This window comes from Oncorhynchus mykiss, chromosome 29 (assembly GCF_057628025.1).
Source record: "Oncorhynchus mykiss isolate SJ-2025 chromosome 29, ASM5762802v1, whole genome shotgun sequence".
Taxonomy (NCBI): domain Eukaryota; kingdom Metazoa; phylum Chordata; class Actinopteri; order Salmoniformes; family Salmonidae; genus Oncorhynchus; species Oncorhynchus mykiss.
The window spans coordinates 15,602,594-15,671,541 of record NC_143050.1 but is presented as its reverse complement, the minus strand read 5'-3'; the positions used below and the strand labels follow the sequence as shown (position 1 = coordinate 15,671,541).

At 42.9% G+C, this 68,948-nt stretch overlaps 1 protein-coding gene and 3 long non-coding RNA genes across 4 annotated transcripts; 3 read left to right on the top strand and 1 right to left on the bottom strand.

The window, feature by feature from the left end:
• Positions 1 to 1,159: 1,159 nt before the first annotated feature.
• Positions 1,160 to 3,209, top strand: LOC110510080 (uncharacterized). The gene is made up of 2 exons (XR_016493146.1): positions 1,160 to 1,579; positions 2,477 to 3,209. It is a non-coding gene; the product is annotated as an uncharacterized LOC110510080 (long non-coding RNA).
• Positions 3,210 to 16,812: 13,603 nt separating this feature from the next.
• LOC149970363 (uncharacterized) lies at positions 16,813 to 18,867 on the top strand. Its single transcript, XR_016493227.1, has 2 exons — positions 16,813 to 17,244; positions 18,136 to 18,867. It is a non-coding gene; the product is annotated as an uncharacterized LOC149970363 (long non-coding RNA).
• Positions 18,868 to 57,025: 38,158 nt separating this feature from the next.
• On the top strand, positions 57,026 to 63,727 carry gtf3aa (general transcription factor IIIAa). The gene is made up of 9 exons (XM_090226591.1): positions 57,026 to 57,434; positions 57,968 to 58,068; positions 58,148 to 58,253; positions 58,377 to 58,468; positions 58,696 to 58,769; positions 58,870 to 58,953; positions 59,081 to 59,310; positions 59,502 to 59,552; positions 59,751 to 63,727. Exons 1-9 carry the CDS (start codon positions 57,318 to 57,320, stop codon positions 59,949 to 59,951), a joined length of 1,056 nt encoding a protein of 351 aa, XP_090082717.1. The 5' UTR covers positions 57,026 to 57,317; the 3' UTR covers positions 59,952 to 63,727.
• On the bottom strand, positions 60,076 to 65,918 carry LOC149970362 (uncharacterized). The gene is made up of 2 exons (XR_016493226.1): positions 65,138 to 65,918; positions 60,076 to 60,378 (listed from the first exon to the last, which is right to left on the bottom strand). It is a non-coding gene; the product is annotated as an uncharacterized LOC149970362 (long non-coding RNA).
• Between the last annotated feature and the right edge of the window lie 3,030 nt (positions 65,919 to 68,948).

Below are 68,948 nucleotides of genomic sequence, written 5' to 3'. Positions count from 1 at the left end.
CAGTCCTAGCAGCACATGGCCCAGCTATACCAGGCTCCAGCCCCCTGCTCAGTCCTAGCAGCACATGGCCCAGCTATACCAGGCTCCAGCCCCCTGCTCAGTCCTAGCAGCACATGGCCCAGCTATACCAGGCTCCAGCCCACGCCCCAGTTCAGCCCCATCAGCCTCTGACCCAGCCAGGCCAGGCCCTAGCCCAGGCCCCAGCTCAGCTACCAGCCCAACCTTACCTGACCCCAGCTCAGCTACCAGCCCAACCTTACCTGACCCCAGCTCAGCTCAGCTCCCAGCCCAACCTTATTTAGCACCAATCCCAGTGGCTCCAGCTTATCAACCAGCTCAGCATTACCAGTCCTAAGTCCAACAACCAGCTCAGCATTACCAGGCTCCCTGAGCAGCCAGCCAGCTACAACCATCCCCAGCCAAGATGGGATGGATACCAGACACCTAGTCATGAACCCAACGTGCCACCCCTCCAGAGTGTTCCCCCTGTACTTCCACTGGTCATTGGACCAAACCCCCAGAGCGTTCCATCTACAATGACCAGCGTGTCATGCCCCCTGAACACTCCCTTGTACAGTGGCCTTCGCCGCCGCCCCCTACAGCTCATACGCCCGGACCCCCAAATCCAGACGGCCATCTTGGCCTCCCAAAGCCCATCGGCCATCCCGGCCCCCAGAAGGCTCACCCGGCCCCCTCGAACCCAGACGGCCAGACATTTCTCATCATTTGAAGCCTACAAAAGACCAACAAAACTGTTTCAATAAAAGGTCAAAAGGGTACACTCCCCTTATGTTCTTGCAGACATTTATTTATTTTTGATTTAACCCTTCTGGTACCAGATAAGTTGACTAAGAATACATTCTCATTTACAACAACGACCTGGGAAAAGGTTACAGGGGAGAGGATTGTACTCAGACTTTAAGCTATTTTTCACACGAGAAACCCTTATTGTGTCAAAGTATGTTTGGTCCCCAGAAGTATAGTTAAACATGTCCACACACACGAGAGAGTCTTGTTCTGCTCTCACACTTTCACTTTCCACTTCTTAGAAATCACTGCTGGATTTGACTGAGTTATTGTAACAGTGAGTTCAAAGTTCAAATTGCCACAGGGGATTGGGGGGGACAGCCCCAATAGAGTCTGTTGCTCCCACACTTTCACTTTCTACTTCTTAAAATAACTGCTGGGTTTTACAGAGTTATTGTAAGAGTCCAAGTTAACATATTTGTCTAAGACGCAGACTACAAGCGTGTTGATAGAATAGGGCTAGAGGATGGAGACATGTTGGTTAGGTGGGTTTGGAGGAGTGGGATGGGATGTTGGGGGCCCACTTCTTTTTTGTTTATTTTTCCCGTTTATACTGTACAAGTAGAGGTATGTTAGCTAAACCGTTTAGTACCCAGCCTATCCATTTCCTGTCCCCTCCTCTGATAAAACCATGAACACTAATTGGTTGGTTCGACTTCATGGGCTAATAATAACAGAGAAGTTTAACTATAAATGTTTGCGCAGCAACAGCAGGACATCACATCCACTTCAATATTCCAATCCTGAGAACAGCTGCAGACTGAGCAGAAAGGTAATTATCAAACGAACCTACTCTGAACAAACTTTTAGTGTCACCACACTTACACTATGTGGAGAAGTATTTGTGAGGTTGGGGTTGTAAAAAAAAGAAAAGGATGACTGTGTACACTGAGTATACAGGAAGGAACACCTTCCTAATATTGAGTTGTATCTAGGGCTGTGGCGGTCATTACATTTTGTCAGACGGTTATTGTCATGCAAAAGGCTGCCGGTCTCACTGTAATTTACCTTTAACGTAAACACATTTAGCATTATTTATTTTAGTCAGGTCTAAATAAACATTATGATGTGAAGAAAATGTATTTTAGAAGAACAGAATGAGTTGGCCTACTGTATGTTATCTTTTATCAATGTTTATTATGAGTATTTCTGTAAATTGATGTGGCTCTCTGCAAAATCACCGGATGTTTTGGAAGCAAAACATTACTGAACGTAAAGCACCAATATAAACTGAGATTTTTGGATGTAAATATGCACTTTATCGTTGAAAAACTACAAACCTTCCTGGTTGGATTTTTTCTCAGGATTTTGCCTGCTATATGAGTTCTGTTATACTCATAGACATCATTCAAACAGTTTTTTAAAAGTCAGAGTGTTTTATATCCAAATTTACTAATTATATGCATATTCTAGCGTTTACGGCTGAGTAGCAGGCAGCTTAATCTGGGCACGTTTTTCATCCAAGCTACCCAATACTGCCCCCTACCCCAACCATGTTGATCTCATAGACTGGCCATTCTTTTATCCATAATGTCATTCTATTACTTTTGTTGCTGTTACATATCTCTCTCTCTCTCTCTCTCTCTCTCAATCTCTCTCTCTCTCTCTCTCTCTCTCTCTCTCTCTCTATCTCTCTCCTGTGCCCACATCTGTCTTGTGTTTTTTCTAGTCATCACTGCCATTGAAGAGATGAAAAGGAGCGAGGAAACAAGTATACCTGTAAAGGCATCCATTGAGACGATGTATGACCACGAGGTAGACAGGGAAGGAGAGTGGCACGGGGAGGCAGGAGTGTATAAGGGTGAATTGGACATCGGTGGCGTGAGGTCGGTGACCAAGTTGGCCAACATGGGTGTTGGTGGTATGGCATCGAAGGAAAAGGGAGTTAGTGGGCACCTTGACTACGAATTGGGAAAGACTCATTTAGACCTCGGTGGCGAGTTGAAGGTGGAGGGCAGGTTGCCCAGCGCCGGTGTTGCTGCTGGGATAACTAATGAAGGAGTTAAAGCCATGGCCACAGCTGAGCTCCTAGGTGCCTCTGTGTCCCACGGGAAGGCGACAGCCACAGTGCGTCTGGCAGCTGATACAGGCTTTGGAGTAGGCAAGGATGGGATCGAGGCACAATTTCTGGGTACAGGATTCTCTATTGGGAAGAAAACATCCATTTCTCTGTTTGGTTCCAAGTTTGAATGGGACTTCAGCAAGTGACACACCCCCACTCAGAGCCCAGAGGTCCACTTCTGTGGAGATGTATTAATTCCACCTGTTTAGTTCTCTTATAGCCTACAGATAAGGCTTCAGGGCCACAGATGTGCTTGGCTTTTTTTAAACTTAATGAAAACATCTTGATGTATTGTTCTTAATCAATGGACTGTATTTACAATATATTCTTATCAACTGTATTGGTGACTGTTATTTTTATGCACACACACGCACACACACGCACAAAGGTATAAGTCACAGAAGCCTTGTCTCCTTCACACCACAATTATCAGCCTCCAGTGGTCAACCTGAGCTACCACATTAGAGGACACTTGGCTTGACTACAGAAACGTGTGTATGAGAGATGAGGGGACAATTAATAAATCACATTAATACAATATAGTAATATGAGATATTTATCTTAATAAATCCACATAAACAGATTCAGTTACTATTAAAATAAATACTTAATACATTCACTTTTAAATGGTTACTGCTTGTATATGACTAAAATAAATACTTGTGTTACATTACCTATATAACTAACCACATAAATCTAGTCTGTATATATGATGAAAAGTATATAGATACAAACTCTGCATGTTTACTCATGATTACAAAGTATATATTAGTGACTCACAAACGTTTTCCCTCATGCCCCCATTTCATCACAAGCACTGTCCATGACAAACTTTTCACACCACTCTTGTTGGCATTTTAAAGCTTATTTCCTGCAATTCTACACATTTTGCCATTTATTATATGTGTTCATGGTTAACTGAGTGACTCAAACATTACAACAAAATCAATGGGCTACAAAAGCTATCTAATTAAATATGGGCTAGTTGATCGGTTATAAATATCTCTCTAAGGTTAACAATGACTAACATGACAAGAGGAAAACTGATTCACTACACAATTTCGAAATTGCACCTTGTGCTACTATTACAATGTTCAAGAGTAAATTGAAAACCTGGCTGCAGGTCAAACTCATAAAAAAACAAACCCTCGTCCACTTACCATTTCCTTATGCCCTTGGGGGAATCCCTAAAACCATCACCAATCCCCATCCTCATCAGCCTAGTTAAATAAAGGTTCAATAAAAATAAACATTTAAAAATGTAAATCTTGGAAGGCGGTCCAAATGATTAGACAAGCAATGGACGTTTGCAACGTAAGCCCCTCAGCCCTTGTTTTTAGTCGAGTTTGCAAGTGTACAATTACGTTCACTCAGGGGCCTGAACCTCCCCATAATTCAATTTGCAATGATTGTACATCCGCTAAGAAAGTCCTCCAAAACCTAAAAACGACATCAAGCAACATCAAACCCTGAAGCAAGCTTCCAGAAAATTGGAACGGAAAAGACGCACCACCAAACTGGAAGTTTTCCAATTGGCTGGGTAAGACAGTACTGCGCAATATCAACTGCTGCACGATCATCCTACTTTTCCAACCTAACTGAGGAGAATAAAAACTATCCAAAATTTATTTTTCATACTGTCGCAAAGCTAACTAAAATGTAGCATTCCCCAAGAGAGGATGGACTTCACTTCAGCAGTGATGAATTCATGAACGTGTTTGATGAAAAGATCACGGTCATTAGAAAGCAAATTACAGACTCCTCTTTGAATCTGTGTATTTCTCCAAAACTCAGTTGTCCTGAGTCTGCACAGAACTGCCAGGACCTAAGATCAATGGAGACACAAGTTTTTATAATCCTGTATCTCTCGATGCATTCACGAAAATAGTCATGACCTCTAAACGTTCCAGCTGCCTACTGGACCCTATTCCAACTAAATTACTGAAAGAGCTACTTCCTGTGCTCTGCACTCCTATGTTGAACATAATAAATGTCTCCTTATCCTCCAGATCTGTGCCAGACTCACTAAAAGTGGCACTGATAAAGCCTCTCCTGAAAAAGTCAAACCTTGACACAGAATTTTCTTTGACTATTTATTAGCCTATATCGAAACTCCCATTCCACTAAAACAAATGTACAAAAAGCTTTTGCTCAGCAACTCACTGCCTTCCTGAAGACAAATAATGTATTTAGAAATGCTCTAGCCTGGTTTTAGACCCTATCATAGTACTGAGACTACACAAAAGAGCAGGTTTTTTTCTCCATCTTTTGCAATCTTACAATTGCAAAAACTTTTTGTCAAAAAATTACGCTTAAAAGCGAATCCATGCTTTTGTCACCTCAAGATTAGACTACTGCAAACTAGACGACATAAACTAGACGACAGGGGCGACAGGTATCCTAGCGGTTAGTAACCGAAAGGTTGCAAGTTCGAATCCCTGAGTCTGCCTGGTGGAATAATTTGCTGTTCAGCTCTTGAGCAAGGGGATTACCCCCACAACAATTTCTCCCCGGGTGCTGATGACATCAATTAAGGTACGCCGCCGCACCTCTCTGATTCAGAGGGGATGGGTTAAATACGGAAGATAAATTTAGGTTGAATGTATCCAGTCGTGAAACTGATTAAATTTTCCCTAAACCCATATATATATATATATATATACACACACACACACACACACACACACACACACACACACACACACACACAGCTGATTTGGGAGGTCAGGGATCAACCTCTGATACGGTCCAGTCCATCATGAGAGAGATCCAGAGCACTGGGCCTCTAACAGAGCATCTAACGCATACGTCACTTTATCCTGGTGCCTGAACGCCGTTTGGGTCTTATAGCACGTGGTCAAAACGCAATCTTTTTAATGCTACGTGTGTAAAGTAAACAGGTGCAGGCGCTAAATCAACGCATGTACGCGTTAAATTAACATCTTCACTCGCTAAATTAATGCCTACACGCGTCAAATAAGTGGGTTCAAATGTGCTTGCAGGCGATCCAACATGTGCTAAAAAAACAGCTGCAAGCGGTCCTGCACACGTCAAATTAACGCCTACCGCTGCTAAATATATAGTATGGGGGAAAAGTATTTGATCACCTGCTGATTTTGTACGTTTGCCCACTGACAAAGAAATGATCAGTCTATAATTTTAATGGTAGATTTATTTGAACAGTGAGAGACAGAATAACAACAAAAAAATCCATAAAAACGCATGTCAAAAATGTTATAAATTGATTTGCATTTTAATGAAGGAAATAAGTATTTGACCCCCTCTCAATCAGAAAGATTTCTGGCTCCCAGGTGTCTTTTATACAGGTAACGAGCTAAGATTAGGAGCCCACTCTTAAAGGGAGTGCTCCTAATCTCAGTTTGTTACCTGTATAAAAGACACCTGTCCACAGAAGCAATCAATCAATCAGATTCCAAACTCTCCACCATGGCCAAAACCAAAGAGCTCTCCAAGGATGTCAGGGACAAGATTGTAGGCTGGAATGGGCTACAAGACCATCGCCAAGCAGCTTGGTGAGAAGGTGACAACAGTTGGTGCGATTATTCGCAAATGGAAGAAACACAAAAGAACTGTCAATCTCCCTCGGCCTGGGGCTCCATGCAAGATCTCACCTCGTGGAGTTGCAATGATCATGAGAACGGTGAGGAATCAGCCCAGAACTACACGGGAGGATCTTGTCAATGATCTCAAGGCAGCTGCGACCATAGTCACCAAGAAAACAATTGGTAACATACTACGCGGTGAAGGACTGAAATCCTGCAGCGCCCGCAAGGTCCCCCTGCTCAAGAAAGCTCAGATACATGCCCATCTGAAGTTTGCCAATGAAAATATGAATGATTCAGAGGACAACTGGGTGAAAGTGTTGTGGTCAGATGAGACCAAATGCAATGCGGTGTCTGTGTGTCTGTATATTGTCTACAAAAGTGGATCCTCGTAATTGTATTTAACTTCCTTTTTAGACCACATAGGCCTAAGAAAATACCTCAAATGGTAGGCTAAGCACATCTCTCTCTGAATCTATCTGTATTTCTGAATCTATCTGTGTCCATTTTGAAATTGCTGAACGAATAGGCCTACCTCATCGCAGCTTGTTTGCTTGCACTTGCTTCTTCTTAGAGCTAAGTGTTAATGATATAAGAACATTGTGAATTTACTGAACAAAAATGTAATGTTTGTGTATAGTTCAAAATTCAAAACTCAAGTTGCCGTTCGTATTTATTGAAGGATATTGAGGTTCTTATCGACTTACACAAATCCACAAGGAATCAGTAGAAACCACATTTGTTTAAACAAGTCAGCCATAACAGCTATGGCTTTAAAAAGTCAGTAAATGAGGCTGAATGAACTGTTCGCTGTCAGATGAGTTACCGCTATTAGCCAGGTGTAACGGTGGTAAGGATTCACTCCATGGTGCTGAAAGGAAAGCTGCGCTGTCAGGACAGCTGTATTTAGTTTGTGAGCAACGGTTGTCACCGTTATAGTGCAATTAATGTATAGTTTAGTGATGTGTTGTGTAGTGGCTTTGCTGGCATGCATCAAACAAAATGTTGCGTTTGTCCCAAGATTTACATCCCAAAATTGCAACTGAGTGATTCATGTGTGCTGCGGTCTATAACAGAATCTTGATTAAAGTTCCTTCTCCCAATGCTGCATTGTAGTGTGCTGAACGTCACACGAGTTCCCAAGCCAAACACGTCAAAGATCTGGCCAACGTTTTAACACAAGACGTGAAAAAGAAGTACTCCATCTTCCTGCTAAAGCATTTCTCATCATTTGAAGCCGACGAAAGACCAACAAGCCTTTTTCAATAAAAGCTCAAAAGCAGTGCTTAATTTGAGCCGGATCCTGCCTCTCAGATTCCACTGTTTTTGTTCTATATCCTGAACCATGATTTATTGATTATTTCACTATTCGCACTGTAACATTCTAATAAAAGCAATCAGCATTAAATCAAGTTGCCTCCTCGTTATTTCTCCCGCCCCCCAGAAAGACCATGTAAAAGCCTTGTGATCCTTCTATGTAATCATCCTATCCTGCTACACTGATTCCAGACCTTCTCTCTTATTTGTACATTGAGGTTATGGGGATGGCCAGTAGGGTAAGTGACTGATCTTGACACAGGTCTTGGTAGTGCTGGTCAGTTAGTGAAGAGGTCCCGACGTAATCACGGCACGTAGTCTAGTCGTCTCCCTACTGATTTTGAATTGTGGTAAAACCAAATAAAAGTTTATAAGAAAAGAGAATCAAGTTTGACATTTTTCAAGTCCAAAAATCCAGAGAAAAATGGTGAATCGAACCCAGAACGAGCCAGAGAACTTTCAGCGTCAGGGGAGAGGAGTGAGAGGCAAACTGTTCCTGAAGGCGATGCTAATCCCACCAGTTCAGCATCAGCACCTCCACTAGCTAGTAGGCCTCCTAGCTAGTCAGACTCAGCGGGTGAGGGAGACTGGAGCTGGGAGGGAGGTAGGCAGTGCGTTCACCGACAAAGTGTTTGGAGCAGGTGCAAGTTGTAGTTCAAGAACAAGCAAACGTATAACCCCTGGCTTGTCATGCAGAATTCAAAGTTGGGCTGTACAACATGCAAAAAGGTTGGGAGCTTTGGTCTAGAGATGACTGGAGGGATTAAACTAGTGATAAAATAATTTATAAGGTTAAAGATAATGATTAAATAGTTCTACCCGGAAACTTAACCATTGGGGAGTATAGGTTGTGTAGCATATATAAGGAATAATACAAATATTAAACATAAGTCCAACTAGGTTGGACTGGGGAAAGAATGTGTGTGCCTAAAGAAAACACGAAGAACAATTAAACTGTGTTAGAACCGACCCGGCTAGAATTTACGATATGATAGGACAGGGAGTACCCCTCCAGGTTTCCTTAATCTAGGGGGAATGGAACTGTTGGCTGGGTAGTGATAAACCGTGGTGAGAATTCTGGAGAAGAAGATAGCTCTCCTAATGTTAGTGTGCATGTGTGTGCGTAAGTAAGAAGCATGGTGTAAAATGAATGTCTTTGTATATCAACTGAGAGCTCTCGTGAATAAACATTGAGTTGACTTTTGTAAGCTGGAAATTCTGTTTCATTTAAACCAGATCTTTACAAACTCTATGTTGCAGATCGATTAGATTCATTGAAATGTATGAACATTGATAACAAAATTCCCTTAACTAGCAAAAGAGTGGGTGGAATGTACAGTGAATTAACATTCTATGCATCAGATGTAAAAGACAAAAACAACAAAGAGCCCTCAGAAAAAAGGTTTTGATCATGCCTGAACCAAGGCGCATTTGGTGGCAGCAAGCCTTGTAGACAAGGCTAAAGAGGACAACCTACAAACAAAAATGTAAATACACACTACAGCCAGTCTTCAGAACAGCCTTAGAAGGAGGCTAAACATCACAGCCACATGCCCGCACATGGCCTTGAGCAAGTTGACTCTTAGGAGGTAAATGGACTTGACATGGGGAGAGTCATTGTGGGAGGTTTTGAAAACTAAGGTAGGACATTTTTCCCCTTTACCTTTCCAGCAAAGAACATGAATATGACATGTGCTTCATATTATCACATAGGCAGGAGGCCTATATATTCTCATATGTGTGTTCTGCTGTAGCCTATAGAGATACAGTGCCTTGCGAAAGTATTCGCCCCCCTTGAACTTTGCGACCTTTTGCCACATTTCAGGCTTCAAACATAAAGATATAAAACTGTATTTTTTTGTGAAGAATCAACAACAAGTGGGACACAATCATGAAGTGGAACGACATTTATTGGATATTTCAAACTTTTTTAACAAATCAAAAACTGAAAAATTGGGCGTGCAAAATTATTCAGCCCCCTTAAGTTAATACTTTGTAGCGCCACCTTTTGCTGCGATTACAGCTGTAAGTCGCTTGGGGTATGTCTCTATCAGTTTTGCACATCGAGAGACTGAAATGTTTTCCCATTCCTCCTTGCAAAACAGCTCGAGATCAGTGAGGTTGGATGGAGAGCATTTGTGAACAGCAGTTTTCAGTTCTTTCCACAGATTCTCGATTGGATTCAGGTCTGGACTTTGACTTGGCCATTCTAACACCTGGATATGTTTATTATTGAACCATTCCATTGTAGATTTTGCTTTATGTTTTGGATCATTGTCTTGTTGGAAGACAAATCTCCATCCCAGTCTCAGGTCTTTTGCAGACTCCATCAGGTTTTCTTCCAGAATGGTCCTGTATTTGGCTCCATCCATCTTCCCATCAATTTTAACCATCTTCCCTGTCCCTGCTGAAGAAAAGCAGGCCCAAACCATGATGCTGCCACCACCATGTTTGACAGTGGGGATGGTGTGAGCTGTGTTGCTTTTACGCCAAACATAACGTTTTGCATTGTTGCCAAAAAGTTCAATTTTGGTTTCATCTGACCAGAGCACCTTCTTCCACATGTTTGGTGTGTCTCCCAGGTGGCTTGTGGCAAACTTTAAACGACACTTTTTTTGGATATCTTTAAGAAATGGCTTTCTTCTTGCCACTCTTCCATAAAGGCCAGATTTGTGCAATATACGACTGATTGTTGTCCTATGGACAGAGTCTCCCACCTCAGCTGTAGATCTCTGCAGTTCATCCAGAGTGATCATGGGCCTCTTGGCTGCATCTCTGATCAGTCTTCTCCTTGTATGAGCTGAAAGTTTAGAGGGACGGCCAGGTCTTGGTAGATTTGCAGTGGTCTGATACTCCTTCCATTTCAATATTATCGCTTGCACAGTGCTCCTTGGGATGTTTAAAGCTTGGGAAATCTTTTTGTATCCAAATCCGGCTTTAAACTTCTTCACAACAGTATCTCGGACCTGCCTGGTGTGTTCCTTGTTCTTCATGATGCTCTCTGCGCTTTTAACGGACCTCTGAGACTATCACAGTGCAGGTGCATTTATACGGAGACTTGATTACACACAGGTGGATTGTATTTATCATCATTAGTCATTTAGGTCAACATTGGATCATTCAGAGATCCTCACTGAACTTCTGGAGAGAGTTTGCTGCACTGAAAGTAAAGGGGCTGAATAATTTTGCACGCCCAATTTTTCAGTTTTTGATTTGTTAAAAAAGTTTGAAATATCCAATAAATGTCGTTCCACTTCATGATTGTGTCCCACTTGTTGTTGATTCTTCACAAAAAAATACAGTTTTATATCTTTATGTTTGAAGCCTGAAATGTGGCAAAAGGTCGCAAAGTTCTAGGGGGCCGAATACTTTCGCAAGGCACTGTATATTTTATTTGAAGTTATATTCTGATATTGTGATACTTGTTCTACTGTTACATTGGTGTCTTGAAAATTATATGAAATGTGGGTCTTGTGAGCCCCACTGCTGAGTATTTGTGCATATGGCGGGTGTTGTTTAAATGTCACTGCACACTGACGCCTAGAAAATTAGGCTATTAGAAAATTGGACTTGTGTAAGGCCTGCAGCTATACTGCAGTGACGTCTAAAATGCTTTGAATTAATAGCACCTTGCAGAGTGCTCTCCGTTTTACCCCCACAGACAGCAGGCTGCCACATTGTTTGACTCTTTTTTTCTCAATCTGTTCCGGTACTTCAGCGCCCCCGGATATATCACATAACCCTCTAGAGACCAGTTTGCACCATGAGTAGGGGTAGATCAAACCAGTCCTACGGATTAGATAGCACAATCCCCCAGTCCCATGGATCCCAGCACAGCGGCCTACAGGCTCCACCATCATCCGCTACCTCGCCACCTTACCACCTGGTCCGACCCAGGGGCTGTAGTAAAGGTCAAAAAGTCAAGCATACATACAGTATACTGGACAGACCCACAACTTCAATGGTATTCTAGAACCCAGTCGGCCCCTGACCTCCGTTGGGCACTACCACCTCAGCCCTACCAGTCTCCAGGTCAGCCCTACCAGTCTCCGGCTCAGGCCTACCCCAGCTCAGCTCTATCAGCTTCCAGCCATACCAGGCTCCAGCCCCCTGCTCAGTCCTAGCAGCACATGGCCCAGCTATACCAGGCTCCAGCCCCCTGCTCAGTCTTAGCAGCACATGGCCCAGCTATACCAGGCTCCAGCCCCCTGCTCAGTCCTAGCAGCACTTGGCCCAGCTATACCAGGCTCCAGCCCACGCCCCAGTTCAGCCCCATCAGCCTCTGACCCAGCCAGGCCAGGCCCTAGCCCAGGCCCCAGCTCAGCTACCAGCCCAACCTTACCTGACCCCAGCTCAGCTCCCAGCCCAACCTTATTTAGCACCAAGCCCAGTGGCTCCAGCTTAGCAACCAACTCAGCATTACAAGTCCTAAGTCCAACAACCAGCTCAGCATTACCAGGCTCCCTATGCCTACCCTGAGCAGCCAGCCAGCTACAACCATCCTCAGTCAAGATGGGATGGATACCAGACACCTAGTCATGAACCCAACGTGCCACCCCTCCAGAGTGTTCCCCCTGTACTTCCACTGGTCATTGGACCAAACCCCCAGAGAGTTCCATCTACAATGACCAGTGTGTTATACCCCCTGAACACTCCCTGTACAGTGGCCTCCGCCGCCGCCCCCTACAGCTCATACGCCCGGACCCCCAAATCCAGACGGCCATCTTGGCCTCCCAAAGCCCACCGGCCATCTCGGCCCCCCAGAAGGCCATCCCGGCCCCCTCGAACCCAGACGGCCAGACATTTCTCATCATTTGAAGCCTACAAAAGACCAACAAAACTGTTTCAATAACAGGTCAAAAGGGTACCCTTTGTCGTGGAGAATCGTCTCAGAAATATAACACTCTTAAAAGAACTTGTGAATTTAATATACACTTTAATACAAATTAGCAAAACTGAGCCTTTCCATGGAAAGACCCCATCACAAACATAACAGGGCCGAGCCCCTCCATGGAAAGAGAACATCCTCTCATATTACAGAGTCCTGCCTTTATAGGATTCTGTCTTTGCACAACATATAGAGTCCCCTCCCTCTATATGAAAATAGCTTCCCTTGACCTTTTATTATTTTTGGTTAGGATATAATGATGTTAGAACTCTTTCCGCTGTCATCCATTGCATGCTTATGTTTCACGTGTTAGTCATCAGTTTTATTCATTGTCCCCAACGCTCCAGGCGACCAGTTTTGATAGCCTTTAGCCGCACCCTCATATCCGCGGGTGATGTGGAGGTAAACCCAGGCCCTGCATGTCCCCAGACACCCTCATTTGTTGACTTCTGTGATTGAAAAAGCCTTGGTTTCATGCATGTCAACATCAGAAGCCTCCTCCCTAAGTTTGTTTTACTCACTGCTTTAGCACACTCTGCTAACCCTGATGTCCTTGCCGTGTCTGAATCCTGGCTCGGGAAGGCCACCAAAAATTCTGAGATTTCCATACCCAACTATAACATTTTCCGTCAAGATAGAACTGTCAAAGGGGGAAGAGTTGCAGTCTACCGCAGAGAGAGCCTGCAAAGTAATGTCATACTTTCCAGGTCCATACCCATACAGTTCGAACTACTAATTTTAAAAATTACTCTCTCCAGAAATAAGTCTCTCACTGTTGCCGCCTGCTACCTACCCCCCTCAGCTCCCAGCTGTGCCCTGGACACCATTTGTGAGTTGATCGCACCCCATCTAGCTTCAGAGTTTGTTCTGTTAGGTGACCTAAACTGGGTTATGCTTAACACCCCGGCAGTCCTACAATCTAAGTTAGATGCCCTCAATCTCACACAAATCATCAAGGAACCCACCAGGTACAACCCTAAATCTGTAAACAAGGGCACCCTCATAGACGTCATCCTGACCAACTGGCCCTCCAAATACACCTCCGCTGTCTTCAATCAGGATCTCAGCGATCACTGCCTCATTGCCTGTATCCGCTACGGATCCGCAGTCAAACGACCACCCCTCATCACTGTCAAACGCTCCCTAAAACACTTCTGCGAGCAGGCCTTTCTAATCGACCTGACCTCATCCCGTCAGTTGAGGATGCCTGGTCATTCTTTAAAAGTAACTTCCTCTCCATTTTAGATAAGCATGCTCTGTTCAAAAAATGCAGAACTAAGAATAGATACAGCCCTTGGTTCACTCCAGACCTGACTGCCCTCGACCAGCACAAAAACATCCTGTGGCGGACTGCAATAGCATTGAATAGTCCCCGCGATATGCAACTGTTCAGGGAAGTCAGGAACCAATACACGCAGTCAGTCAGGAAAGCAAAGGCCAGCTTCTTCAGGCAGAAATTTGCATCCTGTAGCTCTAACTCCCAAAAGTTCTGGGACACTTGAAAGTCCATGGAGAACAAGAGAACCTCCTCCCAGCTGCCCACTGCACTGAGGCTAGGTGACACGGTCACCACCGATAAATCCATGATTATCGATAACTTCAACAAGCATTTCTCAACGGCTGGCCATGCCTTCCTCCTGGCTACTCCAACCTCGGCCAACAGCTCTGCGCCCCCCCCGCAGCAACTCGCCCAAGCCTCTGCAGGTTCTCCTTTACCCAAATCCAGATAGCAGATGTTCTGAAAGAGCTGCAAAACCTGGACCCGTACAAATCAGCTGGGCTTGACAATCTGGACCCTCTATTTCTGAAACTATCCGCCGCCATTGTCGCAATCCCAATTACCAGCCTGTTCAACCTCTCTTTCATATCGTCTGAGATCCCCAAGGATTGGAAAGCTGCCGCTGTCATCCCCCTCTTCAAAGGGGGTGATACCCTGGACCCAAACTTCGAAAGCCAAGTCACCAAACAGGTCACTGACCATCTCGAATCCCACCGTACTTTTTCCGCTGTGCAATCTGGTTTCCGAGCCAGTCACGGGTGCACCTCAGCCACGCTCAAGGTACTAAACGACATCATAACCGCCATCGATTAAAGACAGTACTGTGCAGCCGTCTTCATCGACCTGGCCAAGGCTTTCGACTCTGTAAATCACCATATTCTTATCGGCAGTCTCAGTAGCCTCGGTTTTCCTAATGACTGCCTTGCCTGGTTCACAAACTACTTTGCAGACAGAGTTCAGTGTGTCAAATCGGATGGCATGCTGTCCGGTCCTCTGGCAGTCTCTATGGGGGTGCCACAGGGTTCAATTCTCCGGCCGACTCTTTTCTCTGTAAATATCAATGATGTTGCTCTTGCTGCGGGCAATTCACTGATCCACCTCTACGCAGACGACACCATTCTGTATACTTCCGGCCCGTCCTTGGACACTGTGCTATCTAACCTCCAAACGAGCTTCAATGCCATACAACACTCCTTCCGTGGCCTCCAACTGCTCTTAAATACTAGTAAAACCAAATGCATGCTTTTCAACCGTTCGCTGCCTGCACCCGCACGCCCGACTAGCATCACCACCCTGGATGGTTCCGACCTAGAATATGTGGACATCTATAAGTACCTAGGTGTCTGGCTAGACTGTAAACTCTCCTTCCAGACTCATATCAAACATCTCCAATCTAAAATCAAATCTAGAGTCGGCTTTCTATTCCGCAACAAAGCCTCCTTCACTCACGCCGCCAAACTTACGCTAGTAAAACTGACTATAATACCGATCCTCGACTTCGGCGATGTCATCTACAAAATAGCTTCCAATACTCTACTCAGCAAACTGGATGCAGTTTATCACAGTGCCATCCGTTTTGTTACTAAAGCACCTTATACCACCCACCACTGCGACCTGTATGCCCTAGTCGGCTGGCCCTCGCTACATATTCGTCGCCAGACCCACTGGCTCCAGGTCATCTACAAGTCCATGCTAGGTAAAGCTCCGCCTTATCTCAGTTCACTGGTCACGATGGCAACACCCACCCGTAACACGCGCTCCAGCAGGTGTATCCCACTGATCATACCTAAAGCCAACACCTCATTTGGCCGCCTTTCGTTCCAGTTCTCTGCTGCCTGTGACTGGAACAAATTGCAAGAATCGCTGAAGTTGGAGACTTTTATCTCCCTCACCAACTTCAAACATCTGCTATCCGAGCAGCTAACCGATCGCTGCAGCTGTACATAGTCTATCGGTAAATAGCCCACCCAATTTTACCTACCTCATCCCCAAACTGTTTATATTTATTTACTTTTCTGCTCTTTTGCACACCAATATATAACCTGTACATGACCATCTGATCATTTATCACTCCAGTGTTAATCTGCAAAATTGTAATTATTCGCCTACCTCCTCATGCCTTTTGCACACAATGTATATAGACTCTTTAAAAAAAAATTATACTGTGTTATTGACTTGTTCATTGTTTACTCCATGTGTAACTCTGTGTTGTCTGTTCACACTGCTATGCTTTATCTTGGCCAGGTCGCAGTTGCAAATGATAACTTGTTCTCAACTAGCCTACCTGGTTAAATAAAGGTGAAATAAAATAAAATAAAAAAGTTATCTTGCTTCCATCTTTCTTTCTGTATCCTACTGACCATAGTATGTCCAGCTGTCATAAATGTTTGTATGGTCTTGGTTAATGTACTCTTTCAAAAATAGAGTATAGCCTGGGTGTCATGAGGCCTGGGTGTCATCTTCTCTTAATGTGCATGTCCTTGCAACCAGACCAATTTAATGCTCAGCTCTCTCCTTAATGGTTCGCTCCAACACCTCCCCTTATGTTCTTGCAGACATTTATTTATTTTGGATTTAACCCATCTGGTACCAGATAAGTTGACTAAGAATACATTCTCATTTACAACAACGACCTGGGAAAAGGTTACAGGGGAGAGGATTGTACTCAGACTTTAAGCTATTTTTCACACGAGAAACCCTTATTGTGTCAAAGTATGTTTGGTCCCCAGAAGTATAGTTAAACATGTCCACACACACGAGAGAGTCTTGTTCTGCTCTCACACTTTCACTTTCCACTTCTTAGAAATCACTGCTGGATTTGACTGAGTTATTATAACAGTGAGTTCAAAGTTCAAAATGCCACAGGGGATTGGGGGGGACAGCCCCAAGAGAGTCTGTTGCTCCCACACTTTCACTTTCTACTTCTTAAAATAACTGCTGGGTTTTACAGAGTTATTGGAAGAGTTAACATATTTGTCTAAGACGCAGACTACAAGCGTGTTGATAGAATAGGGCTAGAGGATGGAGACATGTTGGTTAGGTGGGTTTGGAGGAGTGGGATGGGATGTTGGGTGCCCACTTCTTTTTTGTTTATTTTTCCCGTTTATACTGTACGTTTATACTGTATGTTAGCTAAACCGTTTAGTACCCAGCCTATCCATTTCCTGTCCCCTCCTCTGATAAAACCATGAACACTAATTGGTTGGTTCGACTTCATGGGCTAATAATAACAGAGAAGTTTAACTATAAATGTTTGCGCAGCAACAGCAGGACATCACATCCACTTCAATATTCCAATCCTGAGAACAGCTGCAGACTGAGCAGAAAGGTAATTATCAAACGAACCTACTCTGAACAAACTTTTAGTGTCACCACACTTACACTATGTGGAGAAGTATTTGTGAGGTTGGGGTTGTAAAAAAAAGAAAAGGATGACTGTGTACACTGAGTATACAGGAAGGAACACCTTCCTAATATTGAGTTGTATCTAGGGCTGTGGCGGTCATTACATTTTGTCAGACGGTTATTGTCATGCAAAAGGCTGCCGGTCTCACTGTAATTTACCTTTAACGTAAACACATTTAGCATTATTTATTTTAGTCAGGTCTAAATAAACATTATGATGTGAAGAAAATGTATTTTAGAAGAACAGAATGAGTTGGCCTACTGTATGTTATCTTTTATCAATGTTTATTATGAGTATTTCTGTAAATTGATGTGGCTCTCTGCAAAATCACCGGATGTTTTGGAAGCAAAACATTACTGAACGTAAAGCACCAATATAAACTGAGATTTTTGGATGTAAATATGCACTTTATCGTTGAAAAACTACAAACCTTCCTGGTTGGATTTTTTCTCAGGATTTTGCCTGCTATATGAGTTCTGTTATACTCATAGACATCATTCAAACAGTTTTTTAAAAGTCAGAGTGTTTTATATCCAAATTTACTAATTATATGCATATTCTAGCGTTTACGGCTGAGTAGCAGGCAGCTTAATCTGGGCACGTTTTTCATCCAAGCTACCCAATACTGCCCCCTACCCCAACCATGTTGATCTCATAGACTGGCCATTCTTTTATCCATAATGTCATTCTATTACTTTTGTTGCTGTTACATATCCATCTCTCTCTCTCTCTCTCTCTCTCAATCTCTCTCTCTCTCTCTCTCTCTCTCTCTATCTCTCTCCTGTGCCCACATCTGTCTTGTGTTTTTTCTAGTCATCACTGCCATTGAAGAGATGAAAAGGAGCGAGGAAACAAGTATACCTGTAAAGGCATCCATTGAGACGATGTATGACCACGAGGTAGACAGGGAAGGAGAGTGGCACGGGGAGGCAGGAGTGTATAAGGGTGAATTGGACATCGGTGGCGTGAGGTCGGTGACCAAGTTGGCCAACATGGGTGTTGGTGGTATGGCATCGAAGGAAAGGGGAGTTAGTGGGCACCTTGACTACGAATTGGGAAAGACTCATTTAGACCTCGGTGGCGAGTTGAAGGTGGAGGGCAGGTTGCCCAGCGCCGGTGTTGCTGCTGGGATAACTAATGAAGGAGTTAAAGCCATGGCCACAGCTGAGCTCCTAGGTGCCTCTGTGTCCCACGGGAAGGCGACAGCCACAGTGCGTCTGGCAGCTGATACAGGCTTTGGAGTAGGCAAGGATGGGATCGAGGCACAATTTCTGGGTACAGGATTCTCTATTGGGAAGAAAACATCCATTTCTCTGTTTGGTTCCAAGTTTGAATGGGACTTCAGCAAGTGACACACCCCCACTCAGAGCCCAGAGGTCCACTTCTGTGGAGATGTATTAATTCCACCTGTTTAGTTCTCTTATAGCCTACAGATAAGGCTTCAGGGCCACAGATGTGCTTGGCTTCTTTTAAACTTAATGAAAACATCTGATGTATTGTTCTTAATCAATGGACTGTATTTACAATATATTCTTATCAACTGTATTGGTGACTGTTATTTTTATGCACACACACGCACACACACGCACAAAGGTATAAGTCACAGAAGCCTTGTCTCCTTCACAGCACAATTATCAGCCTCCAGTGGTCAACCTGAGCTACCACATTAGAGGACACTTGGCTTGCCTACAGAAACGTGTGTATGAGAGATGAGTGGACAATTAATAAATAACATTAATACAATATAGTAATATGAGATATTTATCTTAATAAATCCACATAAACAGATTCAGTTACTATTAAAATAAATACTTAATACATTCACTTTTAAATGGTTACTGCTTGTATATGACTAAAATAAATACTTGTGTTACATTAACTATATAACTAACCACATAAATCTAGTCTGTATATATGATGAAAAGTATATAGATACAAACTCTGCATGTTTACTCATGATTACAAAGTATATATTAGTGATTCAAAAACTTTTTCCCTCATGCCCCCATTTCATCACAAGCACTGTCCATGACACAAACTTTTCACACCACTCTTGTTGACATTTTAAAGCTTATTTCCTGCAATTCTACACATTTTGCCATTTATTATATGTGTTCATGGTTAACTGAGTGACTCAAACATTACAACAAAATCAATGGGCTACAAAAGCTAGCTAATTAAATATGGGCTAGTTGATCGGTTATAAATATCTCACTAAGGTTAACAATGACTAACATGACAAGAGGAAAACAACTGATTCACTACCCAATTTCGAAATTGCACCTTGTGCTACTATTACAATGTTCAAGAGTAAATTGAAAACCTGGCTGCAGGTCAAACTCATAAAAAACACACCCTCGTCCACTTACCCTTTCCTTACTTCACTTACTTCACCTGACTTCACTTCAGCTGTGATGAATTCATGAACGTGTTTGATGAAAAGATCATGGTCATTAGAAAGCAAATTACAGACTCCTCTTTGAATCTGTGTATTTCTCCAAAACTCAGTTGTCCTCAGTCTGCACAGAACTGCCAGGACCTAAGATCAATGGAGACACAAGTTTTTATAATCATTCACGAAAATAGTCATGACCTCTAAACGTTCCAGCTGCCTACTGGACCCTATTCCAACTAAATTACTGAAAAAGCTACTTCCTGTGCTCTGCACTCCTATGTTGAACATAATAAATGTCTCCTTATCCTCCAGATCTGTGCCAGACTCACTAAAAGTGGCAGTGATAAAGCCTGTCCTGAAAAAGTCAAACCTTGACACAGAATTTTCTTTGACTATTTATTATCCTATATCGAAACTCCCATTCCACTAAAACAAATGTACAAAAAGCTTTTGCTCAGCAACTCACTGCCTTCCTGAAGACAAATAATTTATTTAGAAATGCTCCAGCCTGGTTTTAGACCCTATCATAGTACTGAGACTACACAAAAGAGCAGGTTTTTTTCTCCATCTTTTGCAATCTTACAATTGCAAAAACTTTTTCTCCAAAAATTACGCTGAAAAGCGAATCCATGCTTTTGTCACCTCAAGATTAGACTACTGCAATGATCTACTCTCCAGGTACCTGGATAAAGCACTAAATAAACTTTAGTGTTAGTTAGTTAGTGCTAAATACAGCTGCTAGAATATTGACTAGATCCCCAAAATGTGATCATATTACTCTAATGTTAGCCTCTCTACACTGGCTTCCTGTTAAGTCTAAAGCTGATTTCAAGGTTATACCGCTAATCTACAAAGCATTACATGGACTTGCTCCTACCTATCTCTCCGATGTTGTCAGGCCCTGATCTGTTTCACCTGTCCTTGTGCTTGTCTCCACCCCCCTCTAGGTGTCGCCCTCCTTCTCCACTTCTCCCCTATTTATACTTGTGTTTTCTGTCTGTCTGCGCCAGTTCATCTTGTTTGTTCAAGTCAACCAGCGTTTTGTCTCAGCTCCTGCTTTTCCCCAGTCTCTCATTTTCTCGTCATCCTGGTTTTGACCCTAGTAGTGCTCTTCCATGCTGATACTGTCACTAGGAGGGGTGCATCATGTCGTGCCAGGCTATTTTCACTATACTCGACTTGAGTGGGTTGAGTCACTGATGTGATCATCCTGTCTGGTTTTGCGCCCCCTCTGGCTCGTGCTGTGGAGGAGATCTTCGTGGACTTTACTCAGCCTTGTCTCAGGGTAGGAAGTTGGTGATCTGCTGATATCCCTCTAGTGGTGTGGGGGCTGTGCTTTGGGAAAGTGGGTGGGGTTATATCCTGCCTGGTTAGCCCTGCCTGGGGGTATTGTCGGACGGGGCCACAGTGTCCCCTGACCCACCCATGTCTCAGTCTCCAGTATTTATGCTGCAATAGTCTATGTGCCGGGAGACTGGTGTCCTGTGTGAATTTAAGTATGCTCCATCTAGTTCTTTCTCTCTCCCTCCCATCACAGAGGACCTGAGCGCTAGGATCAGGACTACCTGGCCTGATGACTCCTAGCTTTCTCCAGTCCACCTGGTCATGCTGCTGCTCCAGTTTCAACTGTTCTGCCTGTGGCTAGGGAACCCTGATCTGTTCACCGGATGTGCTACCTTATCCTAGACCTGCTGTTTTCGACTCTCAATCATTCTCTTTCTCTCTCTCTCTCTCTACCGCACCTGCTGTCTCGACCTCCAAATGCTCGGCTACTGACCTGTTGCACCCTCTACAACCACTGTGATTATTATTTGACCCTGTTGGTCCTCTATGAACGTTTGAACATCATGAAAAACTATCTGACCTTAAATGGCCATGTACTCTTATGTTCTGGCTGTCCCGGGTGGAGATGATGACTGGCCACCCCTCAGAGCCTCGTTCCTCTCTAGATTTCTTCCTAGGTTCCTGCCTTTTCAGGGAGTTTTTCCTAGCCACCGTGCTTCTACATCTGCATTGCTTGCTGTTTGAGTTTTAGGCTGGGTTTCTGTATAGCACTTTGTAACATCTGCTGATGTCAATTATTTGGGGGCTGGATTCATCCGCACACACACGCACACATGCACTTTATTGCACAGCTATTTCTGAATCAGAGATCCGAGATCAGACTAGCTCCATGTTAATAGCAGCTACATAAACTAGACGACAGGGGCGACAGGTATCCTAGCGGTTAGTAACCGAAAGGTTGCAAGTTCGAATCCCTGAGTCTGCCTGGTGGAATAATTTGCTGTTCAGCTCTTGAGCAAGGGGGTTACCCCCACAACAATTTCTCCCCGGGTGCTGATGACATCAATTAAGGTACGCCGCCGCACCTCTCTGATTCAGAGGGGATGGGTTAAATACGGAAGATGAATTTCGGTTGAATGTATCCAGTTGTGAAACTGATTACATTTTCCCTAAACCCATATGTGTGTGTATATATATATATATATATATACACACACACACACACACACACACACACACACACACACACACACACACACACACACAGCTGATTTGGGAGGTCAGGGATCAACCTCTGATGTGGTCCAGTCCATCATGAGAGAGATCCAGAGCACTGGGTCTCTAACAGAGCATCTAATGCATACGTCACTTTATCCTGGTGCCTGAACGCCGTTTGGGTCTTATAGCACGTGGTCAAAACACAATCTTTTTAATGCTACGTGTGTAAAGTAAACGGGTGCAGGCGCTAAATCAACGCATGTACGCGTTAAATTAACATCTTCACTCGCTAAATTAATGCCTACACGCGTCAAATAAGTGGGTTCAAATGTGCTTGCAGGCGATCCAACATGTGCTAAAAAAACAGCTGCAAGCGGTCCTCCACACGTCAAATTAACGCCTACCGCTGCTAAATATATAGTGTGGGAAAAAGTATTTGATCCCCTCTCAATCAGAAAGATTTCTGGCTCCCAGGTGTCTTTTATACAGGTAACGAGCTGAGATTAGGAGCCCACTCTTAAAGGGAGTGCTCCTAATCTCAGTTTGTTACCTGTATAAATGACACCTATCCACAGAAGCAATCAATCAATCAGATTCCAAACTCTCCACCATGGCCAAAACCAAAGAGCTCTCCAAGGATGTCAGGGACAAGATTGTAGGCTGGAATGGGCTACAAGACCATCGCCAAGCAGCTTGGTGAGAAGGTGACAACAGTTGGTGCGATTATTCGCAAATGGAAGAAACACAAAAGAACTGTCAATCTCCCTCGGCCTGGGGCTCCATGCAAGATCTCACCTCGTGGAATTGCAATGATCATGAGAACGGTGAGGAATCAGCCCAGAACTACACGGGATGATCTTGTCAATGATCTCAAGGCAGCTGCGACCATAGTCACCAAGAAAACAATTGGTAACATACCACGCCGTGAAGGACTGAAATCCTGCAGCGCCCGCAAGGTCCCCCTGCTCAAGAAAGCTCAGATACATGCCCATCTGAAGTTTGCCAACGAAAATCTGAATGATTCAGAGGACAACTATGTGAAAGTGTTGTGGTCAGATGAGACCAAAATGGAGCTCTTTGTCATCAACTCAACTCGCCGTGTTTGGAGGAGGAGGAATGCTGCCTATGACCCCAAGAACCCCATCCCCACCGTCAAACATGGAGGTGGAAACATTATGCTTTGGGGGTGTTTTTCTGCTAAGGGGACAGGACAACTTCACCGCATCAAAGGGACGATGGACGGGGCCATGTATCGTCAAATCTTGGGTGAGAACCTCCTTCCCTCAGCCAGGGCATTGGAAATGGGTCGCGGATGGGTATTCCAGCATGACAATGACCCAAAACACATGGCCAAGGCAACAAATGAGTGGATCAAGAAGAAGCACATTGAGTTCCTGGAGTGGCCTAGTCAGTCTCCAGACCTTAATCCCATATAAAATCTGTGGAGGGAGCTGAAGGTTTGAGTTGTCAAATGTCAGCCGCGAAACCTTAATGACTTGGAGAAGATCTGCAAAGAGGAGTGGGACAAAATCCCTCCTGAGATGTGTGCAAATCTGGTGGCCAACTACAAGAAACGTCTGACCTCTGTGATTGCCAACAAGGGTTTTGCCACCAAGTACTAAGTCATGTTTTGCAGAGGGGTCAAACACTTATTTCCCTCATTAAAATGCAAATCAATTTATAACATTTTTGACATGTGTTTTCATGGATTTATTTTGTTGTTATTCTCTCTCACTGTTCAAATAAACCTATTATTAAAATTATAGACTGATCATTTCTTTGTCAGCAAAATTACAAAATCAGCAGGGGATCAAATACTTTTTTCCCTCACTGTACACCTACACACACTAATTTAACGCGTTCTTTAATATGCTAATTTTACTAGCCAATTTCCATAGCTCCTCCTTTTAGCCAGATTTCACAGTTTGAAGGAACTTCCTTTTCCACTGCATTGTAAGCAGAGTATGAACCTTTACAAGGTAACGGTTTGTCTTTCAAAATTGTTGTTACTGAATCATAAAGTTTATCAGCTAGTTTACAGTGGAAGGATCTGTTTCTCATCACTGGCTATAATATTCAGCTAACATTAATCTAGCACCAGGATCAGTAGTGCTTAGCACAAGCTAAATCAGACGCTTGCTAGCTAATTTAGCTAACGTCGGTAGCCTCAAATCACGGCCATATTATATCATATAGTTTAGCCTCAAACTGCCCGGTCATACTGCTAGCCGCAGTGAACGGCGCCGTCTTGTGTTTTATTAAAAGCCGTGCTGAAAGAACATGTCAACTATAACAGCCGGAAACACATTGAACTATGTTAATACTATCAAGATAAATTACATACTAGCAAGATTGTTGCTTGAATGCAGGGCTAGGCATACATAGATTAGACAACGGAGATGCTCAACATCCTGGTAGTTCTCGAGTTTTGGACTATTGTCTTTATTTCTCTTTATCATTGACTGACGGAAGATAAGCTACCTAAATGTGACTTATCGGCTAGTACAGAGTCTAGATATGTTTTTGAGTTAAGTTTTTAGCCCAAAACCTTGTATTTAAGCAAAACAACAGCTGAAGGTTGGCAACGCCTTCAGCTTGACTGGCTGTCATTTCAATGCTAGCGTTAACCGCGCTAGCTCGTGATTAGCATGAAGACACTGAAAAGCTCACATAAAGCAAATATGGCTAGTGACAACCTTGTAAAACCCTTGCTAACATCTATGTCATCTTTCGAACAGAGTAGACTTTAATGTGCACGTTCACTTCGTTTTTTGAATATATATATATTCCATCGAAGCTTATTAGGGTAAAATAACATCAGGCATATACCCAGTACTATATAGTACTGCTTCAAAGGAATAGGGTTCCCATTCCTTACACTTTATTTTCACACAATTGTGTCTTGCAGAAGGGAACCATGAAGAGGAGCTTGGAGTGGACAAGGGGGAGGCTGATACAACAGCAGAGGAGAATCATTCTGGTGATTCTCACCTGGTTGGCATTCACAACACAAGGTATGCAACATTAAGCCCAATAAAATATCCAATGTTATTAAAACATGTATCCCAATTTACAGTCAAGCAACGTTTGTCAGTTGTGTTAATGTTATGAACTACAAACAATCTATGGTTCTTGGAGTCAATGAACCAATTGAAAGTGACTCCAATTTGAAATTTGAAAACTGTGCCAGTAAAGATGACAAAAAAGTAATCTGCTCTTATGGTTCTGTTCACATTTTTTCAGTCACTGCAATCTGACACTCTTGTTAATGTTTGACGTCAGGCAAAACGTCTTCCGCCACTGTAGGACGGAGAGCCGCTGGTTGTCATATTTGACTGCAGTGTCTGTGTGGGTGTACCAGGAAAGGACGATAGAAGTTAGGTCCCCATGATATCGAAGCTTCTTACCATCTCCACTGCAGCCCAGTCAATATCGATTTTAAAAACTGGAACAATAGATATCGTGTAGCAAACATGTCACTGGAACAACTCGTTTGCCCATTGTCCCAACAAATTGCAATTATACATGTTTACATGCGTCAGAGCGCATTTTCTTTTATATCTCTGCTTTCGACGCCATCCTGACTCACAAACTGGTTAGCAGACTCAGGGCTCTGGGTGTAAATCCTGTAATAACAAATTCGATTTTTTACATTATCACAAGAATGTGTAGCCCCAGAACGGACCCGACACTACCATGGTACACCCGATGACCAGTGATCATGAGTACATGAAGGAGCTGTGGGACCTGACATAATGGTGATAGGACAACAGGCTCAGCGTAAGCAAAACAAAGTACAGTGCCTTGCGAAAGTATTCGGCCCCCTTGAACTTTGCAACCTTTTGCCACATTTCAGGCTTCAAACATAAAGATGTAAAACTGTATTTTTTTGTGACGAATCAACAACAAGTGGTGCACAATCATGAAGTGGAACGACATTTATTGGATATTTCAAACTTTTTTAACAAATCAAAAACTGAAAAATTGGGCGTGCAAAATTATTCCGCCCCTTTACTTTCAGTGCAGCAAACTCTCTCCAGAAGTTCAGTGAGGATCTCTGAATGATCCAATGTTGACCTAAATGACTAATGATGATAAATACAATCCACCTGTGTGTAATCAAGTCTCCGTATAAATGCACCTGCACTGTGATAGTCTCAGAGGTCCGTTAAAAGTGCAGAGAGCATCATGAAGAACAAGGAACACACCAGGCAGGTCCGAGATACTGTTGTGAAGAAGTTTAAAGCCGGATTTGGATACAAAAAGATTTCCCAAGCTTTAAACATCCCAAGGAGCACTGTGCAAGCGATAATATTGAAATGGAAGGAGTATCAGACCACTGCAAATCTACCAAGACCTGGCCGTCCCTCTAAACTTTCAGCTCATACAAGGAGAAGACTGATCAGAGATGCAGCCAAGAGGCCCATGATCACTCTGGATGAACTGCAGAGATCTACAGCTGAGGTGGGAGACTCTGTCCATAGGACAACAATCAGTCGTATATTGCACAAATCTGGCCTTTATGGAAGAGTGGCAAGAAGAAAGCCATTTCTTAAAGATATCCATAAAAAGTGTTGTTTAAAGTTTGCCACAAGCCACCTGGGAGACACACCAAACATGTGGAAGAAGGTGCTCTGGTCAGATGAAACCAAAATTGAACTTTTTGGCAACAATGCAAAACGTTATGTTTGGCGTAAAAGCAACACAGCTGAACACACCATCCCCACTGTCAAACATGGTGGTGGCAGCATCATGGTTTGGGCCTGCTTTTCTTCAGCAGGGACAGGGAAGATGGTTAAAATTGATGGGAAGATGGATGGAGCCAAATACAGGACCATTCTGGAAGAAAACCTGATGGAGTCTGCAAAAGACCTGAGACTGGGACGGAGATTTGTCTTCCAACAAGACAATGATCCAAAACATAAAGCAAAATCTACAATGGAATGGTTAAAAAATAAATATATCTAGGTGTTAGAATGGCCAAGTCAAAGTCCAGACCTGAATCCAATCGAGAATCTGTGGAAAGAACTGAAAACTGCTGTTCACAAATGCTCTCCATCCAACCTCACTGAGCTCGAGCTGTTTTGCAAGGAGGAATGGGAAAAAATGTCAGTCTCTCGATGTGCAAAACTGATAGAGACATACCCCAAGCGACTTACAGCTGTAATCGCAGCAAAAGGTGGCGCTACAAAGTATTAACTTAAGGGGGCTGAATAATTTTGCACGCCCAATTTTTCAGTTTTTGATTTGTTAAAAAAGTTTGAAATATCCAATAAATGTCGTTCCACTTCATGATTGTGTCCCACTTGTTGTTGATTCTTCACAAAAAAATACAGTTTTATATCTTTATGTTTGAAGCCTGAAATGTGGCAAAAGGTCGCAAAGTTCAAGGGGGCCGAATACTTTCACAAGGCACTGTAGATGGTGATAATTGACCATTCCCCATCTACTGTACATTGACATGGAGATGATCAGCAGCTTCAAGTTCCTGGGCACCCTGATATCATTTTCTGCCCTCAGTCACTTCACTCAAAATGTCCCACTCCTGCTTCTCCACTACCCTAAAACTTGCTGCCCCATGACCTATGTACCAACTACAGTGTCTGTTTTTATTTCCATAACACATTTAAAAGAAATGTCCATATTTACTGTAAGATGTATTTAAGGTAACATTGCACATATTGTAACATAGTCCCTTGACATAAAATGACTTAACTACTTTGCATAATGCTCAGTTTACCCACTCTAAGAAATCTTACATTTATTTAAATATTGAAACTGCGTTATGTATTACTGTGTCGAATTGATTCTGGTTGGTTGTAATGTTTTTGAAAACTTTCACTACACAACTTTTTTTTGCTGATGGACAATCCTGTCAGAAACTTTCATAATATTAATTATTTTGGGACACATCAATTAATATTCAAATCAAATCAAAGTTTATTTGTCACGTGCGCCGAAAACAACAGGTGTAGTGAAATGCTTACTTACAGGCTCTAACCAATGGTGCGAAAAAAAAGAAGGTATATGTGTGTGTGTGTGTGTGTAGGTAAGTAAAGAAACAAAACAACAGTAAAAAAAAACATTTGAAAAAAGAGTAGCAAGGCTATATACAGACACCTGTTAGTCAGGCTTATTGAGGTAGTATGTACATGTAGGTATGGTTAAAGTGACTATGCATATATGATGAACAGAGAGTAGCAGAAGCGTAAAAAGAGGGGTTGGCGGGTGGTGGGACACAATGCGGATAGCCCGGTTAGCCAATGTGCGGGAGCACTGGTTGGTCGGCCCAATTTAGGTAGTATGTACATGAATGTATAGTTAAAGTGACTATGCGTATAAGATAAACAGAGAGTAGCAGCAGTGTAAAAGAGGGTTTGGGGGGAGGCACACAATGCAAATAGTCCGGGTAACCATTTTGTTACCTGTTCAGGAGTTTAATGGCTTAGGGGTAAAAACTGTTGAGAAGCATTTTTGTCCCAGACTTGGCACTCCGGTACCGCTTGCCATGCGGTAGTAGAGAGAACCATCTATGACTGGGGTGGCTGGGGTCTTTGACAATTTTTAGGGCTTTCCTCTGACACCGCCTGGTGTAGAGGTCCTGGATGGCAGGCAGCTTTACCCTCTGTAGTGCCTTGCGGTCAGAGTCCGAGCAATTGCCGTACCATGCTCTCAATGTTGCAGCTGTAGAACCTTTTGAGGATCTCAGGACCCATCTCAAATCTTTTTAGTTTCCTGAGGGGGAATAGGCTTTGTCGTGCCCTCTTCCCTACTGTCTTGGTATGTTTGGACCAATCTAGTTTGTTGTTGATCTGGACACCAAGGAATTTGAAGCTCTCAACCTGCTCCACCACAGCCCCGTCGATGAGAATGGGGATGTGCTCGGTGCTCCTTTTCCTGTAGTCCACAAACATCTCCTTAGTCTTGGTTACGTTGAGGACAATGTTGTTATTCTGGCACCACCCGGCCAGGTCTCTGACCTCCTCCCTATAGGCTGTCTCGTCGTTGTCGGTGATCGGGCCTATGTTGTGTCGTCAGAAAACGTAATGATGGTGTTGGAGTCGTGCCTGGCCATGCAGTCGTGTGTGAACAGGGAGTACAGGAGGAGACTGAGCATGCACCCCTGGGGAGCTCTAGTATTGAGGATCAGCGTGGCAGATGTGTTGCTACCTACCCTCACCACCTGAGGGTGGTCTGTCTGGAAGTCCAGGATCCAGTTGCAGAGGGAGGTGTCTAGTCCCAGGTTCCTTAGCTTAGTGATGAGCTTTGAGGGTACTATGGTGTTAAACACTGAGCTGTAGTCAATGAACAGCATTCTCACATATGTGTTCCTTTTGTCCAGCTGGGAAACGGCAGCGTGGAGTGCAATAGAGATTGCATCCTCTGTGGATCTGTTTGGGCGGTATGCAAATTGGAGTGGGTCTAGAGTTTCTGGGATAATGGTGTTGATGTGAGCCATTACCAGCCTTTCAAAGCACTTCATGGCTACGGACATGAGTGCTATGGGTCTGTAGTCATTCAGGCAGGTTGCCTTTGTATTCTTGGGCACAGGGACTTTGGTGGTCTGCTTAAAGCATGTTGGTATTACAGACTCAATCAGGGACATGTTGAAAATGTCAGTGAAGACACCTGCCAGTGTGTCAGCACATGCCCGGAGAACACGTCCTGGTAATCCGTCTGGCCCCGCAGCCTTGTATATGTTGACCTGTTTAAAGGTCTTACTCACGTCGGCTGCGGAGAGCGTGCTCACAAAGTCGTCCGGAACAGCTGATGCTCTCATGCATGCCTCAGTGTTGCCAGCCTCGAAGCGAGCATAGAAGTGATTTAGCTCATCTGGTAGGCTCGTGTCACTGGGCAGCTCGCGGCTGTGCTTCCTTTTGTAGTCTGTAATAGTTTGCAAGCCCTGCCACATCCGACGAGCGTCGGAGCCGGTGTAGTATGATTCAATCTTGGCCCTGTATTGACGCTTTTCCTGTTTGATGGTTCGTCGCAGGGCATAGTGGGATTTCTTGTAAGATACCGGGTTAGAGTCCCGCACCTTGAAAGCGGCAGCTCTACCCTTTAGCTCAGTGCGAATGTTGCCTGTAATCCATGGCTTCTGGTTGGGGTATGTACGTACAGTCACTGTTTGGACGACGTCCTCAATGCACTTATTGATAAAGCCAGTGACTGATGTGGTGTATTCCTCAATGTCATCGGAAGAATCCCGGTACATGTTCCAGTCTGTGATAGCAAAGCAGTCCTGTAGTTTAGCATCTGCTTCATCTGACCATTTTTCTATAGACCGAGTCACTGGTGCTTCCTGCTTTAATTTTTGCTTGTAAGCAGGAATCAGGAGGATAGAGTTGTGGTCGGATTTACCAAATGGAGGGCAAGGGAGAGCTTTGTACGCTTCTCTGTGTGTGGACAGATTGAAATGTCTGGGAAAAAGAGTAACAATGGACAGGGATGAGGTAATGCATATCATCATAGTCATTTTAAAGTCCTGTCTTCATTTTAGTCCTTCTAAATTGTTTGATTGGTAAGAACCTGGAAACCATGCATCTAAAGTCTGTAGTTTATAGCATTACTCTCAAGCACAACTGACCTTAGACGACATTTGACTGTCGATCGGGACACATGTAGAATATCTGCCATCTGAGACACACTGAAAGCACTGGACATCAGAAACCTCAGTTACTCTTGATCGATGGCATAACAAGGTGCACCGCTAGCTCCTCTCCAAGTCCGAGGAGCCCGGTAACTGGAACTGGCTGTAACAATAACACACTGCGTTTAGGCTACTTAATGTAACACAGCCCACCCCCCTCATTCCAAAAACACTTTTAAATTATAGTAACTGTCACAAATTGTGGCCAAGTAATGTTTTTATAATATTGGATTTTAAAGCCAAGACATAGATAGAAATGTTGACCTAGAACGAATAGAATGGGTAGCAGGAGAACGAAGAGTGAAAAAACAAAAAACAACAGTAAGCTCCTCTGCATGGTTTCCATTCTGGAAGACGACAGTTTTGTGAAAATAGAGACCATGGCTGGGACTGCGATTCCTGTTCAAACAGTGCCAAAGTACTAACGTTAGCGTTCCTGGTGTCATGACGTTGGCCTGGGGGTAGGTTTATGACAGTCATAAATACCTCTTCCCCCCTTTTTCCTCTCTCTACCCTACTGATGTTACATTTGCAAACACCTTGGTTAGCATAGAGATTCTGGGAACATCAGAAGGTGGGGGGAAATTAACTATATTCTGGTAATCCGACCAATTGAACATATGCGGTGGTACTTAATGAATATGATGTCAGTTCGGTTGTCATCTGAGACATTCTCATCAATGACAAGATGACATAAACTCTACAGTGGAAAGTCTACACATCAGAGTTATCGGATTCACATGGAATTGTTGTCAATTTAAATGTTTGAATATGAAATTATTTGTGATGGGATGAGATGTGATTTTAGCTTCTAAAATGTGAGATTTGGGTTTTTATAAGGTTAGGGCTCTGCTCAATCAGTGGCCCGCCACTGTGAAGTGACATGGGCTATAAAACTTTTCAAACACGCCCTCCTCTCCCTTCCTATATAAAGCCTTGACGACAATATAACCTCCTGTTCCGAGGATGTGAGGACGAAGGTCCGATGTCAGAATGGTTCAGATAATAACTACAGAATGAAGCCAACATCAGTGTGAGCTTTGGTTGCGAATGGTATGAACTTTGAACTCTTATTCACTACAGAAGTGATACCGCCTAGCCGTTGAGTTAGCAACAGCAGCTGCAAATGCAGGTTAGGAAGGAACAGACAGAGTATCCCGTCTATCACGCAATGACGTTACTACAACGTATCCAATTGACCACCAGAGACATTCTTCAAAGGACAAAGGACAATGGACTCGGTTTGGCAACACGGCCTTCCATCTAACACCAACCTACCGAAGTGCAGCTCAGAGTAAATATTTATTGCATTTTCCTTTACCAAATGGGCGGTAATTTAGAATGCATAAGATACTGTATTTACGATAGCACAGCTTCGCCCTTTGTTCCTCAGTCTTTCCGCTCTTTCACTCAAATTCAGCCCCTTTTCTTTTGTGTAACAAGCTGTCATATCTGTTCCGCCCGCTAGGGACGTTTTCCTTTATGAAGTAATTTGTAATCAAGTTATGATTAATTATGTGTATGTGTAATTCTGTGTTATTAGTTAGGTATTTAGTAAATAAATCATTAAACCCAATTTTGTATTGCTGATTCAATTTGTTAGCCAGGGTTTGTGAAGATAACCAAGAATTTACAACTTTCAGATGAGACTGAATTAAGGTGACGATTAATATTGACTGCTATAATGTAAAATATTACTAGTTCTTTAAGGAGTTTATTCGGAAGATAACAACTTTATAAATATTATTTTGTGGTGCCCCGACTCTCTAGTTAATTATGTTTACATGATTAGCTCAATCAGGTAATATTAATTACAGGGGGAAATTATTTTATAGAATAGCATGTCATATCACTTAATCCGGCATAGCCAAAGACACGACACTGGTGCATGTCTGAAGTTGTCTGTCTGTCACGCCCTGACCATAGTAAGCTGTTTATTCTCTATGTTGGTTGGGGCGTGATAGTGACTTGGGTGAGTCATCTAGGTGAATTGTATTTCTATGGTGGCCTGATATGGTTCTCAATCAGAGGCAGCTGTTTATCGTTGTCTCTGTTTGGGGATCATATTTAGGTAGCCATTTCCCCATTGTGATTTGTGGGATATTGTCTATGGATAGTTGCATGTCAGCACTATTATTTAGCTTCACGTTTCATTTCTTGCTTTACTGTTTTGTTTGGTGAGTTTCAATTTATTAAAATATGTGGAACTCTACGCACGCTGTGCCTTGGCCTACTCATTCCGACGAGCGTGACAAGTTGTTAATTTCGACATCAATGGCTTAGATGAAAATGTCATATTTCAAAGGGTATTCAAAAGTAATATATGTGCTGTTGGAAAGCTGATATGTTGCAGATATTAGCAAAGTTTTTACAGGGTTGTCTTAGGTCAAATGAACTTAGTAAATGTTTTCATGTTAATCGTGAGCTAGCACAGCTAAGGCTAGGTAGCATTGAGATTATAGCTAGCCAGCCAGCCTGCCCGAAGTTTTAGACCTTCAGTTATTGTTTTGCCTAAAATTACTAAAACATGTTTGACGTCAGTACTCCTCGATAAAAAGTCACCTTTATGTAACTAGCAGGGCTCTACAAAAAATATTACAAGACGGCGCCGTTCACTGTGGCCATGGCCGGGGTGTGCGGCTAGTAACTCATTTAGCAATCCAGCCCTTTAAATACCAGCATTCATTAAAACAAAATATTATTCTACATATTCTACATAGCTAAATATAAATATAAAATACTCCCTTGGCCCTGAGCCTCCAACATAGCTGCATAGCCATACACAGATCCGTCCTCTGCGCTACTAACACTGTTAGCAAGCAGATCAACTTTATGAATAAATAATAATGGTATTTAAAAAGAATCAATCTTGTTAACGTGGACTAAAGGGCATCAAGTCCAGGATTATCGGAGAGCAGAAGCCGAGAGCTTCTAGGGTCTGTTTGCTGTGGAAATGGAAGTTCCTTTTTGGCATCTTCAATTGTGGTGTTGTTGCATCAAACTGAGTACACCGATTTAATGAAAGGAGAAGCTAGGGAAATTGGCTAGTAAAATTAGCATATTAAAGAACGCATTATGTTAACGTGTGTATATTTAGTAGCGGTAGGCGTTAATTTGACGTGTGCAGGACCGCTTGCAGACGTTTATTTAGCACATTTGCACGCGCTTATTTGACGCATGTAGGCATTCATTTTGCGTGTGAAGATGTTAATTTAACGCTGCACATGTTAATTGAGAGCATGCACGCGTTAATTTAGCGCCTGCACCTGTGTACTATACACACACGTAGCATTAAAAAAATTGCGTTTTGACCACGTGCTTTAAAACCCAAACGACGTTCCATAGGTGCCAGGTCTGACACACACATGCATGAGAGTACCTGAAAATGAGAAAAAAACGTTGAAAATACATATTTTGGGTTGAAAAGCCATTGATATCTGTATTTAACGCATTGTGCTCACTAGATAGCGTATAGGAAAGTTCCCAACACCTTGATATTGAACCCAGTCTGACCGAACTCAACGCCAGTGTCAACGGCCACACCTGTCTTGATCTTCAATGGCCTGGCGGACACCGATGCACTCACGAGCTCCACCTTGGCCTTCGCTTATACACACAGCAGGGACACCTCAGCACCAATGCCAGCTTTAGGCCCCATGACCTCTGGTTCGAATATGTCGTCTTAAATGTTGCTATGATACCCTTGAGCGTTCGCAGCCCTTCCCACTTTGGGCACTCGTTTTCCTGGTTTATTATCTAATCCATTCCAGAAGCAGCCCTCCTCTTGTAGGATTCCTTTGTGGTAGTTTACAGGGCCGGACAAAGTTGTCTATGGTATCCACCCATCCATTGCTGACTGCTCTAGCTAAAAACACAGAACGGGTAGATTCCTGTAACATAGAGCGGGAGAAGGAGAACTATCTCTTCTACTTATCCCTTCAGGACAGTTTTGTTGGCATCATTCTTGTAAGAGGGCTGTTGGTAGATAGAAAAGGTTCCACAAATACATATATGGCAGGAAGTTTACCATATGTACAGGTTATTAGGTGGTAGACTACGCTCCACACCACCTGTTGAGATGTTATTAGGTGGTAGACTATGGTCCACACTGAACCTGTTGAGATGTTATTAGGTGGTAGACTACGCTCCACACTGAACCTGTTGAGATGTTATTAGGTGGTAGACTATGGTCCACACTGAACCTGTTGAGATGTTATTAGGTGGTAGACTACGCTCCACACCACCTGTTGAGATGTTATTAGGTGGTAGACTACGCTCCACACCACCTGTTGAGATGTTATTAGGTGGTAGACTACGCTCCACACCACCTGTTGAGATGTTATTAGGTGGTAGACTACGCTCCACACTGAACCTGTTGAGATGTTATTAGGTGGTAGACTACGCTCCACACCACCTGTTGAGATGTTATTAGGTGGTAGACTATGGTCCACACTGAACCTGTTGAGATGTTATTAGGTGGTAGACTACGCTCCACACTGAACCTGTTGAGATGTTATTAGGTGGTAGACTACGCTCCACACCACCTGTTGAGATGTTATTAGGTGGTAGACTATGGTCCACACTGAACCTGTTGAGATGTTATTAGGTGGTAGACTACGCTCCACACTGAACCTGTTGAGATGTTATTAGGTGGTAGACTACGCTCCACACTGAACCTGTTGAGATGTTATTAGGTGGTAGACTACGCTCCACACCACCTGTTGAGATGTTATTAGGCGGTAGACTACGCTCCACACTGAACCTGTTGAGATGTTATTAGGTGGTAGACTACGCTCCACACTGAACCTGTTGAGATGTTATTAGGTGGTAGACCATGGTCCACACTGAACCTGTTGAGATGTTATTAGGTGGTAGACCATGGTCCACACTGAACCTGTTGAGTTGTTATTAGGTGGTAGACTATGGTCCACACTGAACCTGTTGAGATGTTATTAGGTGGTAGACTACGCTCCACACTGAACCTGTTGAGATGTTATTAGGTGGTAGACTACGCTCCACACTGAACCTGTTGAGATGTTATTAGGTGGTAGACTACGCTCCACACTGAACCTGTTGAGATGTTATTAGGTGGTAGACTACGCTCCACACTGAACCTGTTGAGTTGTTATTAGGTGGTAGACTACGCTCCACACTGAACCTGTTGAGTTGTTATTAGGTGGTAGACCATGGTCCACACTGAACCTGTTGAGATGTTATTAGGTGGTAGACCATGGTCCACACTGAACCTGTTGAGATGTTATTAGGTGGTAGACCATGGTCCACACTGAACCTGTTGAGATGTTATTAGGTGGTAGACTATGGTCCACACTGAACCTGTTGAGATGTTATTAGGTGGTAGACTATGGTCCACACTGAACCTGTTGAGATGTTATTAGGTGGTAGACTACGCTCCACACTGAACCTGTTGAGATGTTATTAGGTGGTAGACTACGCTCCACACCACCTGTTGAGATGTTATTAGGTGGTAGACTACGCTCCACACTGAACCTGTTGAGATGTTATTAGGTGGTAGACTACGCTCCACACCACCTGTTGAGATGTTATTAGGCGGTAGACTACGCTCCACACTGGACCTATTCTATCCAGATCTGAAAAGAAAAGTTGAACACAAACAAAAGACAGAAAGAGAACCTTGACAAACGTACTTAGGGCCGAAGTTTAGGAAAGGGGGACACTGTCCTTACCAGAAATATCAGTCAGGAGCCAAAATGGTCCTGTCTCCTACAAGGTAATGTTGGGAGATGGTAAGGTGGTTTGCAGACATGTCGATCAGACTCTTGCCAGACGGGAAGGAACAACAAGTGAGATACCAGTTGTGTGCTTCTGTGGTGCACCTTCCACAGACAGAGACTAACAGAGGAAACAGTTCGACAAGAGGAGAACCCAGTTTCAGAGTCAGACACTCTGAGCCCGACTTAGAAACAGCTGGTGGCTTTTCCACAGTTAAGAATGAACACTACCCCTAGTGTTCGTCGTTCACAGAGGCATGGAATGCTTCCAAGCCGTTTAAAAGACTGAACACTGAACAATACAAAAAAAGGATCTGTAAATTTGCAGTAAATTGTTTTTAAAAGATAACTACAAGACTCACAGTAAAATAAACTCAAGAGCTAAATACTTACAGTCAACCAAGCATGTGAAAAGAAAACTCTTGTGAAATATCATGTTTATTGTTTACACTGACTTGTTCATTAACGCAATAGAAGAGCAAAGGACACGCTCTTTGAAAGGAGGGAGTCGTGTAACGACCCTGGGTTTGTAAGCGAGGATATCGACTCTGCCACTTGAGCATGCTTTTGGGGCACAGTCGATAGTGCGCTGGACTTCGGCCTAGAAGGTTGAGGGTTCGAGACCTGCTCCCTGCCAGTTTCATTACAGTATCATTGTTAGAGTATTGGAATGCACCCTATACACATGACTGCCTGCCTGTTACACCATGCTCTGGGTTAGTAATAAAGTCATCAGTTTAGAAAGAGCTACTTCCTCACTCCTTCCAAGGTAAAAAGTGTTCCATGGGTTATTACACCATCATTCAAAATGTTGAAATGAAGACAAACCTGGTTGACAATACATTTATATTACACCAAACTGCGGATAGGCCTAAAGTGTGTTTTTGCCTCTACAGGTTTACTCATCATTTTAAAATAAATTCTAACCTAATAAAAATATTTAGGTACAAATATTGTATTATTAATATTATTACCATCAATCAGGGAATTATTTTAACCCAATAATTAAAAACAGAACAATGTGTGCAGGCTGCTTAACATTCTATATACAAATCATGGGAAAGTCTCCAAGGCGGCTATTATATCGTTAGATGCTCAGAAAGCATTTGACCAAATGGAATGGTCATTCATGCTCGAAGCAGTCACGAGGTTTGGATTTGGCGACTTATTTATCGTCTGGGTCAAAATGCTCTATTCCTGCCCAACATCTTCTATTCTGATCAACAGCGACAAATCTAGTCCCTTTGAACTACACAGATCTGTCCAGCAGGGCTGCCCACTCAGTCCTCTGCTCTTCGCTGTTGCCCTTGAACCCCTTGTGATACAAATAAGGCATGATCCTAATATCTAAGGTCTTAAAATAGGATACATAGAAAGCCGAATTTCGTAATACGCAGACAATGTGCAGGGGGGAGGAGAGAGGAGGACAGAGGAGGGGGGGGTGAAGAGAGGAGGTGGAGGAGATAGGAGTGGGGGGGAGGAGAGAGAAGGAGGGGGGAGAGAGGAGGAGGAGGGGGAGAACGTGAAGGAGAAGGAACACTTTAAGGAGAAGGAAAGGCAGAGTATTGGGGTACAGAAGGATTCATCTTTAACTCAGTTAGTGTGTTCTGAGCCTGGGGCTAACCCAGTTTCATTAGTGCACTGTGATCATAGCCTAGGTAGCAGGATCAAAACAAAACCGCAATAACAGTTGCAGAGTTGCAAAGAAAAAGCCATATCTCAGACTGGCCAATAAAAATAAAATATTAAAATGGGCAAAATAACACAGACACTGGACAGAGGAACTCTGCTTAGAAGGCCAGCATCCCGGAGTCGCCTCTTCACTGTTGACGTTGAGACTGATGTTTTGCGGGTACTATTTAATGAAGCTGCCAGTTGAGGACTTGTGAGGCGTCTGTTTCTCAGACTAGACTAGACTCTAATATACTTGCTCAGTTGTGCAACGGGGGCCTCCCACTCCTCTTTCTATTCTGGTTAGAGCCAGTTTGATCTGTTCTGTGAAGGGAGTAGTACACAGCGCTGTACGAGATCTTCAGTTTCTTGACAATTTCTCGCATGGAATAGCCTTAATTTCTCAGAACAAGAATAGACTGACGAGTTTCAGAAGAAAGTTCTTTGTTTCTGTCCATTCTGAGTCTGTAATCGAACCCACAAATGCTGACGCTCCAGATACTCAACTAGTCTAAAGAAGGCCAGTTTTATTGCTTATTTAATCAGGACAACAGTTTTCAGCTGTGCTAACATAATTTCAAAAGGGTTTTCTAATGATCAATTAGCCTTTTAAAATGATAAACTTGGATTAGCTAACACAACGTGTCATTAGAACACAGGAGTGATGTTTGCTGATAATGGGCCTCTGTAAGCCTATGTAGATATTCCATTAAAAATCAGCCGTTTCCAGCTACAATAGTCATTTACAACATTAACAACATCTACACTGTATTTCTGATCAATTTGATGTCATTTTAATGGACCAAAAATTTGCTTTTCTTTCAAAAACAAGGACATTTCTAGGACATTTCTAAATGACCCCAAACTTTTGAACGGCAGTGTATATATGTTTTTTTTTCTAAAAGTGTGGTTCAGCCCCACCTGCCCTGAATGACAGGTTGCCACTTTCTATGATGGGACGCATTAATGCCATTAAAATGGTTTCTCTTCCCAGGTTCCTTTATCTTTGCCAGAATCTTCCGGTTTTTCTTACCTCGTATTTTTTTAAGACTTTGGACTCGACAATCTTGTCTGGGGTTACAAAAACCCTCGTATTGGTAAAGTCCACTTGCAAAAGCCCAAGGAAAGTGCCGGTTTAGGCCTACCCATCTTTAAGCATTGTTACTGGGCTGCAAATGCCAGGACATTAACATACTTGCAACGGGGGTTCCCTGATAGGTTGGACGCTGTTGCCCCCCTGTGGCTAAAAATGGAAGTCAAGTCTGTAACAAATTCCTCTCTTCCAGCCTTGCTTTTCTCCAAAGCAGAGTGTCCAAACACACTGACAGGCAACAGCTTTGTTTTGAGAAATTCTTTAAGACTTTTAAACCAGATTAAGCATGTTTATAAACTGCCTGATACCTCTGTATACACACCTATATGCTTGAATCATTATTTTGTTCCATCTTCGTCTGATAAGGTGTTTGTTGAATGGCGGGAGAAGGGACTGGCCACAGTTGAAGACTTATACATAGAAAAGCAATTAGCATCATTCATCCAATTAAAGAATACATTCAATCTTTCAGACAGAGTCAGACAGAAGCAAGCACTTCACAGTAAAGTCTACACCAGTTGTATTCGGCACATTTTAAAATGTATTTCATTTATAAAATTTCATTTGGAGGCACTATCCCCCATGGGGGGTGACCAGTAGGCTAGCGTCAGAGGATCTAAGGTAGCGGGTGGGAGTGTAGATGTGTATCGTGTCAATGAAATAGGAGGTAGCAAAGCCATGCAGGGATGTGCAGGTGAGGAGAAGGTCTTTGAAGTTGATCCGACATTTGGAAGCCAGTGGAGGTGGAGGAGTGTGGGTGTGATGTTTTCCCTGGGCTTGGTGTGGGTGAGGCTGAGTTTTGGATATACTTAAGCTTGTTGACGGAGCTGGCAGGGGATCCATACAGGAGAGCATTACAATAGTCCAGGCGTGAGGTACTGAAGGAATGTATAAGGGTTTTAAACCGCTGAGTCGTTGAGAGAGGGGTGGAGTCTGACGATGTTCTTGAGTTGAAATAAGGTAGATTTAGTGATGATTTTAATGTGGGCAAATAAAAGAGTGTGGAATTGAGGATGACCCCAGATTCTTCACCTACACCTACACTACGGTCCTCCACATATGTCTGTATGTTGACTGCATTTCAGCCATGTGGGTTTGTAGCTCTTCTAGTTTCCCATGGAGAACACTGGTTAATCCCTGGTAAGCCTCTGGCGTGAGTTCAGAAGGGTAGCCTTAAGGATAGATGTTTATATTTATTGAATGGTGTGAGAGGCATTTTTACACTACCACTTTAGTCAATGTAGCAGCCTTCAACATTGACATAATGAGCAAATTAAAAAAATACACAAGGCTTGATTTCCTGGATATCGTAGAATGGCGAAACACAAAGGCCACAACAATTGCAACAAAACATTAATCTATTCATTTTTAGATCAGGCAGCAGGCTCAATCAAACGTCATTGGTTGTACTCTACCGGCGCAAAAATTCCAAAATACCGCTATGGTGCATAATTATGTCTGAAACACCTCTCATCACTCATAATTATGTAGAGAGATGGGGAAAGCACCCCAAATTGTGACTAGCGGTGAAGTTTCCCTTTAACAAAGTAAGCGGGTGCCTACCCAGGGTCCTATACACTCTCGCTGTATTAACAAGTCTGCCTACAGGTACAGCTTTAAGCTCCCGCCATCTCTCCACTCCTAATGCTGCAGCAGAGGGAGGTGTATCCCTCTAAACATAGACAGACCTACACAAGTATCAGGTAACTCTCTAGCCCCGTTTATACCTGGTTCTAACATGTGTCCTTTGTCTTGGATCTTGTACACATTCTGATTGTGCCCACATTTTTAGACAGGTGTAGACGAATAAAAGAAGCATTGTGATCAGATCTTACTGATCTCCTCAGGAGGTAGTCAGGGAGCCATTGTTTCAAGTGTAAACAGATCTGGATGGTCAAATCATTGACAGGTAGCACCATTGAATTGCATCAATAATTAATTGTATTTTGACAGAATATCTGTCAAACGATCTGCATAAATGGAGGCACCAGGAAATCTGGTCACAATGCAGACACAGTGGACTGATAAGAGACACATTTTACTACCATGTGTAGACACAACGGCTACAATGTGGGCACAATCAGAATTTGAATAAGATCAAGACAAAGGACGCATGTTTGCACCAAGTATAAACAAGGCTTCTATTGAGTCCACACTCAGAATAGAGTGAGACTCTTGGATAAAACCAAGATGACCCCTGTGTTCACTTTTTGATGTCATGCGACTTCCACTGCACCCATTTGTCACAAAGATGAGGAAGAGACATTAACAACACATTATAGGGCAACCAACATGAATCTAATTGGGTCACAGGGTTTCCATGAAAATACAAAGAAACATTCCCTCTTGCATTGTAAGTGATCCTGTTTAGTTATGAAGTTAAATGCCTGTGAAAGAAATGTTTGTTTGCAGTGAAAAACAAGTTAAAATGTGCAAATGTAGATATTAGATGTGTTGGCATAATAGACCTTTAACTTTGTTAATGCAACCTACAAAACAGAAAAACTTTGAATCGATTCACTTTCAGTATTTTTATATTTAGTCAATTCAGGGTTTGAATATCTGATTTTGGTGACAATTGTATGATGGCAAAAGACAACCATTGGATAACCAATGTTTATTATTATACAAAAACATTCAAAATTATTTAAAATGTTAGCTCTCTGTACTTTTACACAAACAAGTAAGAGCCTTATAAACCTGGTGCATAATTCATTATATACCAAGTCTATATTTTCCCAGACCAGCAAATGAGCAAATCAGACCATAGAGGAATAAAATCAACCAGAACTTCAGCTGTATCAAGCCTCACAATTCCCAGGGCACTGTCTTCAGAGGGAGTGACTCCCAGAATGCCTCAGCTTGTTTGTCTCATGGTTTAAGTGGTGCACACAGCCATGGAAAGATCATTAAATCACTGTTTTACCACTTAGCTTAATCCCCCCAACAAAGAGGAATATACAAAAAGGAGAGAATGGAGAAAGAGAAGTGGAGTGTGAGATTAACTAGAAACTTGATGGATGCAAACTGACGTCTCAGTTTCCCAGCGTTGCTAAGGGGAGAGAGGAATCTTGATTCCATATCTCCCAGGCCGGAGAGTGGCTGGTGATCGGACGTTCCCTGTTACTCCTGCAGTGGCCAGCCGCTCTTATAGTGTCCGCTGCTGTGGCCATCTGCCGGATTACCCAGCAGGATCTGTTTTTATAGAGAGCATCCCATTGTTATCGCGCCTGCTAAGGTTTACATTAAGGTTGAACTCGGGTGCGCTTACAATAGCAGATGAAGTAAGCTCTGTCTTTCTAACAACAGCCCTCCCCATCTTCTCACTGTTAGAGAGGCTGGTTCCGCCGGGTTTAAAAGGGCTGCTTTGCTGTGGCATGAAAGAGGATCTCATGCAATGCCACTGTCTATAGCTGTTTTGTTTTTATGCACCGACAATAAGTAATGCCCAGGATGAATAAAAACCCATTTGTATGTGCCAAGAGTAATTGTCTCATTCTATAGGCATCAAAAGGGCAACTTTTCTGTGTTACCATACAGGTGAACTCATTCCTGGGAAAATGTTTCTTTTCTCAGCATAGTAGGAGCGATGGCGTCCCCCTTTTTCCCTGTCCTAACGGGATTAGTCGTGCCAGTGCTCCCCCGGCTGTCACGGTACTGTCTACTTCCCATCTCTCTCCTGGGCCTCTAATGTGATTAATCCAGCCCCTGTGGTCCGCACGGTTCTGGAGGGTGGGGGGCACCTCCCTCCATGGCATATCCCTCCTCAGGCCTTACTCGCCATCATTGGCACCTTTGTAAGACGGGACGGGCTAGGGTGTACGAAAGTGAAAGGTAGCAGTGACTGAAAGAAAACTTTCTGAAAGTGTGTGAAATTCAGAATGAATGTTGGCATCTATTCAATCTGATACAGGGCCACATATACTGTAGATTGTATTACATTTGTATCATGTAATCCTTACCCAGCTCTATCTGTTATTGTGATGACATAAATTCTGTCGAAAATTTGAGTCCTCATTTAAAATGAATTTAGTTCACGCTACTACAGAATAAGGCCCAGAACTAAGAGATAGATATCTGGGAGAAGACTATCAATCCATTTGTCAGTCATATACATTGTATAAGAGCTATGTTCAATCTTAGTAACAGCCTATAAATACCTGACAATGGAAATGCAAATAATTATACCATTGGATTATTCAAACATCTCATCGACCACTTACAATCTGTTGAAACTATTTGCATCCTGACATTTATCGATGTCTTTCAAAAAGGGCAGTACTGAATATTAATCACAGACTTGAGTGGAGGTGATAATGATTGCTTCTAGTTCTGCCCATCATCTTGTCAAACCTCAACTTTACGTGGCTGCACCTGTTTAACACGTGTCAAACTCATTTTCAACTCGTCTGTCACACTTCTTCCATCAGGGCATCTGTTCCTTAAAGAGAGGTGGGGCACGAGGTCTCCCAAACCACATGGCCTTTACCACTCCACTGAATAAAAAGCTTCTCCGATGAATACAATCCTCCCCAAGGACAAAAGCAAATTGGTCGTTCCACCAATTCGGTGCCTTTTGAGAAGTTAAAAAAACGTTTGATTTCACCTAATTTTAACATTCTGTCATAAAGATCACACATTCAACTTCCAATCTCAAGAAGTTAAATGGGGAAAAAAGACTAAAGTACGTGCCTATTAAGTGCCAAATAAAGTAACAGGGTTGGCGATTTCATCTAAAATCAGCCACAAATCCCCGCATGACAGGGGGAATAGAAACTTGTTGTGTGCAACAGGGAGTAGCAATTAAAGGCAATGGATTAAGTGGGTTGAAATCTTTCTAGAAGTGACACAGAGGGACATGTCAAAATGCTGAATTTTGGCACTTTACCAAGCCTTTATTCATATTTCAAATAAGATGTATTGAATTCTCCATGTGGTCTATATTAAATGACACTTTTTTTAATATAACAGGCTTTTAAAATTCAATATTGGTGTACAATTTATACTGAAGACACCAAATGGATGCAAAAGGCACTCTTTTCATGGAATGACCCCAATACTTTCCATTTAGAGAAAATAGCCTTTGATGTTGAAAGTTATGGTTTCAGTATTTGCCTCATATCCTGGTTTGAATGTTACCTCATTGGTGGACAGAAATGAGTTGTGTCAGTGGTCAATACTCAGGACCAATAGCGGTAGCAGTTGATTGTGGTAGTCTCCTAATCCCGTTGCTTCTCTGGTCAACCAATGACCTTCTTTCACTGCGAAACATATCAAACCTGAAATCAAATTTCTGCTGATATCTCTAAAATGTCGACCCAATTTGTGAAGTCTACTAATGCGGTCCTACAACAGTATATCACAAACCAACTTTATGTGAATGCATTTCAAAGAAAATGTATATGCTTGTTGGTACTTTGATAAATAAAAAATGTTGAGCATTTGACTGAGGACGTTGCTGTGTGGGAATTTTCAATCAAGACACTAGCTCGCGTACAACAGACACACATCTGTCAAGAAGCCTGTCACAAGTAAGGAGATATTCAGGTTTGTACCATCAGATATCTTAGGGAATGTGGCACGTCCTTGTCCTGAGTGTTGCAGACCACCAGTCCACATTTTCAAACCTGTATTATAACATGTTGTTCTGGCACTAAACTAATCTAGACCAACAGTAAATGCTTCAGACTAATCTAGAATTTGACAGTACTGTTACAGTAACACATTGCTACTGAATCTAGACTGTGGCATATGGATAGATTTTTCTATTCATTCGTGTCCTGAATTGATTTGTGTTTTTGAAGAGTAGTCTGGACAACAAAAAAAACAAGTCCACCCTTTCGTAACATAATGTTAATGCAGAAGAAGACAGCCCTGTCCGACCCCCCCCCCCCCCCTTCCCTCCCATGCTGTGTTTCACAGTATTTCACGTGAGTGCACAGCATTGGCCAGGCGACGGCACGGAGGATTAAGAGCCTTAATTAAGATTTTGTTACAACTCAGCGTGTGCTGTCTAAATATGAGACAACGCAATGGGGACAGAGTGGGGTGGAGAGGTTCCTTAAACAGCTGCCTGTCCAAAACCAACCCCTGAGGAAGATCATCTGTGTTTCTACATCATGATGGAAACTTGGAGGGGTTTACGGTCAAATGCAGTCTGTTAACGTATGCAGTCTGTGAGTCTTGTTTATAGAGTTAAGGAGGGAGAGAGAACAAGGAGAGAACACGAGAGAGAGGAATAGTGTGTGTGTGTGTGTGTGTGTGTGTGTGTGTGTGTGTGTGTACGTGAAGCAAAGGCAACAGTGAGAGAAAACAATCCATATATTGTCTCTGTGAGATGCAGTGCTGTGTGGGAAGGAGGTAGCACTCCATGTATGGAGTTGGGGAGGGGGGGGGGGGGGGGGGGGGGTGTGTCCCAATCCCAAACTCCAACACAACACCATGTAATGGGAGCTAACACTTATAGTATTCATACGGGCTAATGAGTGTCTAAAAGCCTGTGACAGTGTCCTTAGAGGAATTTCATCGTGTGCATAAGTGTGGGGGTGGGAGAAGACATTCAGCTATGCTACCACAGAATACGCTGTATTTTGGTATTGTATGAGATCTAGAGATAAAAAGCTTTCTGTTACTCATTTCAATGAGGTAAATTAGCTTTCAAAGCCATGGAATTGGTCCAGAACCATGGTATAACTTTGTACCTGTTGATACAGTAATACACATTTACATAAGGGAGACTGACTGGTTGCTATGCAAAACTGCTAAATAATTTATTGATTACATTTTTAATTAACATGATTTTTCAAAATTCACAGCAAATAACATTGCAGATCCCAAAATACTGTCTTCTCTGTTAAATAAGTGTTACACATTGTTACATACCAGAGTTATATACCAGAGTTATATACCATTGTTAAATACCAGAGTTATATACCAGAGTTATATACCATTGTTAAATACCAGAGTTATAATATGGAGATGAATCTGATATACCCACACACTTTCAATAAAATGAACAGTGTAATAGAGATCGAAAAATACATATTTTTCTGCCGTTCTGGCTCTACCTCAAGCATGTCCTTGCCGTTATAACCCAATTTAGCCACTTGATGGCAGTCTTGAGTAGGCCTGATTCTACATCCTGATACTAGTAGCAGCATACCACCCTGCATCCCACTGCTGGCTTGCCTCTGAAGCTAAGCAGGGTCAGCCCTGGATGGGAGACCAGATGCTGCTGGAAGTGGTGTCGGAGGGCCTGTAGGAGGCACTCTCTCATCTGGTCTAAAACAAGATGCCCCAGGGCAGTGATTGGGGACATTGCCCTATGTAAGGTGTTGTTTTCGGATGGGCGGTTAAACAGGTTTCCTGACCTTCTGTGGTCACTAAAGATCCCACTGCACTTATTGTAAGGCTGTTAACCCTGGTGTTCTGGCTGAATTCCGAATCTGACCCTCATACCATCATGGCCACCTAGCTTCCAATTTGCTCATTCCTCTCTCCTGTAACTATTCCCCAGGTCATTGCTGTAGATGAGAATGTGTTCTCAGTCAACTTAGCTGGTAAAATAAGGTATAAATAAAAGTATGTGGACACCCCTTCAAATGAGTGGATTTGGCTATTTAAGCCACACGGGTTGCTGACGTGTATAAAAACGAGCACACAGCCGTGCAATCTCCATAACATTGGCAGTAAAAGGGCCTTACTGAAGATCTCAGTGACTTTCAATGTGGCACCGTCATAGAATGCCACCTTTCCAACAACTTAGTTAGTCAAATTCCTGCCCTGCTAGGGCTGCCCCAGTCAACTGTAAGTGCTGTTGTTGTAAAGTGGAAACGTCTAGGAGCAACAACGGCTTAGCGGCGAAGTGGTAGGCCACATAAGTTCACAGACTTGTAAGACTTAGCCTAATGGCGCCGAAGGAGATGGCTGCCGTTTTACTATCCCGTAACCAATTGTGCTTTTGTGTATGTTTTTTTACATTATTTATAACTTATTTTTTAAATAATTGTTTCTGCAACCGTGTCTTGTGACCAAAAAGAGCTTCTAGATATCAAGACAGCAATTACTCACCCCATACTGGTGGAATACTTTTTCTTCAGCGAGTCGGACGGGAAAAATTTACTTCAGATGCCCGACAAGGTCCTCATCCCCATAATCCGCAGGAAAAAGAGACTGAGGAGACTGGAGAGACTGGGTGCCTTGTAAGGATCCGGGTGCCTTGTAAGGATCTGTCGCCGAGAGGGTAATCTACCTTTACCGTCGGTCCTATTAGCCAACGTACAATCAGTTGATAATAAAATAGACCAACTACGATCATGTACATCCTACCAATGGAACATTAAAAACTGTAATGTCTTATATTTCACTGAGTCGTGGCTAAACGACAACATGAATAACATGCAGCTGGCGGTTTTAAGTTTTTCGGCAGGATAGAACAGCGGCCTCTGGTAAGACAAGGGTTGGCGGTCTATGAGCTGTATACAGCCATAAGCAAACAGGAAAACGCTCATCCAGAGACAGCGCTCCTAGTGGCCGGGGACTTTAATGCAGGGAAACTCAAAAATGTTTTACCTAATTTCTACTAGCATGTTAAATGTGCAAACAGAGGGAAAAAAACTCTAGACCACCTTTACCCCACACACAGAGACGTGTACAAAGCTCTCCCTCGCCCTCCATTTGGCAAATCTGACCATAATTATATCCTCCTGATTCCTGCTTACAAGCAAAAACTAAAGCAGGAAGCACCAGTGACTCGGTCAATAAGAAAGTGGTCAGATGAAGCAGATGCTAAGCTACAGGACTGTTTTTCTAGCACAGACTGGAATATGTTCCAGGATTATTCCGATGGCATTGAGGAGTACACCACATCAGTCACTGGCTTCATCAATAAGTGCATTGATGACGTCGTCCCCACAGTGACTGTACGTACATACCCCAACCAGAAGCCATGGATTACAGGCAACATTCGCACTGAGCTAAAGGGTAGAGCTGCTGCTTTCAAACCCAGAAGCTTATAAGAAATCCCGCTATGCCCTCCGACGAACCATCAAACAGGCAAAGCGTCAATACAGGACTAAGATTGAGCCGATGCTCGTCAAATGTGGCAGGGAATGACTGAGTCTGTAATACCAACATGTTTTAAGCAGACCACCATAGTCCCTGTGCCCAAGAACACTAAGGTAACCTGGCAAAATTACTACTGACCCCGTAGCACTCACGTCTGTAGCCATGAAGTGCTTTGAAAGGCTGATCAGGGCTCATATCAATACCATTATCCCAGAAATCGTAGACCCACTCCAATTTGCATAACGCCCCAACAGATCCACAGATGATGCCATCTCTATTGCACTCAACACTGCCCTTTCCCAACTGGACAAAAGGAACACCTATGTGAGAATGCTATTCATTGACTAGAGCTTACCGTTCAACACTATAGTGCCCTCAAAGTTCATCACTAACCTAAGGACCCCGAGCCTAAACACCATCTGCAACTGGATCCTTCTGACAAGCCGCCCCCAGGTGGTAAGGGTAGGTAACAACACATCCGCCACGCTGATCCTCAACACGGGGGCCCCTCAGGGATGCGTGCCCAGTCCCCTCCTGTACTCCCTGTTCACTCATGACTAGACGGCCAGGCACAACTCCAACACCATCATTAAGTTTGCTGATGACACAACAGTGGGCCTGTAGGCCTGATCACCAACAACGATGAGACAGCCTATAGGGAGGAGGTCAGAGACCTGGCCGGGTGGTGCCAGGACAACAACCTGTCCCTCAACGTGATCAAGACAAAGGAGATGACTGTGGACTACAGGGAAAGGAGAACCGAATACGACAGGGCTGCAGGGGAGCAGGTTGATAGCTTCAAGTTTCTTGGTGTTCATATCACCAACAAACTAGAATGGTCCAAACACACTAAGACAGTTGTGAAGAGGGCATGACAAACTCTATTCCCCCTCAGGAGACTGAAAAGATTTGGCATGGGTCCGCAGATCCTCAAAACGCTCCACAGCTGCACCATCGAGAGCATCCTGACTGGTTGCATCACTACCTGGTATGGCAACTGCTCGGCCTCCGACCGCAAGGCACTACAGAGGGTAGTGCATACGGCCCAGAACATCACTGGGGCAAAGCTTCATGCCATCCAGGACCTCTATAACAGGCGGTGTCAGAGGAAGGCCCTAAAAATGTCAATGACTCCAGCCACCCTAGTCATGGACAGTTCTCTCTGCTACCACAACAAAAAGCTGTACCGGAGTGCCACGTCTAGGTCCAAAAGGCATCTTAACAGCTTCTACCACCAAGCCATAAGACTCCTGAACAGCTAATCAAAAGGCTACCAGACCACTCTTTTACACTGCTGCTACTCTGTTTATTATCTATGCATAGTCACTTTAACTCTAACTATATGTACATATTACCTCAATTACATCGACTAACCGGTGCCCCCGCACATTGACTCTGTACCAGTACCCCCTGTATATAGTCTCGTTGTTTAATTATTTGTGACTTTTATTTTCTATTTTTTACTTTTCTTAACTTCTGAAGTATTGTTGGTTAAGGGCGTGTAAATAAACATTTCACTGTAAGGTCCACACCTGTTGTATGTAGTGCATGTGACAAATACAATTTGATTTGAATGGGACCGCCGAGTGCTGAAGCCTGTAGCGTGTAAAAATCGTCTGTCCTTGGTTGCAACATTCACTACCCAGTTCCAAACTGCCTCTGGAAGCAATGTCAGCACAATAACTATTAGTCGGGAGCTTCATAAAATGGATTTCCATGACGAGAAGCCGCACGCAAGCCTAAGATCACCATGCACAATGCCAAGCGTCAGCTGGAGTGGTGTAAAGCTTGCCTCCAATGGACTCTGGAGCAGTGGAAACTCATTCTCTGGAGTAATGAATCACTCTTCACCATCTGGCAGTCCAACAGATAAATCTGGGTTTGGCAGATGCCAGGATGCATAGTGCCAACTGTAAAGTTTGGTGGAGGAGGAATAATGGTCTAGGGCTGTTTTTCATGGGTCGGGCTAGGCCCCATAGTTCCAGTGAAGGGAAATCTTAACACTAACTCATACACTAACTCATACATTCTAGATCATTCTGATCAGGTGTGACAATATCACATTCAAAAAAACTTTTACTGCAGTGGGCCAAGCTCAGGGTCACACAGAGTGTTTCTTAGTAGTCTTAAACAAGTCTACTTTGACACAAAAGTATACACCTCAAACACATGGTTATGGGCAAATCATAAAGAAGACAGCTGTACCATGTCAGTTATAGAGTTGAAATGTGTTCAATTTTGAATTTGCATGCCAATATAACACAACCATTTGACATAGAAACACCAGATTTTCAGCAGGTTTAAAAAAATAATTGTTATTAATTTTGATATTATGAAAAGTATTCATAACAATCCACCCATCAGGCCACTAGGTTATTTGATTGTAGGAAAAGGCTGCAATAGGAAAAGGGAGCCAACATCCATCACATACACTTCCTGACAACAGAAAAAAACAACAGAACACTTCAACTAAAATAACATTCTCAGTAACGGTTACAGTAAGTCTGTAAGTCGCTCTGGACAAGAGTGTCTACTAAACGGCCAAAATGTGAATGTAAAAATGAACACTTGCAAAGCATGCTGGATGTTATTCTAATAAGCTCCGCCCCAATGCAAGACCAAATTTGGTTGTTCCGGACAGGACCAAATCTGAACCAATCATAGACAACTACAGTATGTTTCACAAGTTTGGACAGCACAGTACAGATCAGCACAGTATAGTACAGTAGAGCCCAGTAGAGTGCAGTGCATTGCCATACAGTGCAGTACAATACAGTAGAGTACAGTACAGTACACTATAATACAGAATGTTATACTGTACACTACTGTGCTCTACTATACTGTAATGAACTATACTTTTCTTTACTATATTCAACTGTACTGTACTCAGGGACTGCTCCAGAAATAATCAGTTGGAAGGGCATTTGATTTCCATGTTTATTTTTTTCACGGGACATGCATTCACGTGTACACATTTTTATGGGTTTGTGGGTTTTATAGTAAAAACGTAATTGGACTGTAAAATTGTATTACATTTTAATGTGTCTCTGATGCTGTCTGGGCAAAAAGAGTGTGACATGCCATACTGTGGGCAGCAGGTAGCCTAATGGTTAAAAGCGTTGGGTCAGTAACCAAAGGTTTGCAGGTTTGAATCCCTGAGCCAATAAGGTAAATACATCTGGCAATGTGCCCTTGAGCAAGGCATTTAACCCTAGTTGCTCTGGATAAAAGTGTCTGCTAAAATATAATACTATTTTTGTCCAGACAGCATCAGATACATGGGCTACACATACTGAGACAGAGGGGTGCTTTTTCTCTCGCTCTAATGCTTTATCTGAGATTGATTAGTATTTCTGTCGGCTTGTGTCTCGTTCAAATAAATTATCAATATTAAAATATTTTATTTGGATGGGCAAAGATGTACGGTAGGGAGGGCCAGGCCCCCTAAGGCCCACCCATAATCCCGGCCCTGACTGTACTCTGCTCTACTCTACTGTGCTGTACTGTGCTGTCCAAACTTCAACCAAACCTGAACCAACCATAGACGTCTAGATATGGGCCAATCCAAGTCCAATTCAGGTGTCTATGGATTTATATGTATTTAACCTTTATTTAACCAGGTAGGCTAGTTGAGAACAAGTTCTCATTTGCAACTGCGACCTGGCCAAGATAAAACAAAGCAGTTTGACACATACAACAACAAAGAGTTACACATGGAATAAACAAACATACAATCAATAATACAGTAGAAAAATCTATATACAGCATGTGCAAATGAGGTAGGATAAGAGAGGTAAGGCAATAAATAGGCCATGATGATGAAGTAATTACAATATAGCAATTAAACACTGGAATGGTAGGATGTGCAGAAGATGAATGTGCAAGTAGAGAGACTGGGGTGCAAAGGAGCAAGATTAATAAATAAATAGAATATGGGGATGTGGTAGATTGGATGGGCTATTTACAGATGAGCTATGTACAGGTGTAGTGATCTGTGAGCTGCTCTGACAGCTGGTGCTTAAAGCTAGTGAGGGAGGTAAGAGTCTCCAGCTTCAGAGATTTTTGCAGTTCGTTCCAGTCATTGGCAGCAGAGAACTGAAATGAGAGGTGGCCAAAGGAAGAATTGGCTTTGGGGGTGACCAGTGAGATATACCTGCTGGAGCGCGTGCTAGGGTGGGTGCTGCTATGGCTACCAGTGAGCTGAGATAAGGCTGGGCTTTACCTAGCAGAGACTTGTAGAGGACCTGGAGCCAGTGGGTTTGGCGATGAGTATGAAGCGAGGGCAAGCCAACGAGAGCATACAGGTCGCAGTGGTGGGTAGTATATGGGGCTTTGGTGGCTAAACGGATGGCACTGTGATAGACCTCAACAAATTGGATGCATAGTGTTGGAGGCTATTTTGTAAATGACATCGCCAAAGTCGAGGATCGGTAGGACGGTTATTTTTATGAGGGTATGTTTGGCAGCATGAGTGAAGGATGCTTTGTTTGCGAAATAGGAAGCTGATTCTAGATTTAATTTTGGATTGGAGATGTTTAATGTGAGTCTGGAAGGAGAGTTTACAGTCTAACCAGACACCTAGGTATTTGTAGTTGTCCACATATTCTAAGTCAGAACCGTCCAGAGTAGTGATGCGGGTGCGGGCAGCGATCGGTTGAAGAGCATGCATTTAGTTTTACTTGCATATAAGAGCCGTTGGAGGCCACGGAAGGAGAGTTGTATGGCATTGAAGCTTGTCCGAAGGTTAGTTAACACAGTGTGCAAAGAAGGGCCAGAGGTAAACAGAATGGTGTCGTCTGCGTAGAGGTGGATAAAATAATCACCAGCAGCGAGAGCGACATCATTGATGTATACAGAGAAGAGAGTCGGCCCGAGAATTGAACCCTGTGGCACCCCTATAGAGACTGCCAGAGGTCCGGACAACAGGCCCTCCGATTTGACATACTGAACTCTATCGGAGAAGTAGATGGTGAACCAAGCGAGGCAATCATTTGAGAAAACAAGGCTGTTGAGTCTGCCAATAAGAATGTTGAGATTGACAGAGTCGAAAGCCTTAGCCAGGTCGATGAATACGGCTGCACAGTAATGTCTCTTATCGATGGCAGTTATGATATCGTTTAGGACCTTGAGCGTGGCTGAGGTGCACCCATGACCAGCTCTGAAACCAGATTGCATAGCGGAGAAGGTATGGTGAGATTCAAAATGGTTGGTAATCTGTTTGTTAACTTGGCTTTCAAAGACCTTAGAAAGGCAAGGTAGAATAGATATAGATCTGTAGCAGTTTGGGTCTAGAGTGTCTCCCCCTTTGAAGAGGGGGATGACCGCAGCAGCTTTCCAATCTATGGGATTCTCAGATGATACGAAAGTGAGGTTGAACAGGCTGGTAATAGGGGTTGCAATAATTTCGGGCAGATAATTTTAGAAAGAGAGGGTCCAGATTGTCTAGCCCGGCTGATTTGTAGGGATCCAGATTTTGCAGCTCTTTCAGAAAATCAGCTATCTGGATTTGGGTGAAGGAGGTTTGGGCGAGTTGCTGTGGGGAGCGCAGGGCTGTTGACCGGGGTAGGGGTAGCCAGGTGGAAAGCATGGCCAGCCGTAGAAAAATGCTTATTGAAATTCTCAATTATTGTGGATTTATCGGTAGTGATAGTGTTTCCTACCCTGAGTGCAGTGGGCAGCTGGGAGGAGGTGTGTCATATATACACATATTCATAGCTCATATATCAAGCACATATATTAAGCCGCCTGACTCAAGTCATTGCACGCACCCCTGTCCAAACAGGAAGCACCCTACCCCCAGCCATAAACTGCCAGTTTCAGTTCCCCTTATCTCACGACTCCTGGACACACACACACTCCACCTCCCTCTACTGGTTGGGTGCCAAGAGCAGAGGACTCTGCTGTGCACCATTGGGGTTCCTGCTCTGGCTGGAGCAGGCCCGCCTCCAACTCTTCGGGACCAGTCAGAAGACCACCACGACAAGACTCCACCTACATTATTCCATGTATATAATCTGCTACAACCTTTGTCTAGGCCCCTTTTTTTCAGCTAACTCCTTCTGAGCTATATGAATCAGGTCCGTGCACGTTAAACTGCAGGACAAGATATCTTTTGACTCAATAAACTGCCTTTTTGTTACAACTGAAATCCACTCTGTCCAGCGTCCATGATTTGGTCTCACTCTCCTGTAGTTAATCATCAACAGGTGCTCTTATCTCCATGGACTTTACAGTGTCCCAGAACTTTTTTGAGTTTGTACTACAGGATGCAAATTTCTGTTTGAAAAAGCTAGCCTTAGCTTTCCTAATTTGCTGTGTATATTGGTTCCTAACTTCCCTGAAAAGTTGCATATCACAAGGGTTAATGCAGAACGCCACAGGATGTTTTTGTGTTGGTCAAGGGCAGACAGATCTGGAGTGAACCAAGGGCTATATCTATTCCTGGTTCAAAAATGTTTGAATGGTGCATGCTTATTTAAGATGGTGAGGAAGGCACTTTTAAAGATTAACCAGGCGTCTTCTACTGACGGGATGAGGTCAATGTCATTCCAGGATACCCCAGGCAGGTCGATTAGAAAGGCCTGTTCGCTGAAGTGTTTTAGGGAGCGTTTGACAGTGATGAGGGGTGGTCGTTTGACCGCAGACCCATTACGGATGCAGGCAATGAGGCAGTGATCGCTGAGATCTTGGTTGAAAACAGCAGAGGAGTATTTGGAGGGCGAGTTTGTTAAGATGATACGGTATCTATGAGGGTGCCCGTGTTTACAGATGTGGGGTTGTACCTGGTAGGTTCACTGATAATTTGTGTGAGATTGAGGGCATCAAGCTTAGATTGTAGGATGGCCGGGGTGTTAAGCATGTCCAGTTTAGGTCACCTAGCAGCACGAGCTCAGAAGCTAGATGGGATGCAATCAATTCACATATGGTGTCCAGGGCACAGCTGGGGGCAGAGGGTGGTCTATAGCAAGCGGCAAAGGTGAGGGACTTGTTTCTGGAAAGGTGAATTTCAGGGTTTTGGTGGTTTTCCTAAGCCAGGATACAGACATGGCTAAGACATCCGGGTTGGCAGAATGTGCTAAAGCAGTGAATAAAACAAACTTAGGGAGTAGGCTTCTAATGTTAACATGCATGAAACCAAGGCTTTTACGGTTACAGAAGTCAATGAGAGCATCTGGGGAGTAGGAGTGGAGCTAGGCACTGCAGGTCCTGGATTAACTTCTATATCGCCAGAGGAACAGAGGAGAAGTAGGATAAGGGTACGGCTAAAGGCTATAAGAATTGGCCGTTTAGCACGTTAGGAACAGAGAGTAAAGGGAGCAGGTTTCTGGGCATGATAGCATTGATTCAAGGCATAGTGTACAGACAAAGGTATGGTAGGAAGAGAGTACATTGGAGGTAAACCTAGGCATTGAGTAATGATGAAAGCGATATAGTCTCTAGAGATGTTTAAACCAGGTGATGTCATCGCATATGTGGGAGGTGGAACAACATGGTTGGTTAAGGCATATTGAGCAGGGCTAGAGGCTCTACAGTGAAATAAGACAGTAATCACTAACCAGGACAGTAATGGACAAGGCATATTGATATTAGGGAGAGGCATGCGTAGCCAAGTGATCGTATGGGTCCAGAGAGTTGTTGGGCTGGCTGGGGACACGGCGATTCAGACAGTTAGCAGGCCGGGGCTAGCAAGCTAGCAGTTAGCAGCTAGCATAAGGGCCTTAGAGGGACGGGGGTAAAAGTCTGTTTTTGCCTCCACGTGTGGTGGGGTCGATAGACCAGTCGTGGAATTAGTAGGGTTCCAAGTAGCAGGGGGGTCCAAGTCCAATTGGCAAAATGGGTATAGTGGTCCAAGAAACTGGCCGATGGATCAGCTAACAGTCCAATATGCTCTAGATAGCTAGCAGGCCGTGGTTAGCAGAATGGGCCTTCAGGGGACGTCGCTGGGAGATGGGTCTACCATGGGCTAGCTATCCAGGAGTAGTCAACCCGGGTTGTGGTTAGCTAGCTGCGATGATCCAGATGAAAAGGTTCAGAGTTTGCGGTAGGAATACGGGGCTATGGAAGGAAAAATAGGTCCGATATGCTCTGGTTTGAAACGCGTTGTACGAACTGGCGAGAGCTTTCAGAGCTAAAGGTTAGCTGATGACCGCTAGCAGTGGTTAGCTGACTGATAGCTGGTAGCTAGTAAGCTAACTAGCTTCAGTTGATGATTCCATGTTGAAATCAAGGCCGGTCCGGACCGGATAACGACATCTGTGGACTTGAAATCAAGGCCAGGGCGGGCGGGCTGAACGTCTTTTCAACGTCCATGGACGTCGGTGTCAGAGGGTGCTCACTGGGGTGTCTCTTGTCTACTTCCTACTCTTAGACCAATGATGTACACAAAAACATAAAATGTGTTTACATCATTGGTCTCAATATAAATATATATATCAATATAAATTTTTCAATATACATTTTTGTCTCAACAATTTGTTTAGAAAGCGTTCAATACTGAACAACTCACTCCGCATAGGATTCCCGTCTCCACAGGCGCCGAGAATGCCGGAGTCAGAAACGGGGCACTCCGTCTGCCAAAACAAGTGCAATGGCATGCTGGGTCAGCCTATTTTAAACGTCGAAAGAAAAATACCCAAATGTGTCGACAAAACACAGAAACAACGTGTCCGTTTCGACGTAGTATTACAATTTTTAACAAAAATATACACTTTACTGACGCGATTGGTGACTGGAATAGAATTTAGTTTTCTTAATTTTACAACCCCCCTCTTTAGAGCCAACATGGTAGCGGCGTAAGGTCTTCTTCCTGTCAACGCCGCACGCGTGTGGGTCAACGCAACACTGTAGTCCTCGCTTTTTATTATTATAATGGAATTAAGTCAGCAAGTACCGCGCAAAAGTTTTATATGTTCATTCTCTGACTGTCATGCATCGTACAACAAAGCATGGAAACTAGATGCTCATATTTGCAAGCACACGGGGCTGGTGAGTACAGCTTACTGGTCAGCTAACCGCTAGTTAGCAACATTTTGAGACATGCCATGGACACCGGCAAGTTAATTTTGTATTCCCTGTATTTGGTCTGTAGTTAGGCGATTCCGCTGCCAAAATAGGTTTTGATGTAATGCTGGGTAGTTAAAGCCCGAGTTCGTGCCTCAGCACAACTGCAGTCCCGCTACGTGGTTTGATAAAGCTCTTGGGAGAATTAAACCAGTCTCAAACTGATAGACTATGCTGTGAATGCAAGGACTGGCAGTCTCTGAGATCGACGTTGTGAAACGTTATACAGACTTCGATGGCGATATAAAACAAACACCAGAGTAATACGTTTTTTCTCGCTCAGATGAGACTAAACCAAGCTTAGTACAAAACTAGCTGCCTATGTTTTCTTGTTCTTCAAGAATCAATGGGTATTTATTGTAATGGCAATTGAACAGGAAATATCCCACGTTGTGCATTTAATTCCGCCACGATTTTTTTTCATCTACAAATGCTTCCATTTTTTCTGTATTCTGCAGAAACCATTTGTGTGTGAACATGACGGCTGTGACAAGTCATTCTGCGACAAGTACCACCTAGCTCGGCACCAGTTGAGCCACAGTGGAGAGAGACCCTTTAGGTAGTATTTGTGTTATTTAGCCAGCGAGTGCGGACATTCCAGACAAATTGGCTACAAGTGGTGTTCTGTTTGTTGACAGATGTACAGTAGATGGATGCACAGAGGCCTTCACCACAAATTACAATTTGAAGAAACATGTTAATCGCAAACACAACCATGATGAGGAGAAACTGTATGAATATGTGGTGAGTTAATCTGACTACATTTATTGGTTTTAGTCAGCCACGGTATTATGAAATGCAGTACTTAGCTAACAGGTGTGTAATTTGCATTGCTGCCATAATTGTTTTACTCTTCCGTGTTTATAGTGTAGCTTTGAGGGATGTGGGAAAGTGTTCAGGAAGAACAATCAGCTCAAGTCACATGAGTGCCAGCAGCACACCAAACTACCTCCCTTTCAGTGAGTAAATTAAGTTGTTTGTTATGCCAATGTTATTACTCCATGTTGTTGGTTGAAAACAGATGTCCTGGAGCGAATGTAAATTAATTTTAAATATGAAAGATTTGAGCCCTGTGAACTAAATATCCAGGAGATTGTAACCCAGTACAAAACATGCCTAGCACTCCTAGCTTTGGTCTAGAGAACAACACTTCTGCCTTTGTCTTTCTCGCTCACTGGCTTTATAGCTGTACCTTTGAGGGCTGCGAGAAACAATTCACTTTCCCCAACAAACTACGGCTTCACGAGAAGGTGCACAGAGGTAAGATTTATCTCCTGATCCTGCAGCTTGATTGTCTGGGAGTGACACTGAGCCCTGTAGGAGACTAACTGCTAAAATGTTGTTTTTCTCTCACACACAGGCTACCCCTGTGAAAAAGATGGCTGTTCTTTCATCGGAAAGACCTGGACTGAGTATACTAACCATAGGAGAGACGTACACAGAGGTATGCTGTCTCACACCTTACGATTGACACATTGCTTTCAGAATAGTATGTGTACAAAAACAATTACAACAATGTATGTCTCAGAGGTCAATGAAGGTCACTGCAAGGTGATTGTTTATGTCTCCAGCCCTTTTTCAGTGTAATGAGTGCAACAAGGTGTTTCGCGACACCTGGTTCCTGAAGCAGCACCAGCGTGTCCACGCAGAGGAGCGCCAGGTGTTTATCTGTCCCAGGGAGGGGTGCCAGAGGTCCTTCACTACGCCATTCAACCTGCAAAGCCACATCGGCTCTTTCCATGAGGAGCTACGGCCTTACACCTGCCCCCATGAAGGCTGTGGAAAGACCTTTGCCATGAAGGTATGGATACCTGACCAGAGTCTTGTTGTGTTGCTACCAGATTCACCTCACTCTTATTAGTCAGCTTCTGTATCTGAAGGTCAATTGTATGGGAGAGTTGTCCTCACAAATTTTCCTAACATGAAAATGTCAGTGATGACATGGATATATGGACCTATGTTCCCTGTAATAGAAAACTCTGTCTTTCGCAGCAAAGCTTACAACGCCACAGTGTTGTCCACGATCCAGAAAGGAAGAAACAGGTTAGAATAGGCATGCCATGTATGCTTGTATACGTTCATTTTGTTTGAACACACTTCTTGTAGCCAATACTTTACCTTACATTTTGTGCTGTTCCTCACATCCTATCAAAATGGTTAATACATGTTATTGTTTATTGATTTGTAACTGTTAGTGTTTCAGCCCTGTATTAGCTAACGATCAATTTTTCATGTTTTCAGAAGAAACCCCGACCCAAGCGATCCCTGGTTTCCAGGCTGAGTGGTTACAAGCCCAAGAATAACAGTCGTCCAAAGCCCCATGCAGCTTTGCAATCAGAATCCATTGCAAGGGGTCAGTCAGAGCAAACGAACACTGTTGGATCAGAGCCTATTACCCTGGTATCCCTTCTTCAGGACACAGTCTTTTGCAACTCTGGTTAAGAAATCAAACTGTGACCATCTGACCGGATTTTGCCATATGGCAGTATTACTTTCAGTGCCAATTAGAGTAAATTTACTCCAGACAACCCCCCCTCATAAAAACATGATATTGCATTCGCTAGTTTAGTTCACTGTGCGTAGATATTTAATTTGTACTTGAGCTCATGAGTTTACACGCACAACTGTTCAGTTTGATTGTATTAAGTTAAGTGCTGTGAGGTCTGTTGGGAGAGCTGTAGGTGACGTGTTGGGCATGGTGGGCTGTGAGCTGGTATCAGGATGGTGCTGCGGCAACTGTTCATTTCTTTGACTTCCTTCTCAGGTGGACACAGGATGCACATGGCAGCTCTGCCATATTGGATGACTTTGGGTTTGGAAAGAATTCCCGTCAGCACCTCTGTTGCACTATCTGCTCCAGGGTTGTGTCCTGCCGTCAAAACCATAAAAGTATGGAATGCATTTGGGTCTTTGCGTGTCAAAAAAGATACAGTGCCTTGCGAAAGTATTCGGCCCCCTTGAACTTTGCGACCTTTTGCCACATTTCAGGCTTCAAACATAAAGATATAAAACTGTATTTTTTTGTGAAGAATCAACAACAAGTGGGACACAATCATGAAGTGGAACGACATTTATTGGATATTTCAAACTTTTTTAACAAATCAAAAACTGAAAAATTGGGCGTGCAAAATTATTCAGCCCCCTTAAGTTAATACTTTGTAGCGCCACCTTTTGCTGCGATTACAGCTGTAAGTCGCTTGGGGTATGTCTCTATCAGTTTTGCACATCGAGAGACTGACATTTTTTCCCATTCCTCCTTGCAAAACAGCTCGAACTCAGTGAGGTTGGATGGGGAGCATTTGTGAACAGCAGTTTTCAGTTCTTTCCACAGATTCTCGATTGGATTCAGGTCTGGACTTTGACTTGGCCATTCTAACACCTGGATATGTTTATTTTTGAACCATTCCATTGTAGATTTTGCTTTATGTTTTGGATCATTGTCTTGTTGGAAGACAAATCTCCGTCCCAGTCTCAGGTCTTTTGCAGACTCCATCAGGTTTTCTTCCAGAATGGTCCTGTATTTGGCTCCATCCATCTTCCCATCAATTTTAACAATCTTCCCTGTCCCTGCTGAAGAAAAGCAGGCCCAAACCATGATGCTGCCACCACCATGTTTGACAGTGGGGATGGTGTGTTCAGTGTGATGAGCTGTGTTGCTTTTACGCCAAACATAACGTTTTGCATTGTTGCCAAAAAGTTACATTTTGGTTTCATCTGACCAGAGGTCTTGGTAGATTTGCAGTGGTCTGATACTCCTTCCATTTCAATATTATCGCTTGCACAGTGCTCCTTGGGATGTTTAAAGCTTGGGAAATCTTTTTGTATCCAAATCCGGCTTTAAACTTCTTCACAACAGTATCTCGGACCTGCCTGGTGTGTTCCTTGTTCTTCATGATGCTCTCTGCGCTTTTAACGGACCTCTGAGACTATCACAGTGTAGGTGCATTTATACGGAGACTTGATTACACACAGGTGGATTGTATTTATCATCATTAGTCCTTTAGGTCAACATTGGATCATTCAGAGATCCTCACTGAACTTCTGGAGAGAGTTTGCTGCACTGAAAGTAAAGGGGCTGAATAATTTTGCACGCCCAATTTTTCAGTTTTTGATTTGTTAAAAAAGTTTGAAATATCCAATAAATGTCGTTCCACTTCATGATTGTGTCCCACTTGTTGTTGATTCTTCACAAAAAAATACAGTTTTATATCTTTATGTTTGAAGCCTGAAATGTGGCAAAAGGTCGCAAAGTTCAAGGGGGCCGAATACTTTCGCAAGGCACTGTACATGTCAAATAACACTTTGACGCATTAAATACGATTTTAATTTGACACGTCAATTAACTAAATTCTACTATTTGCACATGCAAGCCAAGTGCCACCACTACTATCAGTAGCACTGTCAAAGTTGTACAAAAAGAGTCTGCAAACAAGCACACGCAGGCCACGAACGATGCGTTTACAAGTACCGCGTTGGTAATAAGGCATTATTTGTTCGACCGCTACTTCTGGGATAGCTAGCTAGCACCAATTACAACCAGCCTGAAAACAATGACCAGTAGAAACTGCAGTCATTTAAATGATTCTTAACAATGATTTAGGAATCCTTGTAAGTTTAAGCTTCGGTATCCAATTGTTCGCCTATTGAAACTGAACTTAAGTTCATGAAAATAAATAGCTACTACTTAATTGGCTAGCTTAATCTGGCTAGCAAGGCTCAACCGGACCGGGGTATGTGTTGTGAAGCTAGCCACAATAGGATTAGGCACAATAATGGAATATGCTGTTTGCCTTCAAAATAAAAGTACCTCTGAAAGTGATGCAGAAGGTTACAATTGGTGGAATCATATCTAGTCTAATATTTAGACTAGATAATGTTAAACAAGGTTGGAATGTGAAGCAATGAAATGGGATATCAGTCTACTCGGTGACACCCACATAACACAACTGAAGAGTTTACGCAACTATTAGCGTTGTAGCTCTTATCGTGTGACTGAAATCACCTCCTCGGTCAGCCTATTGTGTGTATTGAAATTCATATTGCTCTGTAGAGCTTTACCTAAGGATTGGGGATCAATGAAATTGGGTATCAGTTTACTCAATACCCAATATTTTTTTCCCCCAACGTTTCCCAATCAGACTCCAAAACATACATGCAGTATTGTTTTTCCTAGGGAATAATGTTCAATACACATAGGAGGTTGACAATAAATGTGGCTCAATTCAGTTGTCTCGCAATAAGAGCTACAATGCTAATGTTCTCTGGGTGTCACTGAGTAGACTGATACCCCATGTCATTGATCCACACTCCATAGGTAAGGCTGTACAGTGAAATAAGTATGCAAGTCTAATACATCCAGTGTGATTTCAAAAGATTTGTCAAATTGTATCTTGTTGATTTTATATAACATTCCAACCTCGTGCATAATGATCTATTCAATTATGGCATAATTATACAAGTTGTATTCATTTGCGTCACTGTCAATAACATACTTTAATTTTGAAGGCTAACCGCAAAGTCCACTATTGTGGCTAATCCTTGTTGTGGCTAGCTTCACAGGTGGGTCTCAACGACCATTAATCAATAAGAACGGTTTTATAAATTAGGGTTATTTTCGATGACACCTAGTTGTAGATACTGAAACAGATGTCGTTTTGCTATGTTTTTGGGGAAGAACATTGTTTGCGTCATCAGCTAGCTAGATTTTTTTTATTTTTATGACCAGCACTATAGGTGCGCGAGACAACTTTACCAGCATCAGAGCATACGTATTGATGAACATTTGTGACATGTCAAATACAATTTGAGTGTAATGGATGTGTAATAACTACATACAAAATTAATGAACGTGTTAAATTGTGTGACGTGCAGTCATATTCAGGTCCTGATTGGTCAACAAGCTTATTTGACATGTCAAAACACTATTTAACGTGTATCTTTTTTGACACGCGAAGACCCAAACAGCGTTCCATATAGAAATACAACATTAACATTTGGCTTATTCCGCATTTGCACATCTCAGGAAAATCAACATGGAGTCCTTGTACAGACAATAGGGCACACTCCTTTTTCTGTCCAAAAGAATACACTTTTATTTATTTATGCATGTCTGAGCCTAGTTTGTTGCTAACGAGGCTCTTTGTTCTGCCAAAGGAAAGTTGTTGTACATATACAGAATTGAATGTGTATTTTTGCAATAAAAAGAGACTTAAAACCAACTAACTATTTTGCTGGTTTCAACTACAGAATAGTGAAGAGGTATCGGGTTTGTCCAGGTTGACACATTTTGGTCTGAAATGGGAGGTTTATTGGTTGCAATACTAATGGATACCTGTTCTCTAGTTCCATGAGCTTGTTAGGGAGATGACGTACATGAAGATTGCAGTAGTCGTTATGCATACAATTCAGTCATCTCTACAGTGTCTTTGAAACAACAGAATGGTGAATATCATCTGTATACGATAAGTGTTTTAGATGATGTGCATCAGACAGGTAAAGGTAAACCAATCCCCAATAGATATCTCACCAGTGGCTTTACATGTTCCATACATCCTGTTCTCAGAGTGATTCTGACACGGTGCTTTTTATCCAGCCAATTCTGGACCTGCCGCAGCTTGGTTAGAAGATCATGGTTACCAATGTCAGAGGAAAAGGTGAGCTCCTTTACCTGCACAGGGCCTCGGTATGGGTAGTAGTTTTTGTTCTTATTTTAGATCAGAGGGGTATACTACAAAGCAGGTTCAATGAGTTAACCAGCTAACTTCGATAAACAACCAGAAGTAACTGGATTTTTGGGGGTTCATTAAGAAAGCTAAACTCTATTTTCTTTTGGCTGTTGAGTCAGAGGCCATGCCCATTTCAAGCTTACCTTTCCAAAAAAATCGTTATTTCAGAACACAGCTGACTAACTCATTGAACCTGCTTTGTAGTATATATACCACTGTGTTTTATATCAAAATGTGGGTTGGACTTCACCGTCCGTGAGATGAGAACAACATGCTCTCATGTTTGTCTATAAAGCACTTCTGAATAAACTACATTATTTATCATCACTCATCAATATTAGAATTAGAATTCCTAAAACCAGGTCTCAAGCATGGATTACACTTGAGCCCCTTGCGATTTCCACAGAGTTGGGTATGGCTGCCTTTTCCTGTTATGCTCCTTGCCTATGGAATAGCCTGTAGACTAAACTTAAACTTGAGACTCTTGTCCCGCTTGCCCAATTTAAATATTTATTGGAGGATTTGTATTTTTGTATTGCTTGTAACTGTTTCGGGTAATGCAAGTTCTTGTGCTGTTAGGGGAATAACCTATGTGTAAATGTAATCTGTTGCTGTATTTTTGTGTGTTATCTGTGATCGTTTTGTTTGTCTTGTGTAATTTCTTAATCATTGTACCTAAACTGTATGTGTAAACATGTATACGGAGGGCCCAGCTGTAAAAGAGACATTGGTCTCAGTCTGTGTTTCTTGTTGAAATAAAGGTATAAAAAAAAATAATAATATCGCTCTTATAGGAGAAAAGGCATTTATTTTAGAGAATTCGGATACAACCATTGTGTGCAAGGTAGCGATGTACATGTGTCTGGTGTGAAACAGTGGTTGTATATGCTAAATATTACACACCTGTCTTGGCTTTCTGTTTCTCACCGAGTTTGAGCGGCTCCTCGTGGATATGTTTGCCAGTCATTAGACGCGTGGATCTTTTGTTTTCGTTGAGGCACCAGTTTTAGCCCATTCTCGTCCATCAGTCTGAGGACATCAACTCGATGCATGGTAACCATGTTCTGTCCTGTCTCACTAATCACCTGCAGGTGGCGCTGGTGGATCTTCCGGCCAAGATGCCAATGGCACGGGCTCGGGGATCCTGCTTCTTCTTGTTAGGCACCTGCCCTTCTCCAGCTTCATCCACTGTGGTGGACAGTGGAGACCATCCAGTTACACATTTCCATTGTATGATAGGAGTCCAGACCCAGAGGCTATTCTCCAGGACCCCTCTAGGTGCATGACAGAGACCACCTCAGACAAGCATTCTGGGCAGAACACAGAGTGGTTTACAATCGTGAACAGGTTACTAGGCATATTGCCACAATAAATAAGCTGTCTAGAAGATATGTTTACAAGCCAGAAAATGCATGTGAAGGTCCATCGACAACTCTCATAGTTGACAAACATGGAAGTCTGGCTAGCTACAGCTAGCTAACAACGTTTGACAGGGAGAATTAGCAGCCTGTACGAATACATAGAGCGTAGGCACGAGACAATCAGCTTCCAGATCGAACAACAGGAACAAATAAGTTTTTTTTAAAGTAGCTTTTATATTGTATATTATTTTAAATACGTTTTCGCATTGCCTTACGAGAGGCTTTCTTTTCCATACTGAATGAAAATGGGGTCCTGTCTCCTTAACGGTTTTTGGCGCAGCATGATGACATTGTCGCAGAATGAATGATGATCTTTCTGTATTCATTTTGTAGTTTTCTTTATTAGACGTCGTTGCAGCACTTTCTTATTATGTTGATAGCTAAACTTGGGCTATAATTAATAATGGATATGCCACTGGCATTGGGGTACTATAGACTAGGCTACAGCTGCTGTTTATATTAGCCTGATCATGGGCTAGACTAATAGTTATCAAATGGTATTCTAAGCAAACCTTGTGATTCCACATCTACGTTTGATTTTGAATAGGCCTAGTCATTTGAAGGCAATTGGTCTTTCAAACGAAAGAACAAATCTCATTGACATGGCATATATTTTAAATAAATTCCATTCATTTGGCAGACAATCGAAGATATAATGACATAAAGGAACTGAAATAAAAGCGGGGTCTTTAAAACAGACCAGTGCAAGCGTAGTGCGCGCACGGGTCAGCTTTCGCTCGCTCATCTGAACGTAACTCGGGTTGACACAGTTTGACCCGTCAATACCCTACTCTGCCAGTCTTTGTTTTGCACTTTCTTTCATAAGCACTACATTTTAGCCTTTATATTTAGCCAAATTGATGTTATATGCTCATGTTTATCAATACCCTACTATCTATTTTATATCCTTACTTTTTTTTCTCCATGTGTTCTTAATTTATTTAGTCATAGGAACTTGATATGTTCAGTGGGGCCTTTATTTAAAGAGTCCCTTTTATGTGTTTAATGTACTCTGCTAGAGCTTAGTGAGGGAAAAAAGCTGACTGATAAACAAAGGTGCTTTTCTATAGCTCTCAGAGGAGAGCACTTTGAAAGGAGGAGGCGGTCATGTTTTTGTTTATATTGCTTTGGATGTTTGCAAACATTGTCAGCCTATTTGCTAAATTAGCCTATATTTTCTTCCTTAAAATTCCACTGGGTAATGATCTGGATTGTAATTTCTGACACATACTTGAAGTCTGCAGTGATAGACTCATTGTCAGCAAAGTTTTCGAGATGTTCAGTGGGCTCTGCGGTGTGGGGTTATCCCCTGCCCAGGCCTTGGTCTATAGAAATAGTAAATCGAGAGATTTTACAGTCAGATGAGCAGCAATAGATTAATTTGTTTAACGCTGCCTGGTACAAAGAGAGTCTAATCTTCGCTTTCTTCAATGGCTTTAACCTCAATGTCAGAGAGCGGAGCAACGTCTTGGAGACCCGTCTCTCGAAGGCGCACGCAGTGTCACCTGCCCAGCCACAGGTGCACCCCCTTCACTTAGGCTGCTTCTCAATGTTTTAGCTGCAGGAAATGCAAAAAAGCATAGGTCAGAGGTTGCAAGGGAGGCGGTTGCTATGTTATAGCCCGGTTTGAGGATAAGAAAGCGAGTGCTCGTTGGTGGGTCGTGAGAGAGGAGAATAGAGGCAGCGCTTGAGAAAGCTTTGGGGCTTCATTTGTTACAGAAAACACAAAAAAAGACTCAAAGTTAAAAAAGAGACCTCTGACAGAGCGAAATGTCTCTGTCACTCAATGCTGTGTTACTTATGTGTGTGGGGGTGGGGGGTGAGTGTGAGTGTGTAGCCTGTAGGGCAAGGGGTGTTGGAAATAAGCTACATTGCACTTTTTGTATATTTATAAGTAAACACTTCTCGGGTTTGCCTACCCAGTTTCACAATGATCATTTGAGGCCTCAATCTCCAAAGTTGTATATCCTTTCTACAAACCAAACCGTGAATTTGTATAGACCTCTAAGTCTGGTAACAGTGTGAAACTTATTAGGAGCCTATAAGCATTTTATGATGAGTAACATAATAGGAGGCCAATTGCATATAGGCTGTTTGCAGTGCTGTGGTGTCTGGGCAGCTAAACAACATAATGATTGAGCTCAACCATTCAGCAAGCTGGGCAATGGTCAAAATGTAGAGAAACGTGGGGGTACTAACTGCCAATGTTAAAGAGAGGCCTATTTAAATATAATTCTTTAAAGGGGAATCTGAACAAAAAAAGTGCGTCGTTTGCGAGTAGCAGGTGGATGATTGTACACGGTTGACTGACTGGAAAGAAAGATGCGCTCCCCGAAAGAGCATTCATGGTGGAGAACGCGAGCTTCCTCATTTCCTAATTAGCGCACAAATTCTGGCACCCTGCGTTGCGGCGACACCCCAACAAAAAGGTAAGTTACCACAAGGGAACTTTTCTGTATCCCCTCAAAAGAGACTGTAACAATTCAACACAATGTTTCTTTTACATCTTTCTTTTGGTCGTCATCCCATTGGCCTTCTATGGGTGAGGCTGGTTTTTCCAAGGACAAACCTTCAACCATGTTTCTGCAAATATACAGAGATGTAGCCAGGCTGTGGTGCTGTCTAGCAACTGAATGAGTTGCTGATCAAATGAAACGTAGCATAACACCCCCACCCCTCTCTTGCAATTCATGTCTCAATTCATTCATACATTGTAAAAAACATTTATAGGTCTCTATAGCTTAGGCTACAGTAAATGGTAATGATTGTTATGTCCTTCTTGATTGACATTTTTTATTCACTTTTCAATCAAATTATTCCCTTTGTCGCCCTAATAATCCACCATTCAACAGATTTGTTTAAGAACTAGACTATTCTCACTTGCGTCTATCAATTCCATAATCATTTATATTTTATTGTATGTTTAGTGATCAGAAGTTGAGAAGGTTTGAAGCCACATGAAACAGGTCAACAATGTCTTAATATTTATTTTTAAGTATACATTTCAGTATAAAACCTATAGTCTATTACTACTGTAAAATTCTTATTCTAAGTAATGATGTAGGCTAATGATTTAGAAAATCATTTATATTATGCCGTAGTCACTCTCTTGTTCTTCTGTGCTGCTATGCTACATGTAAGCTATGTACTGTATCTGCAGGTACAGAACAAACACAATGAACTAATTTATTATTGATGTGTATACAGGGCTCATCAGAAAAAGAGACCATGGTCTCAGAATGACTCCCTGTGAAAATGAAGTTAAAATAAAAATGTAAAGTACGTATATTATA

Bases quoted from the DNA above. Each gene is read 5' to 3' on its own strand.
- gtf3aa (XM_090226591.1), top strand. From the start codon at position 57,318: ATGGAATTAAGTCAGCAAGTACCGCGCAAAAGTTTTATATGTTCATTC. The intron at 58,254-58,376 runs GTGAGTTAATCT...CCGTGTTTATAG, and splicing joins AGAAACTGTATGAATATGTG to TGTAGCTTTGAGGGATGTGG. The intron at 58,770-58,869 runs GTAAGATTTATC...TCTCACACACAG, and splicing joins TCACGAGAAGGTGCACAGAG to GCTACCCCTGTGAAAAAGAT.